Below are 72,089 nucleotides of genomic sequence, written 5' to 3' on the forward strand. Positions count from 1 at the left end.
TATTTTCAAAGACAAAGGAAACACTTGACGTTCCATCAATTCTGTCGATTTTCTCTTCAAAAGATTCAAATAACTCCACCACATTTAAATTTGTAATATGGGATGGGTCAAATATGTCATTATCCTAATATGCAAAATTTGTTTCCACATTTTTCTCTTTTTCCTTCAGGGATGCTTGATAAAGCTCAACTAAGTGTTTTGACGTACAAAAGGTACATGACCAATGCCTAATTATTTCACATCGGAAGCATTTTTCAGCAGTTTTTGAACTCTTATTTTGTGGAGCTTTTCCTTTGTGATCATCATTTTGGGTGGTTTTTTTTTAAATTTGAATGATTAGAACGACCACCACGAAAATAATAATTATTTCTTCCTCTACCACAGTCATGACCTCAACCATAACCACGACCTCGACCACAATTATTATTAAAACTCACAGCATTCACTTTAGGGAACATTTTCGTCCCGGTTGGTCAAGATTCATGATTTTTCATTAATAACTCGTTATTTGTTCAGCCACGAAAACACATGAAATTAGTTCAGAATACTATTTAAAACTTTTCTCGCGATATTGTTGTTGCCAAAGCATGTTTGAGACATGAATTACAGAAAATGTCTTCTTTAACACATCAACATCAGTAATTTTATCTCTGCATAATCACAATTTCAAATTAATTTTAGATAATACAGAGTTGTAATTCACTTACTGATTTGAAATCTTGTAACCTCAAGTACATCCACTCATAACAAGCTTTAGGAAGAATAACTTTTTTTTTATGATCATACCACTCTTTCAAATTTTTCCAGACTGGTATCTTTTATTGTAAGATACTACATTTTCAATCCCTCATGGAGGTGATAACGAAGGAAAATCATAGTTTTTGCTTTGTCCTGACTGAATTTCGTATTTCTTTCTTTAATAGTCTCTCCAAGATTCATAGCATCCAAGTGGATTTCGGCATCAAGTACCCATGACGAATAATTACTGTCATTAATATCAAGGGCAACAAATTCTAATTTTGTGAGATTTTCCATGACAGCACTATCATAAAAATATTGTATGTATATTAGAAATTTTATAGATATTAAATATGAAAAATAACGTTAAGTTTATTAATTATAACGAAGAGGAAGAAACCAATATACTTTTAGGACCTACCTTTAGCGAGAAAAACGATAGAAGCTCTTACTGATAACGTGTTGTGAATTTGAGGAGCACAACAACGCACATGAGAACACGGATATGGAGAAAACATAATATAATAATAATATATAACAAAATAAATATAATATAATATATAATTATATAAAATAAATAAAAAAAAAAGTAAATAAAATAACAAGGAAAAGATTTCTCTATTTTCTCTAATCTTTTTAAATTGATCACCAATATGTGTCTTTCAAAACCCATCAAATGCCACTATTTATAGCAATTGGACAAATAAGAGATGGATTACATGGACACTAATAGTGTAATCTTGAGACACGTGGGGTAATGGATAAGTGATACATGGCCAATTGACACTAATAATAGGCATCTACATTACACCTAATTTAACATATTTATAATAAGTAGATTTTTTTTGTTATTATTGTTTTTTAATGAAGAGATTTGTTTTTTTATTATTATTTTCGGGAATAAAAACATTTTCTTGTATTTTTTTTAAGTTATGTGGTTAGATAATTAGATTTCATTTAGGTGAGTAGATTTTGTTTTTTTAAATACACCAAAAATGTAAGAATTGGATAGGGGCATACTTGTCATTTTTTAAATTATGAGATTGACCGTTTTAGTTTCTTGGTCATTTTTATAAGTAAAATTTTATTGGCCAATTTTAAAAAAGCCTATTAAGATTTGGCCATTAGTCCAAGGAACCCAAATTTATATGAATGTCAATTTCGGACTATTTAACAGATAACTAAAATAAAATAGTCTTTTTTAGGGTCGAGCAAAAAATAGTTAAATTTAGATGGTTGCATTTGAAAATTTTCTTTGCAAAAATACGTAATCCTTCATTTTAGTAGAATTTGTTGAATTCGTTGTGACAAGAATACCTCCAACTAAAATTGTGTTTTTTTTATTGGAAATTATGCTATTTTTTAGCAACTACCTAATTGCCTACACACAAACAAAAAAAACAAAAAAAAAAAAGAAGAAGAAGAAGAAGAAAAACAAAAATTTTAAAAAAAAATCTCATTAAAAATAAAAAAAAACAACATAAACAAATTTTTTTAATTAAACCAAACAAATTAGAAAATTAACAATCTCCCCTGAATACAATTTCACATTCAAAATTACTAATTTTTCCTCATTTATCTTCAAACTCATAGATGTATGTATGTATATTGTATATATGTACGGGTAAAAGTAATACTGGTGTTACTAGGTATATACAGACACCTATAGGACCTATGACGTACATAAAACAGAGATGTGTATATACATAAATACAACTATATTCAAGTACTACTAACCAAAAAATACTAACTGTCGATAGGTAAATAAATAGTTAGAAATTGCTAATTCCCCCTAACAGAAAACTTAGACCTATCGAAGGGTAAATAAATTTTTGAAAAAAACTTATCTTATGGATGAATTCCAAAAAGTATATATGCATGAATATAACGGGTTAGATTATAAATAACAAGGAGTATAGATGTAAAAACTTATGATAATATTCAAGAAAAGTGGGATTACAATAGTATAAACGACTCTATAAGACTTATATGACTAGGTTACAATGATATATAGAGACAAGATTTTTTAGTAATGATTGCATGCAAGAATTAAAGCTATTCTACCTCAATGGTTTCGTAGAGTACATTTCTCCATTTGAAATTCAAAACCCGGACCTTCCAATCTCAAACCCTTTTCATTTGCTTCCATGACTATGATTGCAATCAGGATGTATAACTTCTACGAGAGTTTGCTAGTAATGACATTGCACATGAGAGATGATGGGAGGTTCACAACGCCATGCCTGAAAATTTGCTTAAGTTCTATTTGTTTCAGCCCAATAGAAGGCACAACTGGGTTAAGATCGAAGACAAGAAGAGAAGGAAACTTTACCTATGGACATTGTACTTTTTCTCTTATTCCTTGACCTATCTAACCCCATTTGTTTCTATTTTTGTTATCGTTATTGAAGTGATCTTATGGTATAGTAAGGACGAACAAATGGTCAACAGAAGAATTAAAATGAAAAATCTAATATTAAATATTGATGATGATGATGATGATGATGATAGTATATAAATATTTGCAACATTTCATTGGTTTTGGGTTTTAGAGAATATATATTATTCAAATATTCCTGAAAAATTCTTATTTATAAAAAAAATTGTACTTCTGTTATGATGGTATATTTGTAAATAAATAGAGGGATAACTGGAAAAAGAAATCTTCACTCTCCTCCCCTAAAAATCTTTTAGGTACTTTTACAATATTACTAGCAGGCATATCTCAAAGTTGGATATTTTAGGTAGGCATTTATTCCAATTTCCCTTTTTTAAAGAAAAAAATGGCTAAATGAATTTTTCTTTGTAAAAATGGCTAAACAAATAAATTTGATTTGATTAGTTAATAGACAAATCTACCATTCCTAACAAATCTCTAATTATGTATATTTAAAACAAAATTTAATTATGAATAACCCCATGAAACAAAATCTAATCATTTAAACTAACCAAATCAAAACAAAAAAGGGTTATTTTTAAATATAGAAAAAATAACCAAAATATTTACAAATATAGTAAATTTTCATTGTCTATTTACATACGATGGACTACTATCTATGTCACAACATAAATAGACAAAGATAGTAGTCTATCGCAGATAGACGGTGATATTTTGCTATTATTTAAAATATTTTCAACAGTTTTGTCATTTCAAATAATTTTCCAAATAAAAATAAAATCTAGTTGAACTAAGCTATAATTTCCACGTTACAAAATAAAATAATAAAGAAAATAATCACATCACAACCAACCAACCAACCGAAATCTTTCTTCTCAAAAAGTGCTAATCTAAATTAAATAATAAAATATCTATTTAAATTAAGATGTGTTAATCTAGAGTCACAAACTAAATATGTTTTTAAAAAACAACAACAACACTTCTTTAAAAAAATCATAAAGTTAAAACATATCTAACAGTAGACAAATATCTTGCTTTCAATAGTTAAATAATTTAGGCCATATAAATTGTCACACTGTGAACCCTGAATCCCAATTTTACACAAGTGTGCTTTCTTATTTAAATTGTCTTAATTTTCCCCTTAAATGTGTGTTCCTATTTAAATTTGTATAAATAAGTTGAGTAGGTTGATGAGAAAGTTAGTGTGAAATGGTGAAGAAGGAATGGGGATTTGAAAAGAAAAATATAGACATTAAGTTTGGGAAATTTGGAAAAAATTGACTAAGTATGGAAATTTTATGTGAAATGCATGTTGTGCACAAAGTACTGGAAGGCAAGTGACTAGTGGCACAATCGTGTAGAAATTGCACAGAGAAAAACATTGTTTGCAGTAGCTAAGTGCGAGATCATTGAGAGCAAGATTTTGAGCGAGGGAAAGAGTGAGATTGGAGAGGGCAAGACCAGAGAGAAAGCTGGAGAGAGCGAGAATAGAGAGAGCAAGACCAGCGAGATTGCTGGAGAGAGCGAGAGTGAAGAGAGCGAGACCAGCGAGAAAGTGGGAGAGAGCGACACTGCCGAGAGCAGAAACAGCGAGAGCGCCTATACGTTAGCCTTTCTTTTTCCGATTCGAACGTCACGCCCACGCCTCGCCTATGCATTGAATGGCCAAGCAAGCTTCTGGGCGATGTATTTGGACGCGTTAGGGTGGATTATGCATTTAAAAACCCTAATTTGAATACAAAAAAAGCATGAAGACGTAAGGCAAACGTCAATTAAAATCTAGGTGTTCGATTAAGAGAAATTCTTAAACCATAAAAATTGTGTTGGATGCGTTTGGGATGAACACATTGAACCAAGGTGAAGTCAACTTACGTTGATAAAGGGAGGATTAAACATTTGGCCATGCAGCCAAGTAGGTGCTGTCAATCCCACGAGCAATTTGAACGCCTATAAATAGGGAGTTGGGATTTCATTTTCAAATCACACAAAAATCATAAATTTCGTAGAGAAAGTAGAGGGTAGAGAGAGTTCAGAGGAATGTGTCAATTTTGGACGAGGAGATCTTCCAATCTACTCGTGATTTTGGAGTGATTTCAAAGCCATCTGAAAGCTCTGGAAGTCTAGTTTTCAGAATAGGGTTGCCAGAGAAAAAGGCTCAAAGAAACTGGGTTGGAGGTTGAGAAGAATGCAGAAGGGTCAGACTGTGAGATCAGTCTGAGCTAGTCTTGAAGATTTTTAGATTCCGGCCAAACCACGAGGAATTATGAGCTGGAAGTTTAGGGTAAGATTTCTAAGACATTTTAGAATAAGTTTTTAGAAGGAAGTAATTCCAAATAAGGTTCAAAACTATGAGTAATCTAAGTTGTAAATTGAATCTGGATTCTAGGGGTGAAAAAGGGACCCGAGGAGCTACTAGAGTGAAAAGTTCCTAAGAGTTCGAGGTGAGTGGCTAAAATGTTTTCGAACTAAAATATTTTTAAAGTGTTTTGATTAAAAACGTTTTACAGAAAGCATGTTTGTGAAAATATTCTCATACCTACTAGTTTTATAAAGTAGTTTCCAAGCAAGTTTGAATTGTGATTTGAACGCATGCATATTGTTGAAAAACTATTTACATATGTATTGACTTTATCCATCATGCATTATCATCTTTAAAGCCATGTTGTATATGTGTTATACTGTACATGCTTTAAAGAAAAAAGTTGTTTATAAATAGTTTTGGTAAAATGCGATGCCGAAGTACAAGGAAAAGGCATCCACCCAACTAAATACTGAAGTACAAAGAGAAGGTATCTATTGGTACTGAAGTACGTTTGAGAAGGTACCAAGCCAACGGGATACTGAAGTACGTTGGAGAAGGTATCCTAGTAGCTCGATACTAAAGTACAAGGAGAAGGTATCTGAGCAGTAGTACCTAATGTGACCACAGGTGAATAAAGTCAGAGATTGAGCAAAAGGTTCTCTCTGGACTAGTAGTTGGTGTTGGGATTATTTTACCAGTTATACAGTACTTTGATTTGAGAAATTATTTTACTGTTTTATGTTTAAAACAGTTTTATATACATTACGCTTGGAAATTGTTTATGCTGCATTAAATTATATTTCAGATAAAACTATCTTCTGAAATTATGCATGAGAATTTACTATGTTTTCTCGGTCACTCACTGGGCGTAAGCTCACCCCGTTTTCAAATGTTTTTGTTCCCCCCCCCCTCCCCCCTCCCACAGGTAGCGGTCAAATCCTCTGAAGACACCTCAGTATCTGCTCTACCACTAAAGGACGGTAGCGGTCAAATCTTCTGAAGACAACTCAGTATCTGCTCTAACACTAAAGGACGAAAAAACTTGTAACCGTTTGCTAGGTGGTTACTGTTAATATTGTACACATGTTACTATTGTTCATATAGGGATTAGGGTTTGTGGGTTTTGGGACTTGTAAATCTAATTTTGTAAATACTCTAAACATATTAAGTTTCTAAGTTAATAAATTGTGGGCCTACAGCCGTCCCGTTGCATATAATTTGTATTTGGTATCAGAGTTATTCCGCAAGAGTTTTTAGGCAGTAAGTGTCAACCTAAGGGTTGATAACTGCTGCAGTCACACCCTTCTCTAGGCTAAAAGGGTGATCTGGGGCGGGGTATGACACACATCCCTTCTCAGACTACCCTCTTAATCTAGAAGAGAATGTGATGGCAGCAGTTACCAACCCTCTTGTGGCACTTACCACCTAACTAACTTGTTTAACCTGTTTAGGAAACCCTGTAATAACATATTTAACATTTAAGATCTAGCGGAACTTAAAACATTTAAAACAACCTCAGGGTTCAAGTCATACAAAACTCATAACATAGATGCATAAATAAGGTTCTGTGGGTCCTACACTCATTACTAGTCCCTAATATGTAGATACGTGCATACAAATATATACAGAACAAACACCTAAACTTTCTCTTCCAACTGAGTGTGTTTAAGTGGCAGAGCAGCAGTGCAGTTATCCTTTGGGGAGATGACCACTACATGGGAGAAGGAAAACATTAAATGAGTGAGCGACTAGCCCAGTGAGTGACTAATAAATCATAAACAACATGCTTTATAACTGAAAACTGCCAAGCAAACTTATAATTATCACTTTTCATCATCACATAGCTTAAAACATAGCTTAACATAATCTAAAGTTGAGAAAGAACTCTTTTGCTCAATCCTTCAGCATTAAACCTTAGTTGGTATGGAGTATTCTCTACACAATCAATGTCAAATCTACCTACGTACACGTGGTTATAACTAAGTACTGTCATACCTTAGGTACTATTGCCCAGATACCTTCGCATTGTCCTTCAATATTTAGTTCTAGCAATCATCATAAAACTCATACTTCGAAGTAAATCATACTTTGAAAGCATAACATCATAAATCATATGCTTAAACAAAAGTATCACTTCTAACGCATGCTTCTTGAAATATAAGTATTGAAATACTTATGTCATGCTCATAACTTCTTTAAAACTAGTATGCGTTAATGGCTTCATGAAACATAGTTTGCTTGGAAATCATTTTAAACACTCAAGACAAGCATGAGTCTAAACATTTAAGTAAAGCATGTGTTACTAAAACATTTGAAAAACATCAACTTTGTCACTCACATCTTTGGGCATTTCTCCTAGGGTTGATAAGCCCTTCTTATTGGCGTTAACCCTATGAAAATGAATAACATGTTTAGCCAGTACCTTTAATCTTATGATATTAACTAACTTAAATGAACTTAACATTTAACTTTAAACATCGAATTCCTTTTCAACGCATACCTCTTATGCATCTCACACATAGAGTAGTTAAGCCTTAGTCATACAGCCAACATCGCAACCCATGTGCCGATCACAACATCATTTAGCATGCCAACACACAACCAGCCCCTTGCGCCCAGCGCTTCTCGTGTCTGCCCGCACAGCCCAGCGCCCACTCGGCGCCTACGTGTTTACGTGCACAACATAGCATCCATTCAGCACCTGTGCAACACAACTCATCCCTCACGCACAGCTTCAACACATGCCTTATGCCTAACCAGCCCCTCACACGCGCCTGCAGCCTACCTAGGTTGAGCAGCTTGCTTGCTCAACGGTTGCAGCTATCTGCTTGTTCAAGCATGACATAGTTTTCACTTTGAGCTCGAATAACTTATTTTTCAGACTTTATCTTAAAAAATCGTCTTCTACAAACTTATTTGAAAACATCTTAACTTCTTAACTTATTTGAGCTCTTAATTTCTGATAGTTTGTCCGAGAACTTCAAATCTTCATCACTAGCCCAGATTCATCGAAGAACTTAACCTTCTTTCAATCCTCTTCAGAATTCAACCTGAATTCTATGGAGATTTCTCCTAACAACCCTACTAGAGCTTAAACTACACTCATCAAGCTTTTGAATGGCTCTGAAGTCACATCATTAGCACGAGTAAAAAGTTTAAACTGAGCCTTTAAACTGAAGCTTCCCTTTTATACCTAACACTGTATGTCCTTCAAGCATTCTTAAGCTGCCAACTCACCAACTAAGTGGGATTAATTCCCTTAATTTCGACAGCTGGTCCATTATACCTAACCACCGCTTGATCAATGCATGGCTTCACCATCAATTCACCTTTGCATGGCATAATTAACGCATAGCCTCAACGTATCTAGCCCATCGCTTGGTTTAGTGCCAACACCTACTTTCCTTTGTCGTGATCTTTACTTTGAACAGCACATAACTCACCAATGCATAGCTCAAACCTCATCATACAACTCCCTAACCAGCACCATCGCATAGCTCACCTACCCACACCGCATATTAGGCCATCGTATTCATGCCCATCCTCGTCGCATACCTTAACTTTACAACGCTTTACCTTGCGCTTCCTTCTCCCATGCTCGGCAATGATCACGCATAGCCCTCAAATTCCTAAGGCCTTCATGCTCTCACGCGCACATCCTTGCCCATCTTACCTCTCATGGGCTTGTCCAACGCATGCCCTTGCTCAACGCAAGGCACCTTATGCAACCATCACTTAACCACACCTAACATGGCCTCATGCCCATCATACGTCTAAGTAACCTCCCTAAAGCTTGGCTGCTACAACCTAGGCAACACCCTTCAATGCTTAGCTATCAACGCATGGCCATTTTGACGTCCATCCTTAGCCAAAATTTTTCCTTACAAAAAGCTTCATTGTGTTGCTACCCGAGGCCACATTGCTCAACACTTAGAATATGTTTCCTTTTTTTCTTCTTCAAGCTTTTTCCCTACAAACATATTTATAACCTATTCTTAAACTAAATTAACATGTTAATTAACTTACTTAAGTAGGAAAAATGGGGTGCGGGGTTTACATAAATACCTTACACTCAAAGGGAAAAAATCTTAATCATTGCAAACTCCTGTGAACTGATTGTATTTTTTATACAAATACTAAGTATTTGTATTCCTTTTGAGGTAGTATTGGTATTTTTTTTTCTTTTATAAAAGCAGAGTTGAAATTATCATAAGATATATGGTTGTAGATGAATACCTTGTATTCAATTGTCAAATAATTTAGAAAAATATTAAACATTGAAAACTCATAGTAAACTGATTGAATTTTCAATATAAATACTAAGTAGTTGTATTATTTTTTCAATAATGTTATTGTCTTTTTTCTTTTATAAAGGCATTGTTGCATTTGTTTTAACATTAAAATATAAGGTAAGTTTTTTAAACTTTGAATGAGTATATTGGTAATTTTACCTTTTCTCTACATTGAGTTAGGGCAGGAAATAAAGATGGTTGTAGTGATAAGGGATACAACTATGTCAGAGTACAACAAAAAAAAAAAAAAAAAAAAAAAAAAAAAAACTTCTGTTGAAAAAACTACTGGGTTCAAATTCTAAGCACAGCGAAAAAAAATTCATAATATTTTTAGATTTTAATAACAGATGAAAAAGGAAATAAAATCCAGAAACCCGAGGGTTTCACCAACTTTTTGGATCTACGTTGTTGATTCCTCTATTGCAAAGAAAAAGTGAATACCACCAAAATGGTTTCACCAATATTCTCCGGAGAATGAGGTGGGATATTGGGAGAGAATTTTCTACATAGAAAAAACTCAAGACCCGAGTCAAAGAGAAACCAATCTTGTAATCATGAGAGAGCTATTTTAAGAGAGAAAAGGGAGTTAGGAAAAGATCTTTTTTCCACTCCCATATAACTTCCCACGATGGGGAGTTTGTTATAACTAATTTTTTATTTAAATTCATTATTTATTTAATTAATAAGTTAAATAAATTTTAATTTAATTGATTAAATAATAATAAATTCATTTAATTTATAAAAATAGATCAAATAATAATTAATTAATCAAATTAATTAATTAAATATCTCATATTTAATTAAATATGCATTATAATCATATTCTATACATCTGTCTCATAACTTATAGTTTTAATTCAATTAATTTAATCAAATCAAATTTAATTTAATAATTAAGTAATTCTTCAATTTACTGATCATTAAATTAAATATCACATATTTAATTTAATCTTATAATTGAATAACATTCAATTATTTTTCTCTCATATTGCGTATAGTTTTATTGTGCATCTAATGCGCATTAATTTTAACCTCTAGTTTTAATATAAATTAAATTCATAATAAATATAATATTTGAACTCCTTCAAATATTTAATTCTCCCATTAAATTAACTTTTGAATCAAATTCAAAATAAATTTATATTATAAAGTTTAATTAAAATATAAACTTTATATTATAATGTATAACTATACATTATATTCTTTCCCTTAGAAAATTTGAACATTTAAAATTACTTTTATTACCTCAATACCCTTTATGAGCTACTAGTGGGACCTAATAGATCTACAGATCAAAAGCTCCAATGATATGACATTAATTGGCTAAAATCATTGACCACATTAATCAATATTCGTTAACTGTGGGTACACTCCACTATAGACTCACAGTTGTACTCTTTTCACGCTAGATATATTTCTGTGTCCATGGATATTGACAAATAACAGCAAGTTAGTCCTTCACGAGTGTTTGTAACACTAGTTGGGTCAAATCATCGTTTTACCCCTAGGTTACCTCTACATCTTCAAGTATTAGTGCTCTTCTAACGAACATCCTATTTGTGGTCCAACCATCTGAAGGAACTCATAACAAAGAGAATCAATGAGCAGAAGCAGATCGTTCTGATTCCCATTATGAAAGAACATCAACATTTACACTCAAACAGCAAGAGTTATGTATAAACTTTAAATTATAAATGATTCATAACACTAAGAGATCGAGTGAACATACCCTTGAAGAACTTTTCTTCTCGTATCACTCGATCAAACAACCCAACATTCAACAGCACGAACGTCACGCAAACAAACAAGCAAACAACGCGAACTTGTAGAATCTCGAACACAATCAAGTAACACACAGCCCTCGACCCTCGACCCTCGAACAGTAAGTAGACACTACCACGAGGCTACCTTGGTATTCTCGGTCTGAGAATCTAGGAGTTGTGGGCACAGTATGGATTTGGTAGAGGGAAGGAGGAATTGAACGATCATGTAAAAGATCGAGTAAGTGGGAGAAGACTGAAGTTTATCGTGTAGACTTACGTACTAAATCGTGTAGCAACGAGTAGCCATCATATAGTATACTCTTTACTCAATCGTTTACTCTCTCAAGGCTATCGTATAGCTTTTTCTTTATGCGCGTTCGATTATTAAAAAATGAAAGCCATTTTCATTTTATTCATTAGCTACCATAACTGATTACAACGTCCCACTAAGCTGGTTATTAGGAGAAAAAAACCAAAACCAATTATCTCATAAATGATTTAATTATAAATAAATATTATATTTATAACCTAAGGTTTTAAAATCACATCTCATGCAATATATAAACTATAGTTCTTTTTCTCCTATTTGGCATTTAATATAAATCATATTTATATTAATTCCTCCAAATAATGTATCTAATATATCAAATCAATTATATCACATATAATTGAATCAATTTAATTATATCATATATAATCAAATTCCCTCTTGTTAATTTGAACACTTCAAACTAACAATAAAACTAATTCTCAACATGAATCCATTGAGCTACCAAGGAGACCTTAAGGACTTATAGCTCGAAGCTCCAACAGTACATGAATAACTAACTAAACTCTTTAATCACGATATCCACCATCCCTTAACTGTCCAGCACTCCACAAAAGAGCGATAGTTTCACTCTTCGCACTAAAGATATATTTCTGTGTCCATTGGATATAAACAATCAACAGTATGATGACCTTTCACAAACCTCTCGTAAATACAGTTGTGTCAATTTATCGTTTTGCCCCTGTAGTTACATCTAACTCCTTAAGTACCACTTATTCCTCTAATGAACAATACATCATAGTCCTACTATGAGTAAATCCTTCTCAGACCAAGAGAAGGTGTGGCGCCACATTGTTCAAGGCCCGGAATCAGCCTTAGGGAGCAATTTATCTACTTATCCCTACTTCAGGAAAGAAGTGAATTTCATCTTGTGTAGCTGAGTTCCCAGCTCCCCAATTAGACGAATCCCCAAAGTGGTAGGTTTGAGTCGGCTATCTGGCCACTCGCACCCATGCAAATCAAAGGAACGTTCTGATAGGCAGGAGTTCACAACTAAAGGATAAAAATGAATTTTTTTTTTCATTTTTTGGAATCGTGTAAGGAATGATAGCTTTTAAGAGAGTGAATGATCAAGCATCAAGGCATCGAGTTTGCTAGACGATAGTTCCTCGTTACCCAACAATCGAGTACTAAGTCTATGTAGGATTGTATTAGCAACAGCGGAAGCACAAGGATCATTTAAGCACTCTAATTCACTAATTTTGGCAAAATATAAACCATGCTCTTGCAAAAAACAAATGAGTTTCAAGACATACCTCTTGTAGAACTTCTTCAAAGCTTGTTCTCCAGCTGCAATCTTCTCCAAATCCTATTGCAGACCACCTCAAGATCTTCCTCACTATTCTCTTGGTGCTCTAGATTGAGTTGTGGGACTTAAAACCAACTTGAATCAAGGGATGAAGGAGAAAAGCTCATAGCAGCAATCTTGTTGAAGAACCCTTTCTTCAACCCGAATTTTCTCTAAAATTCTCTCTTGATTGCATTCCCGAATTTCACTCCAATCTCTTCATTATATTTCAGATCAACATGCAAAGGAGAGAGTTGCATGAGTTGCAACTCATACTTGGAGAAGACAAGGCAAAGATGAAAGCTTTTGTGTGAGCAACTTAGGAGATGGATAATGGAAAACCCAAATTTTCCATTTGTGTTTTGTTTTTTCTCTTTTTCAATTTTATCATAAAATCAAAAAATAATTTTTTAAAATCTATTTTGATTTTAAAACTGAAAAAATTAATTATTAAATAAAACTTAATTAATTTAATATCAAATATAAAATTAATTTTAAATCATATCCATCTTTATATAATTAAATCATATTTAAATATATAAATTCTTCTATTCCATTTAATTCTCAAATTAACATGTAATTATATTTCATATAATTACTAATTCCCCTAATTCTAATTTGAACGTTTCAAATTAACTTATCACGCTTTGCTAGAGCTAGTTCGTTACTAGCAAGTAGGGGGACCTCGCGAACCTACAAATCATGGGCCCCAACGATCTGAGATTAATTGGCTAAACTCATTAGACCAGATTAATCCCCATTCGTTAACTAATGGGTCACTCCACTAAAGCCCACAGTTGCACTCCCCTCACTGTAGATATATTATATCCACGTGATTTAACCATAATCACCAAGTCGACCCTTCACAGGTTGTTCGTAATAACGTTGGGTCAAATATCTGTTTTGCCCTCGAGATTACGTCTTATTCCCCAAGTTTCTACTTATTCTCTAATGAACAACTGGTCTGTGATCCAATCATTAAACCAAATTCTCTCAGCACAGTGAGAGAGGAGGGCCCCTTGTTCAAGACCTGGATTCAGTACTGGAGAGAACAACCTTTCTCCTATCCTTAAATTGGGTAGGCGTGAACTCCGTCTTACACCCTATGTCCCCAGCTATCTATCCGATCTTACCTCTAAAATGGGAGTCTTATTGAGCCGGCGCTGTAAAGCCAACCCTCTCCTATGCAAATCTAAGGGCAATCCCGAATAAACAAGAGTTCATAGTTACCTCAAGATTAAGATCGAGTTACCTAGATCATCTAGGTGAAATAGTCAGTCTTATACAGTAAACAGCGTTATAAAGTAAGAGTGACTTATTTCTTGGTTCTGATCTAATGTAAACTCATTGCATAGGACACCCCCACTCCTCATGTCATAACATGTACGAATTAGGATCACATCGTACGTAGCACTTTACAACTCTTTGTAACAACTACAGAGTAGACCACATCCAATGGTGTTACCAGAATAAGGTACCTAACCTTATTCATATACCATAGATCATTTTGACTATTTACTCGAACCTGATCCACTCTTATGTTCCCACATAAAATTCAAGTACTCATACAATAGTTATGGGTCTTAGTTTATTGGATTTAGACTTTCATACAATTTATTAAATAATTAATAAGTATATTGATTATAGAAAATGTTTATCATTTTACAAAATGTGAGTTTTAGGACATAAAACCCAACAATCTATATGATAGACTTTCTCATTTTCCCACTTACTCGATCTTTTACTCGATCGTATAGTTCCTCCTTCCCTCTACCAAATCTACACAGAGTTCACACCTTCTGGATTCTCACACCGAGAATACCAAGGTAGCCTCTTTGTAGTGTCGAGTTCGTTGTTTGAGGGTCAAGGACCAGGCCTTACTCGATTGTCTTCGAGGATCTGACAGTTCGTGATTTGAACTAGTTGTTCGTTGCGTTCGTGCACTTGATCGAGTTTGCTTGAACGCTTGACTGGTGTTGATCGAGGGAATACTCGAAAAAGAGTTCTTCAAAGGTATGTCACTATATTCCCTGTGTATTTAACTTAAAAGCATGTTGTAATTTACTCAATGACGCATAACTGTTGTTGTTTGTTTGTAAATGCTTTATTCTTTCACAATGGATTTCGAACAATCTTCTTTCACTCAATGGTTCTCTTGTGTAAGAGTTCCTACACTTAGTTTATTTGTTTATGGTTAATGCAACTAAAATAACTCATATTTCATAGACTGTAGTGAATAAAATATCTCATATTACTACATCACAAATGTTTGTTCATACATGTGTTTACAAACTACAGGACCCTATGAGATTTAGGGCATCAACCCCAACAATCTCCCACTTGTCCTAACGTTAGTAAGGTGTACAAGATAATTACAAGTACAAAACAATAAACTGAGGCACAAAAGCTCAGTACAACAATACTTCTACTTGCCCTAGTTCAGCCGCGGACGGTCCTATAGACCCATGCTCTGTAAGTGACCCTCAAACACTGTAGACGTTAGAGTCTTCATAAACAGATCGGCAACGTTGTGCTCTGAAGCTATCTTCGTGACAATCACGTCCCCTCTATGCATAATCTCTCTGATAAGATGGTATTTTCACTCAATATGCTTGTCGCGCTTGTGACTCTGAGGCGCTCTGAAATTCGCGACAACACCATTATTATTACAATAAAGAGTGATGGGCAAGGACATGTCGGGAACAACTTCCAGATCAGCCAGGAACTTCCTGAGACAAACGGCCTCCTTAGCAGCTTCACAAGCCGCTACATATTCGGCCACCATGGTGTAGTCAACGATAAACCCCTACTTAGTGTTTCGCCATACTATAGCTCCTTCCTTAAGAGTGAACACTGATCCTGAAGTGGATTTTCGAGAATCCTTATCAGTCTGAAAATCAAAGACCGTGTATCCTGTAAGGATTAAATCCTTAGAACCATAAACAAGCATGTAATCCCACGTTCTCCGAAGATACTTGAGGATCTTCTTGACGATAGTCCAGTGACCCTGTACTGGATTAGACTGATATTTACTGACTATCCCCATAGCGTAGCAGATGTCAAGTCTAGTACATAACATCGCATACATCAAACTGCCCACGATAAGTGCACAGGGGACCCGTCTCATTTCCTCAACCTTTTGAGGTGTCTTAGGACACTATTTCTTAGACAATGTAACTCCATGCCGAAAAGGCAAAAGGCCTCATTTGGAGTTCTGCATCGAGTACTTGATCAATATCCTCTCAATGTATGATGCTTGAGACAGTGCTAGCACTTTGTTCTTTCAATCCCAAAAGATCTGAATCCCAAGAACAAACTGAGCCTCCCCTGAATCTTTCATTTGGAATGGGGTCGCTAGCCAGTTCTTCACTGAAGTCAATAAACCTGCATCATTCCCAATAAATAGGAAATTTTCGACACATAAAACTAGGAAAACTATTGAATTGTTGATGATTTTCTTGTAGACACAAGGTTCATCAACGTTTTGGTCAAAGCCATAAGATTTGATCGCAATATCAAACCTTATGTTCAAAGATCGAGATGTGTGTTTCAGTCTATAAATGGCTCGATTCAGCTTGCAAACCTTTTGCTTCTGACCTTTGGCTATGAATTTCTTGGGCTGCACCATATAAATGGTCTCCTCAAGATTACCATTCAGGAAGGCAATCTTTACATCCATTTGTCATATCTCATAATCATAATATGAGGCAATGGATAGAAGGATGCGGATAGACTTAAGCATGGCAACAGGCGAGAATGTCTCCTCATAGTCAACTCCCTCTACCTAGGTATAACCCTTTGCCATAAGTCTAGCATTGAAGGTTTGCACCTTGCCATCAACGCCCCGTTTCCTCTTGTAGATCCATTTAAAACCTATAAGTGTAACCCCATCAGGTTGATCTACAATATCCCATACTGAGTTGAAGTACATAGACTCCATTTTGAGATCCATGACTTTGATCCATTCATTTCTGTCAACATCCTCCTTTGCCTTCTTGTAAGACAACGGATCCTCAACCTTGCCATCGACTACCGTGGCCAGGATTTTAGTTAAACCCATATAGCGAACAGGTGGGTGCGCAACCCTCCCACTACGTCGAAGTTCCCTCAACTCTTGAGGTGTATGTGCCCGACCAAATAAACTCCCATCAACAACTCTTGTTGATGTAGTAGGCTCTTCAAAATCTCTTGTTGAAGTTTCAGTAGTTTCTTTGGAAAGTTCACTCCACACAATTGTACTTTCTGAACTGTGCTCCTATATATGATCCTCCTCAAGGAAGGTAGCATTTTTCGACACAAACACCTTGTTTTCATTATGATCATCAAAGTAACCCCCTCGTGTCCCTTTGGGGTAGCCTACAAATAAGCACAGCCTCGAATGTGGTTCCAGTTTCTTAGGATTAGCCTCAAGCACATATGCTGGACAACCCCAGATGCGGAAGTGACGCAAACTAGCTTTATGTTCGTTCCACAACTCCAAAGGTGTTCTGGCAACACTCTTGGAAGGAACAAAGTTGAGGATATAAGTTGCAGTCTCTACTGCAAAACTCCAAAACGAGTCTGGTAATGAAGCGTAACTCATCATCGACCAAACCATGTCCAACATGGTTCTATTTCTCCTCTCTGATACACCATTCTGCTGAGGTGTACCAGGTACTGAAAGTTGGCAAATAATTCCATGTTCTATCAAATAATTCTAGAACTCAGAATTCAAAAACTCTCCACCTCGATCAGATCGAAGTGTCTTAATCCGTTTATCTAATGCGTTTTCAACTTCAGCCTTGAACTCCTTGAACTTTTAAAAAGATTATGACTTATGTTGCATTAAATAAATATGCTCATACCTTGAATAATCATCAGTAAAAGTGATAAAATACTCGTAGCCTCCCTTAGCTCGAACATTCATCGGACAACAAAGGCCTTAATATACTAACTCTAAAGGATCTTTGGCTCTATAACCTTTTCCAGGAAAAGGGCTTTTAGTCATCTTGCCTTCAAGGCATGACTCGCACACAGGTAAAGAATTTTCCTCTAACTCGTTTAGAAGTCCATTCTTCACCAACCTCTCAATCCTATTGAGATTGATGTGCCCCAAACGAAGGTGCCAAAGTTGGGCATTTTCTTTAAGAGAAACTTTAAGTCGTTTGTTTTGAGTTACGGTAGTTTTAAACATCTATGTTATGGAGGTAATTTATTACTAACGGCCTTAAAACATACAAATAATTTTCCAGTAAAGCTGAACATATCTCAACACCATCCTTTAGAATACACATTTTATTAACTAAAAAATTAAGAGTGTATTTACAATCAAGCAAGAACTTTACAAAAATTAAGTTCCTCTTTAACTCAGAAACAACATATACATCATTCAAAATGATAAATCTATTTTGTAAAGTCAACTGGAGGCCTCCCACTGCCACAGTTGAGACGACGTGCTCAGTACCTACTCGCATCGTCATCTCACCAGCCTCAAGCTGCCGATAGGATCTAATCCCTTAAAAAGAAGAACAAACATGGTTAGTGGCTCCAGAGTCGATAATTCAAGCAGAATCATCAATCTCCACTAAACAAGTCTCCAAAAAAAGTAAATCACATTTACCTTGTTTGGTCTTGGCCTTGGCCTTCTTCTTCTTCTTCAACCAGCGTGGACAGTTCCGCTTCCAATGCTCATCCTAGTTACAGTGGAAACATTTTCCTTTTTCAACTGATGTTGGTCGCCTAACCCGTTGAATGGTAGGTTGTGGGTTAGTAGGCGCATCCCCTTCCCCTAACTACCCTTCTTCTTTTTCCACTTGTTAGTACCAGAAGAAAAAGGTGCATACTTAGTTTTTGAGGTCAAACTTCGGAGGAAGTTTTTAGATGATGAAGCAACATTTGCTTCACCAACCATCTTTTCCTTTCTTTTTAGTAAGGATTGGAATGTCTGCAACTTGTTGACTAGAGTTGTAAAGGTGTAATCAACTCTATTCATAACAATGTTGCTTATGAAGTGTAGGAAGCTTTCTGGCAACATCTCCAGAATAATGCTAACATGGCTACCTTAATCGATGCGAGCTCCGTTCATCTCCGCCATATTAAAATGGACTATCATGTTCATAACATATTCTCGAAGAGATGTACCCACCTTCATTTTGGAGTTGAAAATGTATTTTAGAACGTCATGCTTGAGCTGCCCAGACGGTTTTTGGAACATTCCCTTCAGGGACTCCATGATCTCACGTGTAGTGACCATGGGCTCATGCTTATTGGCCATTACGTCGTTCAGGCTGGTCAAGATGTACGCTCAGGCCTTCTCGTTCATCCGTGTCCATTGCTCATACGCGTCTAGAACATTTCGAGCAATAGTAGGAGGTGGAATAGGAGCACACTCATCCGTAAGGAAGAATCGGAGATCATCGATGAAAAGTATTGTGTTTATCGAGTTTCTCCAACTAGCATAGTTGTCGCCAATTAGTTTGTCGGTGGCTAAAAGAGCTAAAGTAACGGTTGCCATAATTAAAAGTTGCTGAAAACAAGAACAAACTTAATAAGTCCTTCAACCATCGACATAACTTCCACTACACGCCTTACATAATCGTCGAGTTAATGCTCGTGGACAAACTTGTAGAACAGCTAACATCACATCTTCTAACATGGTAAAGCAGACATACCACAAGGATGAATATTGTCTTGCTTCAACGAAAGAAATTGTCATCTTCTGTGTTAACGGAGGCAACGTTAGCATCCGAATAAGATTTTTACATGTCCCGATTGTCCACATTCCCAGCAAATATTTTTCTACACGAACTCTTTCTTTTTCTTTCACATGCTAGCTACCAGTACTTAAATCTTCTTGTGAAGTGTGTCCCTCACTATCCATTTTTCTTTCCTCTGACAAAATTTTACTAGTAGCCTCAATAAAATCTAAATTTTCCTTCACGTGCATCAAGATTAGCTTCATGTGTTCATAAGAAGAAGGAAGTCACCATATGAGTCTGAGCACTCCTATCACCTCCAGCTCAGAAATGATACCATTGAGAATACCCAAATAATCTGAGATTTTTTGCATATTCCACCATTCACAATGTGTGAAACTGCTCCTTCTAGTACAACTAATTTGAGATGCACTTTTCCTGATACATTACTTCAAGCTTCTCCCAAAACTCTTTGACGGTCAAAATTCCATATACATTTGTAAGAATATTTTTAGCCAAATTTAGTCTGATTACACTTACAGCTCTCAAATCCATTTCCTTCTAATTTTCATCGATCATGTTAGACTTCTTAAAATATTTACTGGAATCGCTGTTAGATTCTTTTGGACTACCATCACAGCTTGTATTAGCACATTCTTGACTTGCACTTGTCACAAGTCAAAGTTTATTAGAGCTAAGATTGCTAAAAGGAATTTAATTCTGGGACAACAAGAAACCAAGGACATGGTCTCCTTTTATAGGCTTGGAGTCTATCCCCATTCTTCAATTTAACTAATATAGGACAAACTGCAATTCTATTATTTTTTCAAAAACTCAACATCTTTGTGGTGGGTCTCTTCATTGGCACTTTAGTCGATGTAGAAAATAAGAAGTCATCGACGGTTGGTCTCGTCAGAATGTTGAAAATTTGTAGGTCTCGATTTAAAGAGACTGCAAAGGCCATAGTATTCTTTTGTCAATGGAGGAATATTGATAAGTAAAGGTTTAAATGTTGACAAGATTATTAGATTAAATATGACAAAAAGATATTAGTCCTATTTTTTAGGACATTTGGCAAATAAATGGAACCTAGCCAAATAAACCTTAAATATAGGAGGTGATGGCATGAGGAGGAAGGGCATAAAAGGAAAATCTAGAGAAAAAAACATCCTAATGAAAAGGCCAGTTTATATATATTTCAGGCTTTCTTTTTTAGGGATTCTTTGGACAAATGGCCAAAATGAAATTACCTTTTTAAAAAATAGCCAAAGCAGTTTCCACTTTTAAAAATGCTAGAACACTCAATTTGTTCATTAAAGTATAAAAGAAAATGATAAATATACCCCTGTTAAATCCCTACATTCTTAGTGTATTTAAAAACAAAATTGGTTGAATAAAAGAAAATTGGTTGAATAAAACAAAATCTTATTATCTAACCACTCATTCTAAAAACTACTAGAAAATCTTCCTCAAATTTATTAGAAAATCTTCCTAAACCTTCCTTATTGATCACGAAAGATAATTTAAAAAATCTCACCATTTAAAAAAATATTAAGATCTTATGTCTATAAAAATCTTACATTCAAATGAAAATACCCTGATGCTAATACATACCTAGAATTGCAAATACATCTTATTCAAATTAACAAAAAAAAAAAAAAAAAAAAAAAAAAAAAAAGAACCATGTTAATGAAAAGAATAACTTCTGCGACAATTACCATCATAAAGCACATCATCCAAATCCTGAAAAATTAATAGTCGCCATTTTGTGCCATAATAAGGTGAATACTATTCCAAACTCAAAAACCTTCCGACCTCAATTTTCTAGTTACATTAGATGCACCAGTTTCTTAATGAAGTTCTAAAACCCATCATCTCAAAACAAAATTGGCGGAAATCGTAAGCTTCACCCATGAATTTTTTTTCATTGCCAATACACTCTTAGACAAAAAAAACCATTCATTTACCTAAAAAATTTTACAAGCTCCCTTGATATAATTTACTCACCTATGATTAATTTTCCTTGCAAATATACTCTCATCCAACACAACCAATACCTTATATTTAAAATCACTATTAGATGAAGTCTTACTAAGTCTCACAATTCACTATACTAAAAAAACAATACTAAACAATTTAAATCATAGTTGGATTGAACAACACAAATGCAGGGATGAAAACCCTAACGCAATAGAACACACAAAACCATTATTCGTTTGTTTATTTAGGTATTTTTAAACACCCATACACTGAAAAATTCCAGTAAATAATACAAAGACCAAAATTAAACAACCTTCTGTAAAAATATCCTAGGTTAGGCATGCAATTCAATAATTCTATAGAAAAAGATATAGAAATCTTAACTTTGTAGAAACCTCGATTGAATTCGCCAATTCTCCAATTGATTGAAACTAATACCACCACAAGGATATAATCCTATTCTCTGAGAATCTTTGAGGACATTTTCTAAAAAATGATAGATAATATAATCTCGTTTTGTTATTTTTTGTGGTAACTAATTGATAATTGGGAGAAAGGAATGAGAATTTGAGAGGAAAAAACTACAGAATTGTTCTTTATGTTGTATTCTGTGTATTATCAAAATCACACAGTGCCTTTTGTTCACAAGAAAAAGACGAACATCAGATAACTCTCTTACGTGGGAATTATTTGTTTAATCATTTTAATTAATTAATTAAGTTCAATTTAATTAGCGATTTCATTTAAATTATATTAAATAAAACATCTCTCACATAACCTATAGTTTTAGTTCAATTAATTTAGTTAAATAAAATTTAATTAAATAATTATATAATTCTTAAATTAAATAATTACCAAACTAAATATCAAATGTTTAATTTTGTCTACATTTGAATCATAATCAATTATATTTTTCTCATAACCTATAGCTTTATAATTCTTAAATTAAATAATTACCAAACTAAATATCAAATGTTTAATTTTGTCTACATTTGAATCATAATCAATTATATTTTTCTCATAACCTATAGCTTTAATATGCATCAAATACACATTATTTTTAATCTATAGTTTTATTGTGAATCTAATTTGTATTAAATTAATATCTGAACTCTTTCAAATATATTTAATTCTCCATAAATTAATTTTGAATCATATCCCTGACTTGCACTGATAGACCCCTATTGTATTGGAATTTAAATAAAATATAAAGTTTATATTATAATGTATTTGAAAATTATATTATTTCCCTAAGTGAATTTGAACATTTCAAACTCAATTCATGACATAGTTACCTCAATTCCCTTACGAGCTAGGAAGGGGACCTCATAGACCTGTTGATCAGAACCTCCAACGATATGAGATTAATTGGCTAAACTTATTAATCAAATTAATCAATATTCGTTAACTGTGGGTACACTCCACTAAAGACCCACAGCTGCACTATTCTCACTGCAGATATATTTCTATGTCCACGGGTATAGACCATTAATAGAAAGTTAGTCCTTCACAAGTGTTCGTAACACCAACTGGGTCGAATTACCGTTTCAGCCCTTGATCAACCTGTTTATGGTCCAACTATTAAATAGAAACCCCTCTTGGGCTAGTGAGAGGGTCGAACCCTTTGTTCAAGTCTCCGAGACACCACTTAAGGGAATACTCATCTACTTACCCTAAAGTCGAGAATGAGTGAAATCCATCTTGTATTCTTATGTTCCCAACTCCTCACTCGGTCTTGTCCTCAAAATGGTAGACTTATTTAGTCGGCGAATTGGCTACTCTCACCCATAAAAATCAAAAGACAATCCCTCGTGAACAAAAGTTCATAATACACTCGGGATTAAGACTAAATTGTCAAGGCCATCCTATTGAAATAGAAACCTAGTCAACGGTGTTACATTAAATGGTTACTATTTCACAATCCAGTCTTATGAAAACTCATTGCATAGGATACTCGCACCTGCATGTCACCTACACAAACGCGTTGGGTCATTGCATTTGTATCCAATACAAAATGGATCGTATCCATAGTATCATCAGGATAAGATACCCAGTCTTATCCTTATACCATGGACCCTTTAGGTTGTATCTTAAACATTGATCCCTATGTGTCTTCACATATAGTTCAATATTCATAAGACAACCTAGGATGTTAATTTAATGGATTTAGGTTTATTAAGAGAAAATGAATACAACACAATCAATAACACTAATTGAAATAATATCGGTAACTCTTTATTGATCACAGTCAATCATTTACATTTACTATCAACAAGTTTTAGGGCATAAAATCCAACAAACTACTACCTGAACTAAAACTCTAGTCAGTGGGATGTACTATGAAACCTGCATTCCTATTTCCCTGTTTAACTAATAACTAGGAGAATCTGACTAGGTATGAAACCCTGCGCTAAAAAGGAAGAACTCTCAGTGTTGAATAAATGTTCTTCGAAAGTTGGAATTTAATTAAGTGCAAAGTTAACACGGAACCAGGCGATTGTTGTTAAACGCATAAAATAAAACTAAGTCAAATCCAGTGTGAATTTGAGAGCTTGACTCTTGGGTAAAGCTCGGAAAAATTGGCTAAGTATTAGACAATGCGTTGGCCTTGTGCTAGGCGTTGGTGTTGTGCCATTAGACTTTGAGAGGTTATTTGGGCGTTGAAAAAGGCGGGAGTGTGGCCGAAAGGAAACACTATGCGATGGTGCTATGCGGCAACACTATGCGATGGTGCTATGTGGCAACACTATGCGATGGTACTATGCGACAGCGGTACTAGACGATGAGCTATGCGGCGATGAGACGAGCTATGGTGGACGCATGGTGAAACATCTTGCATTATTAAGGTTTGCGGTACATAGGGTTATTATGTGTTGATGATGTGCTATACGCGTTGGACATCCGAGGGCATGTGGGCGCATAGGATAAGGCTAATAGTATGCACTGAAAGGGTGTGGGTCATTATCCTAGTTGAGCGCATAGGGCAAAGGTAAGCCATACGATAGAGGGCATGCGGCCAAGGAGGAGCTCTGTGAGTGTCTAGCATATGTGACCAAGTTGCGTCAATCGAATGCACAAGGTAAGGTTGCGTTATTTGGAAATTGCACCATCAAGGTTAGTAGGTCACATATGGGGAAAGATGCTAGGCGGCAATTGCTTGAAGGGTGTTATCTGGAGATTTGAAAAGAAACCGCAAGGGCGCGAAGATTGGATGAACACATATGAAGTTGAATGGACGCATCTGTGGTAGATGGGCGCATATGAAATTGAATGAATGCATTTAAGATCATCATCCGAACATGTGGCCTATTGGGAAGAAATCTTAGGCCTCAAGCAAATAAGGTGGATGCACAAGAAGACATGCAAATTTAAGCATTAAGTGTTGGCTAAGGAAAAGGAAGACACCTTAGATTGCGTTGATATGAAGGTTGTATTGATAGTGTAGGGAAAAGATACATCAAATAGGAGGTGGAAGAGGCTGGGCGTTGGCAAGATGTGAGGAATACACCTGGTTGTGATTAATGGAGAAGGTGTCTGGTAAAGGAAAAGAGTGAGATGCCTATAAAAGGGGCAAAACGCTTCGCTTTAACCCACAAACCATTTAAGTCCATAAAGATCACAAAGAAAGGAGAAAATAAGAGATATTCATACGTTGAACGAGGGAAAAGAGGCATTGATCGGACGAAAGTACAAATAGAGGTGCTGAAGGAAACTGGTGTATGGACAGACGCCTCAGCTAAATTCAAACGAGAAGTTATTTCGGACTACTCATGCAAATTAGGTGATTTTTAGACCAAAAGTTTTTAAATTAAGTGTAGATTTGGTGTAAGGGCTGCCTTAATAGAATTCTAACTCTAAGGCTGTCAAGTTCAAGGAAAACCGAGACATGCTCACCAGTGGGGAAACAGTTGGGCCAAGGGGAGTAAGCCCGAGACTCGAAATTTTCGCCATGGAATTTCAAGGCGAAACTCTAAGGTAATCTGGTTAAGACATTTTCACACATTTTTTAAGAAGGAAATGTCTTGAGATAAAATCTGAAATAGGGTCCAACGGAAGAATAAATTCTAAAATAGGGTCTAACGGAAAAATAAGGGAAACCAGGTGAACTGGGAGGAAAAATCTCAGCGGGTCACTGTGAGTGGTTTCTCCTTTTACTCTTTTAAGCATATTTAGAAATAATATGTTGTAGTTTATATTATGAGATGAATATAAGAGGGGGATGGTCAGGGGGTCGATGGACCTAGAACCTGAGCCCAAAATAAATCCTTACAAGATGGTCAAGGGACCAAGGAGTCTAGTTCCTGAGCCTGTGGGAAGGAAAAACCTTGAATGGGATGGTCAGAGGGCCGATGGGCCTAGTTTCTAAGCCCATGAAAGGGAGAACTATGTGCACATAGGTTGATATTTTTAGATGTGAAATGTTAACTATCCACAGTGTGCGTAGGTAGGTTTGTGAAAAGCTTCATAGTATGATGGAGGTTTGCATTGGAATCTCGTGATATTATACTTATGATTCCACTCACTGAGCTTTGAAAAGCTCATGGTTCATTTTCTATGTTTCTCTCGCAGGTAGCAGAAGAGTCCAGGTTGCAAAGTTGGTCAAGGTCTGCCACAAGTTTAGAAACAGTACTAGATAAGATTGGTAGTCAGGGTAGTGCCATACATGTAAATGTAACTTGAATTTGTAAACTAGTTTCCTAAATAAAGCATGCAAGATTTTTTTTTTCCGCTGCTGTAGTAAATAAGGTTCTAAAAGGAAACTAGTAAGATAATGTCAATAAAAAGTAGCATTAGTTAATATCACGCCTCTCCTCGGGCTCGAGAGGGGGGGATGACATGTAAATAATATCAAAACTCAAAACAACGAGAATGGTAAATGAATACAATAAACTAGGGCATCCATATATTCATTCAACATATCTCACTTGCCCTAAATTATATAATGTACATGTATCGCAGACCTAAACTCTCTAGATAACTCTTAAACACTTTAGCCGATAGAGTTGTCGTAAATGGATCAGCAATGTTATGCTTCGAAGCGATCTTTATGATAATCACAACTTTTCATTAATAAATTTCCCGTATTAAATGATACTTCCTCTCAATATATTTTCCTCGTTTGTGGTTGCGAGGCTTTTTAGAGTTGGCTACTTCCCCACTATTGCACAGTATAAAGTGATAGGCAAGCCCATGTTTTGAACCACTTCCAAATCACTTAGGAACTTCCTGAGCCAAACTGCTTCCTTTGCTGCTTCACAAACAACTACATATTAAACCTCCATAATGGAGTCTGTAATGCATCCTTGCCTGATGCTACTTTATATTACAACTCTCGCGTTCAGGGTAAATATTGATCCTTACGTGGATTTCCTAGAATCCTTTTCAGTTTGAAAATCAGAGTCGGTGTATCCTGTAAGGATCAAATCCTTAGCTCCATATACTAGCTTGTAGTTCCTCGTTCTCCTAAGATACTTGAGGATATTATTAACTGCAGTATAGTGGTCTAAACCTAGATTGTACTGATACCTACTGACTATTCCCACTGCATAAAAATGTTTAGCCTAGTGCAGGGCATAGCATACATTAAGTTGCTTACAGCTAAGGCATAGGGAATACGTTTCATATTCTCAATTTCTTGAGATGTCTTAGGACACTGTTTCTTAAACAAGTAAACCCAATGCCTAAAAGGTAATGAATCTTTCTTAGAGTTATGTATTGAATATCGAGTCAACATTTTGTCGATGTAAGTTGATTGAGATAGAGCCAGCATTCTGTTCTTACAATCCCTAATAATCTAGATCGATCCAGCTTACAAACTTTTTGCTCCTAACCTTGGGCTACGAACTCCTCGAATTGAGACATAAAGATTGAAGGAATCAAATGCCTTTTGAAGCGGGTAAATATCCTGCATTTAGACATTCGTTTCTTGTGAAACAAAAAATGTAAAATAAAACATGCATTTGTAGGATAAACATTCAAATAAAACATAAGCATGCTAGAAAAGAAGGAAAATAGAAGAAATCAAAACTCACCTTTGTTAATTCCTCTAGCTTTCCTCTTATACCTTTATCAACGATCTTGAACTTCTCCAAGAAGAAGTACACCACCAACAAAGTTAACTTGTTATTCTCCAGGATTCCAAAGAACTAGGAAGAGTGATCTCTAAGAAATTTTGAGGAGGAAAAGGGTAGAAAAATTCTAGAAAGAAGTTAGAAAGAAAATGGAGGCTTAGAGACTAGGATTTTTGTGTAATAAACCCCATTTTTCTAAATGGGCTATAAGGATATATTTATATGGAGAAGGGTTAACACCTTCTCCAAGTACTTCTCTATATACCCTCAGTGCTAATTAATTAAATAACCCTTATTTAATTAATTGGCACATTAATTAAATGACCATATATTAAATCATATTTAATATGGAGGTAATTAACATATAAATATCACATATTTACATGTATACATCGTTTTATGAATCCAATGCATATAAATCTAATACTGAATCTTATTCAAATGTATCTTTCTTACATAATTTGGATTATAGATCATATCTATAATTAACCATTATATATTAATCTCAATATAAAATTTCCTCATTTGATTTGAAAATTTTAAATCATTTCTCATTACTATCCTTTAGTGAGCTAATGAGGGGACCTTATGAACCTACGGATTAAAAGTTCCAATGATATGAGATTAATTTATTAAACTCCTTTAATCAAATTAATCAATATTCAGTAACTATCAATCACTCCATTAAAGAGCAATAGACTCTTTGCACTGTAGATATATTTCTGTATCCATGGATATAACCAATCAACAGAGCGATGACCCTTCACAAATGTTCATAACTATAGCTGGGTCAAAATACCGTTTTACCCTACAGTTACATCTAACTCCTTAAGTACCATTGATTCCTCTAATGAACAAATAGTTTAAAGTTCAATTATAAACTAATACCTCTCGGGCCAGTAAGAGGCTGAAGCCTCATTGTTTAAGACCTAGAACCAGCTATTAAGGGAGCAATTTATCTACTTTCCCAAGGAATGGGAATGAGTGAATTCCATCTTGTGTAGCTGTGTTCCCAGTTCCCTAATTAGACAAATCCCTAAAATGGTAGCTTTATTAAGTCAGCTATCATCGCCACTCTCACCCATACGGATCAAAGGACTATCGTCATAAACAGGAGTTCACAACTCACTCGGGATTAAGGTCAAGTCTCCTCTGGTCATCCTAGTGAAATGTAAGTCTCTTCTAGTAACGGTGTTATATAGAGAGTCTATTCATTTTGTGGTTCGGTCCTATTCATTTTGTGGTCTGGTCTATGCATAAACTCCTTTATGCATGATACCCTCACTCACATGTCTTTACACGAACAATATGGTTCATATTATTTGTAACACTTACATTTCATATAACAATTACAAAGTGGGTCGTATCCGCAATGTTACCAAGATAAGGTACTCAATCTTCATTCATTTATTGCATACCTTTTAGGTTCTTACTTGAACGTGAACCACCTGTATGTCAACCACATATTGTTCAAGTGACATCATATAACCTTGGATCTTAGTTTATTGGATTGAATTAATGTTGTCTAAATTCCAAATAAATACCTCTTATTTTATTAGATAAATAATTTGTGTTAACAAAACTACAAACCATGAGATATACTAGATTTAGGACATCAATCCCAACAAAGATGCTCACTTCAAGATTGTCATTCAGAAAGGCAGTCTTGACATTCATTTGTCATATCTCATAGTCATGATATGTGGCTATGGATAAGAGAATTATTATAGACTTAAGCATAGCAATAGGGGAAAACGTTTCCTCATAGTTAACCTCGTCCCTTTGCATATAACTCTTTGCTACAAGTCTAGCTTTGGAAGTATGTACCTTTCTAGCTACATCTTTTTTTCTTTTATACATCCATTTACACTCTATGGGTTTAATCCCTTCAGGTAGATCTATAAGTTTCCATACTAAATTGAAGTATATAGACTCCATCAAGGTCCATGGCTTTGACCCATTGGTCCTTGTCTTCATCATTCATTGCCTGCTTATAGGACAATGGATCCTCAACGCCTTCATCTGGTATGACAACCTGAGTTTCAGTTAAACCCAAGTAGCAGTCAGGTTGTGATACAAGCCTCCCACTGCAATGAGGTACTCTCAACGATTGAGAAAGACGGGACTAACCTAAAGTGTTGTTTCTTTATTAACAATTGAGGAAGAACCAACTACATTAACAACCCTTGTTGATTCTTCAATTGCTTCATTTAATACTAATTCGCTCTGTGGTTTATGATATTTCATGTGATCTTCCTCCAAGAATGTAGTTTTTGTCGATACAAACACCTTGTTTTCTTGAGGATCATAGAACAAACCACCTCTCATTTCCTTGAGGTAACCAATAAATTGACATAACCTTGAACGAAGTTCCAATTTCTTAGGATTTTCACTAGCACGTGTGCAGGACAACCCCAAATTCGAAAGTAACGTAAAGTAAGTTTATGTCCCCTCAATAACTCGAAAGGTGTTTTAGAAACACTCTCCAAGGGAACATTATTCAAGATATGAATTGCAGTCTCTACTGCATAACCCCAAAACGAGCTAGGCAATCGATCATAGCTCATCAAGAATGAATCATGTCTAACAAGGTTCTATTTCTTCTTTCCGATACACTATTCTATAGAGGTGTAGCAAGTGATCAAAGTTAGGATTAGATTCCATGTTTTATCATATAGTCTTAGAATGCAAAACCCATGTACTCTACAGCCCGATCCAATCGAAATGTTTTAATCGTTTTACCTAATTAGTCTTCAACTTTAGCCTTATACTCCTTGAACTTTTCAAGGGTTTAAGACTTATGTCCCATTAGGTATAAGTAACCATACCTTGAATAATCATCTATGAAAAAGATGAGGTATCCGTACTCTTCTCAAGCTTTACATTCATTAGACCACAAAGATCTGAATGTATGAGCTTTAAAGGCTTTTTGGCTCTATAATCTTTTCTACTAAAAGGTCTTTTAGTCATTTCTTCTTCAAGATAGGATTCACATGGAGGCAATGAATTATCTTCTAACTCCCTTAGAATTCCATTCTTTACCAGTCACCCGATTCTATTGAGAATTATGTGACATAATCCCAAATGCCAAAGATATGAATTATTGCTACTTGGAGAAATTCTTTGCCTTTTTGTTCGAGTTTTTTCAGTTTTAAACATATCATGATTTAAAAGTGCTTTTGATTCAGTTGATCTTAACACATATAAGTTTTTTTTTAGTTCAGTTGAACAAATGGTCAAACCATTTTTCTTAATGAACGCTTCACTGAATGAAAAAGAAACAGAATATAATTGTTTAATTAAACAATAAATAAATACAAGGTTCCTCTTAATTTTGGGAACTGTATACAAATTTTTCGAAAAAGTAACTATTTCTAAAAACACAACTTAGCAATTCCCACTACACGAGCTAAAATGGCATCACCCGTTCCAATCTTGAGCATCATTTCACCCTCCTCGAACTATTGGAAAGAACTAATTCTTTATAACAAAGAACAAATGTGATTAATGGCTCCCAAATCAAGTATCCAGGCATTATAGTTATTATCCACTAAACAAGTTTCGAGAACCAGTAGATCATATTTACCTTCCTTCTCTTTCTTCTTTTCGGTGAGGTACTTAGAGCAATTACATTTCCAATGACCATACATATTGTAGTGAAAGCACTTGCCCTTGTCAACCACATTAGTCTTGGCCTAGCCCTTCCCAACATTGGGAGCTTTCCCCTTCCTTTATTTCTTTTTCTAGTTCTTCGTTAAATCAAAAGATAAGGGAATAAACTTAGTTCTAGAGGATGAACCGCTGTGGAACTTTTTGGAATGGGCAACATTTTCTTCTCCTTCTATTGGACTTTTACATTTCATAAAAGATTGATAAGTCTATAACTCATTCAGAAGGGTACTCATGGTACTCTATTTTATTCATAACTACATTGCTGCGGAATTGGAGGAAACTCTTTGGAAGAGATTCCACAATAAAAGATACCTGACTTTGCTTGTCAATGACCACACCATTCATCTCACGACATTGAAGTGGACCATCAGGTCGAGAACATCTCACTGACTGGCTTTCTTTCATGCGCGCATTATAAATGTATTTGAGGGTCTTGTGTTGGATTTGAGAGGACGGTTGTTCAAAGATCGGATGAAGGGATTCCATGATCTGACGTGCAGTGATCATAGCCTTATGTTTCTTGGTAACCACGTTAGACGGACTTGCCAAGACATAGACTCAGGCTTTGTCGTTGGCCTTTGTCCAGCAGTCATAAGCATCCCTTAATGCTTGGGATGCATTATGAGTGGGAATTGGAAGACATTCCTTCATTAAGAAGAATTATAGATCATCTATAACTAGAATGATATTCAAGTTAAATTTTCACGTCGCATAATTTTCATCAATTAGTTTTTCGTTCATAAGTAAGGACAATATTGTGGAAGACATGTTGAAACAACTAACAAACAATTGACCGTATTAGTTATATTTTCCTTAACCCATTAAAAAAAAAAGTATCCACTTAATTCAGCAAAAAACAAGCAACCACAGAATCCTAATTAAACTATTGATTTAGTTTTTACAACGATACTTTAGAGGTTTAGAGTAATAGCCACCGAAGGGTGATCAGCTACTTTTCCCCTTAATTGAGACAATCTCAGTTAATTACTAATACCAAAATAACTCTCATTCCTATAGTTCTTAGCTATCGTTTTTCAGTCAATGATTCATTAACTAGCTTAAGTCATCCTGGAAGTGTGACCCTACCGTTTTCAGATCCCAGAGGTACGCTTCAACAAGCTACTGTAAAGAAAAACAACTGTTGAAGATTAACCTAAGAAACTTTATCCATTATAGGAGTTTGCTTTGTTCTAAATCCTATGATCAGGCCCTCCGAAGGGATAGTCGCTCCAGGATGACATGCAGGCGAACCATAGAAATCTCACAATGTAACCTAATGGAGAAAATCGTAGGATACATTGACACGTGTCCTCCTTCCACTTACTATGAACACTTTCCCTATTCACCTTGGTATTGACCCATGAAAACACTTTCCGAATGGAGGTTGCGCCCAGAATGACTTAAAGCCAAGCATGGATCTCACGGTGTGAACTCTTAGAGATGTGAGAGCTAAAAATTGATATATCCCATATACCATTTTTCGCCCAGTAAAGTGTTCTATTAATTTAGGGTTTTTATTATACTTAGTTAAATTCCAGCTAATGAATCTATCTAAGTCAATGCTTATTATAACTCTTATAATCTGGTCTTTACTCTAATGTTCTAGGTGAATTAAACCATTTAATTAACCTAGTTACGTTGCATGCTAACAAGATTTAAGGTTAATTCAACTTAAGTTCTGAATCAGATCCCAAATAGGAGGTGTTCCCTAAACCACCATCTTAAGAACCTCCAACCTAGAAAGAAATTCACCAATAGAATTCCCTTATAACCTAAAGTCTTGTTTGTCCTATTAGTCATATTTTAAAACTATTAAAACAAAATAGAATGTAATTCTAATCTTATTAAAATTAATTTGATCTAAGGTCTAGATTAATTTAAACATTTTAAAATTAAATTCAATTCCCTAGATCCTAAGTTTGAATGCAACTCTTTATTGTAGGTTGATGGTTACTAAACATTAATTTTATAACTATTACAAAATTAATTATTAGCCCTATAAACATGTTTTCTATGGTTTACTTGATTAACAATCAAATTCTAATTCACAAGAAAACCATAGTACATGCATTTCATGACTTTAATATAACAATTATATTAAACTATGGATGTGTTATGCTCAATGCAAATTGATTTTCAACTTTATTAATATAACACTTATATTAAACAACTCATGAAAATCCATCAAGCATATACAAGACATTAATAAATATAACTATTTATATTTACCTAAGTAATGTCATGCATAATGCTTTTCCAATTTTATATATTTTCCATATCAAAATATATTAAATAACTCCTGAAATTATATCCATATTATGTATTAAAACCATACATTATAACACTTATAACATATTAAAAATGAATGAACATGCTTAACCTATGGTGGGATTTATCTAAATGACATTCATAAAGCAATTAAATAGCAAATGGCCCAGTAATTTGGTCCCTAGGATAAAATAAAGCAATAAATTACAATAATTATGCTTTTTTTCCTTAAAAAAAACTTTTGTCACTCCATTATCGGAATAGACCAACTCGAACCGACCTGAATTGCTACGAACCGGACCCCAAAATTACGAATCGAGCCAACCCAGTGCAAAAACGGACTAAACAACTTTGAACCAGCTAAACCGGACCGAACCACCTTAGACCGCAACTGAACCACGTGCAACATAGCCCTTGAAGGAACTCTAAAACTAAAGGACCTATGATCGGAAGCGGATCGTTCCAAACTCCATTGTGAAAGAACTCAAACATTTACAATCATACAGAAATAATTATGCATTAAAGATAAATTACAACATGCTTCGTATAAAAAACAAAGGATAAGAGAGACAATACCTTTGAAGAACTCTTTCTTCACGTATTTCCCTCGATCAAACTCGAACGCAATGAACAACTCGAACTTGATCTCCCTCGAACACCAGCAATGAGTAAACTTGATCCTCGAATAGATCTAGACACCACCACAAGATTACCTTGGTATTCTCAATGTGAGAATCCAAGAGTTATAGGCTCTGGCTTATTTTGGATAGAAAGGAAGAGGAATGGAGGAGGAGGAGGAGATTGAGTATTGGACAGAAGGATCGTGTAGCAAATAGAAGTCTATCGCATAGACTCAATGCTTGATCATTTAGAACAAGTACTATCGTATACTAAAACTTGATTCAATCTTTTAGTCTCTAGATAAGAAATCTGATTATTTGTTGTGCAGATTGATTAGAAAAACTCTTTTCTCTTCTTTATCCCACTTAGCCATAATACCGTCTAACCACCCACTAAAGGTGGTTATTGGAAAAAAAAAGAAATTTAATTATCTCATAATTAATAAATTATAAATAAATACAATAACTAACTTATCATATTATATTTATAACCTATAGTTTTAATATTGCATCATATGCAACATATAAACCATAGTTCTTTTTCTCTTTTTATGGCATTTAATATAAATCATATTTATATTAATTTCTCCAATCAAATAATAATGTATCAAATACATCCTATCATATTGGGAATGGTGTCCTAAATCACTTAGTAGTCTCATAGTTTGTAAACTCTGTAAACATATTGTTATTTAATAAATAAGTGTTATTTTATAAGCATTTACTCAATCCAATAAACTAAGATCTTAGGGTTATTTGATGTAACTTAAGCATGTATAAGGAGACATACAAGTGGATCATGCCTTAAGTGATAACTTAAATGGTCGGTAGTAGATGGAGAATGAGGGTTACCTTATCTTGGTGACACTACGGATACGGCTCGCTTTGTAGATGTTACAAATGTTGTAAAGTGCTACAAATGATCTGATCTTGATCATTCATGTGGAGACATGCGAGCGGAGGTATCCTATACAAAGAGTTTTTATAAGACCGGACCATGAAATGATTAATCTCTTTATATAACGTCGTTGATAATTGAGACTTACGTTTCACTAGGATGACCATAGGTGACATGACCTTAATCCTGAGTGAGTTGGAAATTCCTGCCTATGAGGGCAGTCCCTTGATTTATATGGGTGAGAGTGGCCAGATTGCTAACTCAACAAAACTACCATTTTGAGGATTCGTCTAATTGGGGAGTTGGGAACTCAACTACACAAGATGGAATTCACTCCTTCCCCGAAGCAGAGTAAGTAGATAAATTACTCCCTTAACGGCTGATTCCGGATCTTGAACATAGTGGATACACCCTTTTTTGGGAAGAGAGGACTCAGTCATAGTGGGACTATGACTTATTGTTCATTAGAGGAATCGGTGGTACTTAAAGAGTTAGATGTAACTACAGGGGAAAAACGGTAAATTAACCCAACTGTACTTACAACCGATTTATGAAGGGTCAACGTACTATTGATTGATTATATGGACACAGAAATATATCTGTAGTGCGAAGAGTGCAGCTATCGGTCTTTAATGGAGTCACTGACAGTTAACGGATGGTGGATACCATGATTAAAGAGTTTAGTCAGTTATTCACGTACCGTTGGAGCTTCAAGCTATAGGTCCATAAGGTTCCCTTGGTAGTTCAACGAGTTCAAATTGAGAATCAGATTTTGGGTTAGTTTGAAGTGTCCAAATTAATAAGAGAGATTTTGATTATATATGATATAATTAAATTAATTCAATTATATGTGATATAATTGATATGATGTATTTGATACATTATTTGATTAGAGAAATTAATATAAATATGATTTATATTAAATACCATAAAATAGAAAAAGAACTATGGTTTATATGTTGCATATGATGCAATATTAAAACTATAGATTATAATATGATAAGTTAGTTATTGTATTTATTTATAATTTATCAATTATATGGTAATTAATAATTCTTTTTCTCAATAACCGACTTAAGTGGGAGGTTATTTACGGTTTATGGCTAACTGATGGATAAAGATGAAAATAGTTTTCATTTTATCATTCCACACGCTATAAGCATCAATTAATCAGATTACTTGTAGAGAGAGTAAACAATAGGCGTCGAGTATTCTATACGATAGTTGCTCGTTGCTACACGATCGAGTAGCAAGTCTATACGATGGACTTCTCCTTCTTCTGTCGCATACTCGATCTTCTACTCGATCGTTTAACTTCCTCAATTCCTCTACAAATTCATATAGAGCCCACAACTTTTGGATTCTCACACCGAGAATACCAAGGTACCCTTGTGGTGGTGTCGAGTTTTCTTCGAGGGTCGAGGATCGATTTTTACTCGATTATGATCGAGATTTTTCCAGTTTGTGCTGTTTGTTGTGTTGATCATTGCGTTCGTGCTGTTTGGATGCATTGGTGATTGATCGAGGGTAATACGTGAAGAAAGAGTTCTTCAAAGGTATTATACTCGATCCCTTTGTATTTACTTTGAAGAAGCATGTTGTAATTTAGTTTAATACATAATCTCTTCTGTTTGACTATAAATTTATGTGTTATTTCTCAATGGAGTTTGGAACCATCCGCTTCCGCTCACTGGTTCTCTATTTTAGAGTTCCTTCATATCAATTATATCATATATAATTGAATTAATTTAATTATATCATATATAATCAAATTCCCTCTTCTTAATTTGAACATTTCAAACTAACCCAAAAAATTGATTCTCAATTTGAATCTATTGAGCTACCAAAGGGACCTAATGGACCTGTAGCTTGAAGCTCCAACAGTACGTAAATAACTGACTAAACTCTTTAATCATGATATTCACTATCTGTTAACTTCCGGACACTCCACTAAAGACCGAAAGCTACACTCTTCGTATTACAGATATAATCAATCAACAATACGATGATCCTTCACAAATTGCTCGTAAATACAGTTGGGCCAAATTACCGTTTTGCCCCTGAAGTTACATCTAACTCTTTAAGTACCACTAATTTCTCTAATGAACAATAGATCATAGTCTCACTATGACTAAACCCTTCTCAGGCCAAGAGAAAGTGTGACGCCACATTGTTCAAGCCCTGAAATCAGCCCTTAAAGGAGTAATTTATCGACTTACCCCTGCTTCGAGGAAGAAGTGAATTCTATCTTGTGTAGCCGAGTTCCCAGCTCCTCAATCAAACGAATCCCCAAAGTGGTAGGGTTGTTGAGTCAATGATCTGGCCACTCTCACCCATGCAAATCAAAGGACCTCTCTCATAGGCAGGAGTTCACAACTCACTCAGGATTAAGGTCGTGTTACCTATGATCATCATAGTGAAATGAAAGTCTCAATTATGAACGGCGTTATATAATGAGACTAAACATTTTGTGGTCTGATCTTATACAAACATCTTTGTATAGAATATCCCCGCTCACATGTCTAATATATGAATGATCAGGATCAGATCATTTGTAGCACTTTACAATATTTGTAACACCTAAAAGTGGGTCATACTTATAGTGTCACCAGGATAAGGTATCCCTCCTTATCCATATACTACAGACCATTTAGGTTATCACTTAAAACACGATCCACTTGTATGTCTCCACATACCTGTTTAAGTTACAACGATAACCATGGATCTTAGTTTATTGGTTTGTGGCTAATGTAACTAAAATATCTCATATTTCATAGACTGAAATGAATAAAATACCATATATTAAAAATCACAAAATGTTTGTTCATATAAGTGTTTACAAATTTACAGGACCCTACGAGATTTAGGGCATCAACCCCAATAGCCCTAGCATTGCATTTTCGTAACATTGCAACGACGTGGGCAGCGTTACAACGCTACGAAACCATAATGCATTTCTAGGCAATTTCTTCAACTGTTTTTCGTTTTTGCCAAAATTAATCTCAATCTTCATCAATTACAGTCCTAATTCTAGTTGTGGACTTATAGAGGACTCAAATTTCATGATTAAATGCCAAAAACACAGGGCTTTACATTTGATCAAATAAAAAAAACATGAAAATCAAAAAAATCACATTCATAATGCAATTAATCCCACCAAAAACTCTGTACAAATTTCAGAAACCTTAATCAATTCAACGAGATGGCTATGATACCATTTGAAGGGATGAAAATCCTAACGCAGCGGAAGACATAAAACCATTACTCGTTATTTGATTGAAATACCCATACACTGGAAAATTCCAGTAAATAATACAGAGACCAAAATTAAATAGCCTATTGTAAAAATATCCTAGGTTAAGCATGTAGTTCAATAATTCCACAAAAAAAAGATAGAAATCTTACCTTTGTAGAAACCTCGATTGAATTCACCAATTCTCCAATTGATTGAAACCAATACCGCCAAAAGGTTACAATCTTATTCTCTGAGAATCTTTGAGGACTTTGGTTTGTGGGAACCAACTGATAATTGGGGAAGGGGTAGGAGAATTTGAAAGGCAAAAAAGTATAGAACTGTTCTATATGTTGTGTTTTGTGTGTGATCAAAATCACACAGTGCCTTTTGATCACAAGAGAGAGAAAGAAATATGGGATCATCCACGTTTCAGATAACTCCCCTACATTGGATTTATCTGTTTAATAAATTTAATTAATGATCTCATTTAAATCATATTAAATGAAACATCTCTCACATACCCTATAAGTATAGTTCAATTAATTTAATTAAATTAATTAAAATAAATAATTATTTAATTCTCCAATTAAATATTACCAAATTAAATATCAAATATTTAATTTTTTTTCTATATTGAATCATAATCAATTGTATTTTTCTCATAACCTATAGTTTTAATGTGTATCAAATACACATTATTTTTAGTCAAAAGTTTTAATGTGAATCTAATTCATATTATATTAATATTTGAACTTTTTCAAATATATTTAATTCTCCATAAATTAATTTTGAATCATATCCAAAATTAGATTTATATTATAAAGTTTAAATAAAATATAAACTTTATATTATAATGCATCATTATACATTATATTATTTTTCTAAGTGAATTCGAACATTTCAAACTCAATTCAAGACATAGTTACCTATATTCTCTTTACGAGCTAGGAACGGACCTCGTGGACCTACAGATCAGAAGCTCCAACGATATGAGATTAATTGACTGAGCTCATTAGCCAAATTAATTAATATTCATTAACTGTGGGTACACTTCACTAAAGACCAACAGTTGCACTCTTCTCACTGTAGATATATTTCTGTATCCCTGAATATAGACCAATAATAGCAAGTTAGTCATTCACGAGTGTTTGTAACACCATTTGGGTCAAATAATCTTACTCTTGGATTACCTCTGTATCTTTAAGTACCAGTGCTATGTAATGAACAACCTCTTTATAGTCCAACCATTAAATAGAAACTCTTCTCGAGCCAGTGAGAAGGTATGGATCTTTGTTCAAGTCCTGGAGACACCACTTAAGGGACACTCATCTCCTTACCCTAAAGTCAGGAATGAGTGAAATTCATCTTGTATTATTATGTTTCCAGCTCCCCACTCAATTTTATCCGAAAATGGTAGGCTTATTAAGTCATAAAACTGGTCACTCTCACCCATACAAATGAAAGAACAATCCCTCATGAACAGAAGTTCATAATACACTCAGGATTAAGACTAAGTTGTGTAGGTCATCCTATTGAAATAGAAACCTAACTAGTCACGGTGTTACATCTAGTGGTTACTATTTCACGGTTCGATCTTATACAAACTCATTTCATAGAATAACCCCACTTACATGTCACCTACATGAACGCGTTGGATCATTGTGTGTGTAATCGATACAAAATGGGTCGTATTCATGGTGTCACCAAGATAAGGTACACAGCCTTATCTCTATACTATAAACCCTTTAGGTTGTATCTTGAATATTAATCACTGTATGTCTCCATATACAGTTCAAGACTCATAAGACATCATAAAATGTTAGTTTATTGGATTTAGTGTTATTAAGACAAAAAGTATACAACATAATCAATAACACTTATTGAAATAATATTGATAACTCTTTATTGATGACAATCAATTATTTACATATACTATCTATGAGTTTTAGGGCATAAGACCCAACAACAAATACCTTGTAATATCTAAAATCCTCATCAAATTGAGTATGCAAATACGTCTATATACTAAAAATTAAAATCTTAACTCGAGTCACAAGATATTTTGTACTAACTTGACCAGAAAACAACTTCAGGAAATAAAATTATGCACAAAAGACCTTGTATTTGAAGACAGTTGCTCTCAATCTTCAATAATCTTCAGGCGAAGACCATTATCGTTATGCTAAGATAATTGTTATGACATGTGCAAAGCCAAACGGATGCTTTCATGTTTGAGATATTGGAACCAACGTCCACAATTGAACAACAAAGTTTGCAATCACTTCAAAATGTCAATCCTTTATCCTAATGGAAATCTTGTTTTGTCAAATGTTTTTCCCAATCCCTTCAAAATCACCGCTATTTTTTCTTCACCCTCACAAATGACTTCCTTTTTCTTCCTCCAAGAAGTTCCTATTCTTCATCTCATCATTTTATATAATTTTTCAAATATGAGCTTTTTCTAGTCCCTTCAATCGGATTAAATTTGATAATTTCCGCCCTTTGTTTCTTATAGATGAACTCCTTGAAATGTGTCAATCAATATGTGTAGAGATTTATGGAAATCTAAATAAAATCTAAGAGAGATAATTGAAAAAATCATTAAAAGGTAGATATCGAATTTAAAGCATAGAAATTGAGAGATTTTTTAAGGATGGTTAGGGGAGGGATACCTTTTGAAGATCAGAGAAAAAATAAAAAATTTAAGTAGGGAGATGGGGTCTTTCCCAAAACATTGGTTATAAATCTTAAAGATTTAAAAAAGCTATTTATCCAACTAGAACTTCCCTTCCGGTCATTTTATGCAATTTCTCTTTTTTTTAAATATTTATCAAAATGGAAGTCCAATCCTCATAATTTCTCTTTCAGTTTCTTTAAAACTATAATAACATTAAGGCCATATTTACTAGGTCGTAAACAGAATGAATCGAGGATAATATAAAAAGTGAGGCTAGTAGTTATGTTCATCAATATTTACTAACATTCTATAATCGTAATGAATTTTGAGACCCACAACGAAATTTGTAATCCGATTTTAAAGGACAAGGTGATCAATCTTATTACCATTAATTATCATGTGGGACCATTACTCTTTTTTCTACGAACCTCTACGAAGTTTCCAAATTTTACTCCCGCACATCATTAATTATCGTTCATAAAATTTTGGTTGCCTTTAAATCGGTATCAATAGGTATATAAATTTCCATATACCATTATCGATAAGATGATGTTGATTATTGATACCGATATATATAACGATTACAATACACTTTCTTTTCTTTCTTTGTTTTTTTTTTTTTTTTTTGTTTTTTTGGTCCATTACGTTCTGTTGTTTTATTTACCAATCGATCTATATATTTTTCTAAATGGTCGTAGTAGTATAGTAGTCACACATTTTCTATTCCATTACAATGCCAATGTAAATATCCTCAATAGAAATCAAATTATGATTATAAACTACCTATGTAAATGGATTCAAAGCAATTCAATTTTCTTTGCGATTGAGGTCTATTATGATTGATATATGAATGGAAACTCATTCCGTGGTCTAATTTTGATTATGTATTAGTAAACATGGTCTAACTGTCTAAAACCGTCCCTTATTCAAAATAACTAAAAAGGGTTTTTAATTTGATTTAGAATACCTATAACATTTTTATTGTTTTCTCTAGAAATTCCAATTAGAAAAGTATATCTTAAAACATTATTCTTTTAGCTCTAATATATTTTTTTTTTGAAAAAAAATTACTATCTAAAAAATTATAGAATTTGGTGTAGAAAAACTTCGTTGAAATATGCTTTGTTCTATCTCCTTTAATAAATTCTCTTTTGATTTGGGCTATGTAAGCTGTGTTGTCTTCGTATAATATTGTTGGAAGATGTTTATTAGAAGACAAGCCACACGTTTCACGAATGTGTTGAGTCATTGACCTTAGCCATATACATTCTCGACTAGCATCGTGAATTGCAAGAATTTTAACATGGTTTGAGGAAGTGGCTGTTATGGTATGTTTCGCCGATTGCCATGATATAGTAGTTTCTCCATATGTGAATAGATAACCTGTTTGAGATCTAGTTTTGTGTGGATCAGATAAATATCCAAAATCTGCATAACCAACTAGATCAAAATTTGATTTATTTGAATAAAATAAACTCAAATCGATTGTTCCTCAAAGATAACGAAGTATATGCTTAATTCCGTTCCAACGTCTTTTTGTTGGAAAAGAACTATATCTTGCTAATAAATTTACTAAAAATGCAATATCTTGTATTATTAGTAAGATATATAAGTGCACCAATTACACTAAGATATGGTATTTCAGGACCAAAAAGTTTTTCATTATCTTCTCAAGGTCGAAATATATCTTTCTTTATATCCAATGAATAGACTTCCATTGGAATATTTAATGGATGTGTTTTGTCCATATAAAATCTTTTCGAAATTTTTCCTGTATAAGTTGACTGGTGAATAAATATTCCATCTGCAAATTTGTAACACCCCGTATTTTTTTTAGTATTAATGTAATTTCAGTAATTTTTATTATTGGAGAGTATTTTTGGAATTTTGGATTTCAAGTGTAAGTGCGAGAATTTAATTAATGACAGAAATTAATTTCATTTTGGGAAGCAAGGAATTTAATAGTATAAAGTAGAATAAAGAAAAGAATAAAATATAATTTATATTTATTTCCTTTTTAGTTTATTATTATTTTATAACCCTCCCCCAAATTCGCTTCTCCCTCATGCGTGACCAAACCCCCCTTCGTTTTTTTTTTACCCAACCGTCGTCCTCCTCAGCCCGACCAGATCGCCAATCGTCGCCTCCGCCCGAGCTCTGTAGCAGGCCTCCACAGTCGTTCCTCTACGCATCGCCCACGAACCGCCCGAGCTCCGCTCCAGACCACCTCCATCCGAGCTCTATGGCAGGCCTCTATAGCTGCTCCTCTGTGCGTCGCCCACGAACCGACCAGCGCCGCTCCAGACTCATCTGCACCGGAGCCGCCGCCGCCAGTGCCGCTCCTCTCCTTCAATCGACCAGTTCTGTGTCGGATTCCTCTTGTCGCTACCGTCGTTGCTTGTGTTGTCATCGGATTTATCAACTTGGGTATGATTTCTGTTGTTTGAGGTTGTTTTCAATTGATTAATAACTGCTCATTTACTTTTGGCACCAATCGATTGAGGATGTATCAACTTTGGATTCATGTTCTTGAAGGTATTAAGGTGTCGCCAGTTGGAATTGTTTAGTAGATTTGGTGTGCCTCATAACACACCTTGGGTGAGTTTACCCGGATTTTTTCCAATATTTCGAGTATGTGTGATTAGGCCTTGGTTTTAATTTTAAAACTTGGTTGCGTTCTTATGTGGTCTTACTTGGAGTTGCTGGTTTCGTTGGCTGTCTGATATTATCTGCGGATTTTCGATTTAGGTAAGGTTAAATTGAAGATCTTTAAATAATTTGGTTAATTGGATTTAGACCCCAAAGGTGAGTTTAGAACTTGGACCAGGGGTGCTAAATTAATATTTGTAATGTATGTTATAGGGTGGGTTCAAAGTCTTCCAAGAGTTGTAAGAGGGTTAATTACTTGGATTAAATTGTGACCAAATTTAAGGTAAGTAATCTTACTACTGGAACTGCCCACAGGCCAGGCACTAGATGTATTTAGTATGATAGATGAATAGTATGACAGAACGATGGCATGATGGACTGATAGTTTAGTATAACCGATGTATGTTCATGATTGAGGATCTAAAAGATTTATTTGTGCACATAGATACTTGAATGCTAACATGAGATGATATTTGATTCTATGAGGTTGTATGTGATCTGTGGATATTGAGGCATGTATGTAGATTGTAAAGCCATGATGTTGAAGCATATATATATGTCATAGAACCATATTGTGATAATTATGATGTCGAAACTATGATAGTGATTTTACTGATTAGTTAGAATGCCTACCAGATATTGTGTTTTCTTCGGGATTCACCAGATTGTGTTTCCTTCCTTCGGGATTCACCTGATTGTGTTTCCTTTGGGATTCACTAGATTGTGTCTCCTTCAGGATTCACCGGTTTATGTTTCCTTCGGGATTCACAAAAACTAGTGTGCATATTTAGCTACAGTAGGATAGAAATCAGTTTTTCATGTATGTGTCCCATGAGGACTAGGGCAGTTTATATGTTCCACCAAAAGTAAGCATCTAGAGGACATAGATGCTTAACCTGACCCCAGTAGTGGGGTTACTTACTGAGTATTTTATACTCATTATTTCTCATATTGTTGTTTCAGGTAAAGGCAGAGATGCAACGACGATGGACAAGCGGAATTCGTGATCGAGCCACTAGGACTAGTTTTAATGCTTCCACTCATGAGACTTAGAATTCCTTTCATGTTTTACTTAATTTTCAGTTTTGATATTTGAAACCTACTATTAAGGATTGTTTTCAGACTTATTTATTAACATTTATGATTTATGGGTACTCTCTTGTCGTCTTTAATATTTGCATTTAATAAAGGACTTTTGAACTTACCTTATTTATTTAGCATTTACTTCACCATAAAAGAGTGTCATTTTAAGTTTCATGCATGCATATATTTAGTAACGGCCTAACTTAAGTCCTAAAAGGGTAGGGTCGTTTACAAAAATGCTCAATTTACAAACCAAGGCAAAATTTTGTTTTTCCGAGATCTTTCATCCCAAATTCTTTCTTAAGATATTCAAAGCTCCTCAAGAGATCCAATTATATGCAAGTCATCAACATATACAATTATAATAGAAAATCCTTATTGTGATTTCTTTATAAAAACACACGGATATATTGGATTATTTTGATATCCTTCTTTTAATAAATATCCACTCAGGCAATTGTACCACATCCGTCCTGATTGTTTAAATCCATATAGTGATCTCTGTAATTTTATTGAATATCATTCCCAAAAATTTGATATATATGTTTTAGGTACCTTCAATCCTTTTGAGATTCTCATATAAATATCATTATCAAGAGATCCATATAAATATGTTGTGACTACATCTATAAGATGCATATCCATACTTTTATACACAGTTAAACTAGTTAAACATCCTGGTATAATGGCATTCACCACTGGAGAATATGTCTCATCATAATCAATACTAGGTCTTTGTGGAAAACCTTATGCAACTAGTCTTTCTTTGTATCTTGTGACCTCATTATTTTCATTTCTTTTTCTCACAAATACCCATTTGTATCCCATAAGTTTGAAACCTTCTGGTGTTCGACTACTGATCCAAAAACCTGTCGTTTGAAAGTGAGTTTAATTCTGCCTCGATTGCTTCTTTCCACTTAAGTCAATCTTTTCTATGTCGACATTTTTCAACAAATTTTAGTTCATGATCCTCATTGTCAGATATAATATCAAGAGCAACACTATACGCAAAAATTTTGTGAATAACTAATTCCATCTTTTTCCTGTCATAACATAGTTTATTGAAATCTCATTATTATCTTTAGATTTTTCACTTTCCTCACTAGTCATGTCAAGGATTTCTTCATAGGTATTTACATCCTCAACAAAGTATTTTTGACTTATTTTTCGTTTTCGAGAATTTTTATCTTTGGAACTCACTAGTCTGTCATGCTTCTGGCGTGTTCCAGATTCATTAGTGACAACTTGTTGTATTGGGATATCAATTTTTTATGGAACATTTGCAGCTGGTATATGTGACTTAGTTACTTTCTTTGCATCTATAAATGCATATGGTAATTGATTTGTTATATTTTGCAAATGAACATTGATCTGTACGGGGATCTAAATAAGACAATAATGATGCATTCCATGGAAATTTCTTTTTTCAATTTCTTAACTCCTCCTTCTAATGTTAGAAATTTTGTCTCATTAAAATGATAATCAATAAAGCGTGTAGTAAATATATCACCCTCAGGGGTTCAAGATATTTAATAATTGATGAGGAATCATATCTAACATATATTTCTAACCTCCTTTGGGGACCCATCTTACTGCATTGTGGTGGAGCAATTGGAACATCTGCACATCCAAAAATTCTACGATGGGAAATATTTGGCTCATGAACATAAGTTAATTATAATGGCGAGTACTTATGATAAGCTACTAGCCTAATGAGTACAATTGAGGCTGCATGCAAAATAGCATGTCCTCATATAGATGAATGAAGCTTAGCTCTCATAAGTAATGGTCTTGCAATTAATTACAAACATTTTATGAATGATTCTACTAAACCATTTTGTGTATGAACATGAGCCACAGGATGTTCAACACTTATCTCAATTGACATACAATAATTATCAAAAGCTTGGGATGTAACTTCACCAGCATTATCAAGATGAATGGTCTTAATTATATGATCAAGAAATTGTGCTCTTAACTTAATTATTTGAGCAAGTAATCTTGCAAATGCAAGATTTCGACTTGATAATAAGCACATGTGTGACCATCTACTGAATGCATATATTAGTACCATAAAATATATAAATGGTCCACATGGTGGGTTAATAGGCCCACATATATCAACATGAATTCGTTCTAAAAATGCAGGTGATTCAGTCTCTACTTTAGCTGGTAATGGTCTAATTATCAATTTTTCTTGAGAGTTGGCATCACATGATAATTCATTAGATTGAAGAATCTTCTGGCTCTTCAATGGATATCCATTTGAATTCTCAATAATTCTTCTCATCACTATAGATCCTGAATGACCCAATCGGTCATGCCAAATTGTAAATATGTTTGGATTCATGAACTTCAAGTTCATTGTTGCATATGTTTCAATTATTCGTATATGAGTATAATATAATCCAAAAGATAAAGCAGGCAACTCTTCCAATGTAGTTTTTCATTTGAGACAACGGATATGATATATAGATATTCCACATTATTCTTACTACCAGTCTCAATATGATAACCATTGCAACGTATATCTTTAAAACTTAAAAGATTTCTCTTTGATTAACTAGAGAACAATGCATTGTCAATTATAAATTTTGTTCCTCTAGGCAAAATAATATTTGCTTTTCTAAAACCTTCGATCAAGTTTGCAGAACCTGATATTATATTTCCTTTTTCTTTCAGCATTGTCAATTTGGAAAAGTATTTTTATTTGCAATTATTGTGTGTATAGTTGCACTGTCTGCCTTTGCTCATTTTCTAAATACCCAACATATAAAAATGATTTGTGTTTCTTCATTAAAAGAAAATAATTACAATAAGAAAAACAACACTTAAAATATACAAAAGTTACTAAAAGAACATAAAGATAGATAAAAGAAAACAACAACATTATGTCTAGATATTCCCAAAGTCAAAACAAACACTTAATGTTCTACCAACTATGTCAATCTTCTCTTCAAGAAATTCGAAGAAGTCCGCCACATCCAAATTTGTCATGTGGGATGGGTCAAATATGTCATTATCTTGGTATGCAAAATTTGCTTTCACATTTTTCTCTTTTTCCTTCAGGAAGGCTTGATAGAGGTCAACTAAGTATTTTGACGTACGACAAGTACATGACCAATGCCTAGTCATTCTGCATCAAAAGCATTTATTTTCAACACTCTTTGAATTTTTATCTTGTGGAGATTTTCCATTGTGATCATCATTATGTGGTTCTTTTGAAATTTAAATGATTAGAACGATCACCGCGAAAAATAATAATTATTTCTTTCTTTACCACGATCATGATCTCGACCACGACATTGACCACGATTATTAATATTCACAACATTCACTTCAGGGAATGGTGTTGTTCCAGTTGGTTGAGATTCATGGTACTTCATCAATAACTCGTTATTTTGTTCGGCCATAAGAAGACATGAAATTAGTTCAGAATATTGTTTAACCTTTCTCTCAATATTGCTACTGCAAGAGCATATTCGAGACATGAAATGTAGAAAATGTCTTCTCTAACATATCAGCATCAGTAATTTTCTCTTCGCATAATAATAATTTCGAACTGATTTTAAATACTGCGGAGTTGTAATTATTTACTAATTTGAAATCTTGTAGCCTCAAGTGCATCCACTCATAACGAGCTTTAGTAATAATAGTTTTTTTTTTTTAATGATCATACCTCTCTTTCAAATTTTTCCACAAGATATGGGGATCTTTTATTGTAAGATACTTCATTTTTAATCCTTCGTGGAGACGGTGACGAAGGAAAATCATAGCTTTTGTTTGTCCTGACTGGATGTCATATTTTCTTCTTTAATAGTCTCCCAAAGATCCGTAACATCTAGATGGATTTCGGCATCAAGTACCCATAACAAATAATTATTGTCTTTAATATCAAGGACGATAAATTCTAATTTTGTGAGATTTGTCATGGAAACACTATCGTAAAATATTGTACATATGTTAGAAATTTAATAGATATTGAATATGCAAAATAATATTAAATTTATTAATTATAACGAAGAGGAAAAAACTGACATACCTTTAGGACCTACCTTTAGCAGAGAAAACAACAGGAGCTTGATAACGTGTTGTGAAATTGAGGAGCACGATGGGAACACGAACATAGAGAAAATATATTATAATAATATTAAATATATAAAATATAATCTAAAATTAAAAAAAATAAAATTATAAAATCGGATATGGAAATTAATGGAATTTTGAAGTGAATTTCTCACCAATGTGTATTATATTGAGATCCACCAAATGACACTATTTATAAGCAAAGTGGCAAGTATGATGTGAACTTATATGAACATCAAGCATGAATTATCACAAGGCACATGGATAATATAAAAAATGACACATAACTTTTAGGACACTAAGCATTGAGCATTTATTTTTATGATATTTATAATAAATTATTATTTTATACTTTTTACTGCCATGGATGAAAACTATATTATTTTCAAACACTAAATAGACATTTCACATTTTGATGAGACTTTCTATATTATAAAAAATGAGATAATTGGGTTAATAAAAAAAAGTACTTTGTTTCAATGATTGATATGCAAGAAATGTTGACCATATGATAGATGACTTGTCATTTATCATGTAAATAGTCCCAAAATTTTGTTTACTTCAACTAGGCTTTTCAATGCCTTCACTCAAACACAACTTGCTATATAAAATGAACTTATAGCACCTTAGACACCCTCTTGCACTTATCTAATTAAAACTCCTCAATCCTACACTATGTTTTGCTAGTGAAAGTTAATATATGCTAATATTATTGAAGACTTAGCCTTTTTGAATTTATACTCACACATCCAAACTTTCTCTCATAAATAAATATTTAAATTTTCAATCTTCGCGTACACATTTCTTTTTTTGGCTAAGAATTGATATTTAATTGACATTTTGACATAACTATGAAATCTCTTTAGATATTGACATTTGAACTTCTTTAACATATTTATTAACTTGTTGCAAACATTTTTATCCTATGAGTATATTTTATTTTGGTTGAGTTACAAATTTTGTCTTCAAACTCAAAATTGTATTTGTTTGCTTCCTAAATTTCAAAAATTGTCTAATAATTTTATAAACTTTGAAAATGTATAATAGATTTCTCAATTTTCAATTTTATTGTTCCGTATGTTCTTTACATATTCAAAATCTAAAAAAACTAAGATCCCATTTTGTAACCGTTTTGTTTTTTGTTTTTGTTTTTTGAAAATTAAACTTATTTCTCCTCATTTCTTACAATGATTTGCATCTTTCTTAAATACGATGATTGAATTCTTAGCCAAATTCTAAAAACAAAAACAAAAACATTTTTTTATATCCATGGCCAGCTTACGCGCACCTCAACCCACCTGACCCTATAACATTTGAGTGTCAAGGAAACTCGTAGAAATTTAATTCCTAGATAGGTGACCACCATGAATTGAACAACTTTTTTTTTAGTTTTTCAAATGTTGGCTTGGTTTTTTAAAGCATTGGTCCAAAGTAGATAAGAAATGAAGAAATTTGGAGGTAGAAATAGTATGTCTAGGCTTAATTTTTAAAAATAAAAAACAAAAAATCAAATAGTTATCAAACATGGCCTAGATGTAAAATTAGATTTTATGTCTATTGAGCAATTTTGTGCTCAGTATGTGGACTTTAGAAAATGATGAATATGTCAAAAATCTATTGAATTCAAATTTGAAAGTTAAAAAACTTAATACATGAAATTGAAAATTTTATAATTTATTAGACATTTTTTAAACTTCAAGAACCAACTAAATAAAGTAGAGAGTTGTAAGGCTAAACGTATAATTTAACTTTTTACTTATTTATTTTGGAATATTGGAGATGAGATGCTCTTCAAGTACATGCAAACCAATTTAGTTGATATTGAAAAATAAAGGACTAATGTAACTTGTACGACTTTTTCAGAATACATATGTTTCATATTTATAGCATTAATGGCGTATATTAGGCCAATCCAATTATTAGAACTTAAACTAAATCATAATTAAAACATGGTTAGCATGTTGTCATTCATGTCCAATAATCAATCCAACAAGTCTTCTTTATCTAATAAATAAATATCCTACAACTCTTTTCCAAGAATGTGGCCAAGGACTAAGATCAACCCTTTTTCTTGATGACTAATAAAAACATTTTAAATTATAAGTTTATTCTCAAATATTTCAATTTCATTTATACATATTAAAAATATTTAATAGATTCTTGAACTTACGTGATACTCAATTTTAAAGAGTGAACTTTAATAAGTCCTCTTGTAAATAAAAAAACTTAAGATAAGTCTTAACATTTTTTATATTTTTAAAATCTATAAATCCACTAACAACATAATTGAAACAAGGATAGCCACAAAATTAAGTTTAAAGCATATGAAATACAAAATTAAAATTTTAGACTCGACCACGAAATAAACCACTCATCTCAAAATTTGGAAACTAAACTTATAATTTAACTAAAAATAAAATTAAAAAAATATATATTTATATCCTAAATTTTTTGGAGTTATATTAATTTATACCCCATAATATGCTTCACTCTTGAACTTAATAGACTTTTACTGCCTCGAAGAAATTTAAAATAATCTTAATAATTTAAATTGATTAAGTTTGATGAAAACAATTAGGAGGTGTTTAGCTTATTATAGGAACTATCATAACACTATAATAATCACATTTTACTACAATAAGTAGTATTTTGTAATCTCAAAATGTGTTTGGCCCAAGGAGTTGGTGGGTTTCACTAATAAAAAAATAGTAATTTTATATCTTATCAATTTCTTATAGGTCCCAAAAGTTCACAACACTTTAACACCTCACTATCGTACTACAATTTTTACTATTTTACAGTCATTAGTTTTTTATTTTATTATACATTGTTTACTATTTGCTTTTCAAACTAAAATAGTTTATCCTTAAAACACTTCATATTATAATCTAAATTAAAATAATCTATACCCTAAATACAAACTATTATAATCCCATGCCCCAGATGTTCCCTAAAAATCTCATGATATCATAATTCTAACCCTACAAGTCTCATGATATCATAATTCTAACCTTTACACGAATTATGAGTTGAAATGGACTATAGATTGAATTTTTCTTTAATTTTCAAAATATAGTAAAAAAGAATCCAACATTGTCTCATAAACAGACTAGAGAAATTGAAGAACAGAATTCTGCAACAAGAGCAGCACATGGGTAATTATCAATTTATAAAAAAAATAGAAAAACTATTTAAAAGAAAAAAATGAAAGAAAGAAATTAGATATTTCATTTTCATCAAAATATATAACTTCATCACAATTACATCTGCAAATTACCTTAAAATCTTTTTTTTCTAACACAAAAAGAAATTAAAAAAAAATAAATAAACATCAGTAAGAAATAATACCCAAAATAAAAAGGAAAAAGAAAAGGTCTTACAAAATCTACATGGATGCCACCAAGTTCGGCATAGTTGATTGGTTGAAGATCGAAGATCCTTTAAGCTGTAATAATAATCATGGCGTTTTTTGTTAATGGGCTTCTTCTTCTTCTTCTTTGTTTGATTTTGTGTTACACAATCGGAGAAGATGCTTTTGCAGTATATTCCAAAAGCTCAACAATCTCTGTCCTGCTTCTCACAACCCTATGAAATACTTCTCTGATTTGTTGCTGTAATGGCACTAATCCCTCCTCCAGTTTCTTGCAAGTCTCCGCCAGTTCCCCCACCTGCGCCGCCACTTCCTCCGCCTTCTCTGCCTCCAACGGGAACGTAAATGACTCTGTAAATTCCATCAACGATTGACTCACTTTCTCCATCCTTTGCATCTCTTCCAGCAATCCAGCACTTCCTTTCTTCTCTTTCTTCTTCCATTCCTCTGCGATTTTCTCCTGCAATCCGATCATCGATTGCGCCCAACTGATCTGTTTCGACACCGGAAAATTCGTCGGCAACCCACCTCTTTCCTGGCAAGGCAACGCCGCCACCAGAGTCCACATTACAAATACTAAAACCGTACTCATCAGATAAACCGTCTGCGGCAAACTCGACGATTCGCCACCGCGTGGTGCCGCTAGATTCGACGACATCGCTTGAATCTGCTTTGCTGCAGACCAGCCTTTAGCCATACTCCAAGACAGAGACCTAAATTGCCCTGCGATTCGGTCTTTATGTTGTGGTGTGGCGGTGCCGGTACCGACACCACCGCCGCCGCGACGTCCGAAAGACCAAGCTCTCTCAGTGGATTTACTGTTGGTGAAATCCTTATCCTCAACGGCCATAGATGTAATCAAAGAATTCAAAGCCCTACGTGCTCGTTTCACCTGTCCATCCCCAATCGGGCGTTGATCGAGAGCGGAAATCGCGATTTCAGCGAGCTTTTGAAACTGTCTGACGGATTCAATTCCGTGGAGAACGGCATTACAGATATCCAAAGCTTTAACGACGCGATCATTAAATTCAGGGACGAGACGATCGAGAGGGGGTTTGACGATTTGAGAAGGGTCGCGACCCATGATGAGGAGAGCCTTGAATTGGGCCTCGCAGCAGAGGAATTCATCGAGAAGCTTTCTGAGCCAAGCGATGGAGAGGATTGGATCGGGAGAAATGTCGTCGGAAGGGGGAGGAGGTAGTAAATCGGAAAATCGCTCGGAAACATGCTTCTGAAAGAGCTCGAGATCCTCGAGCTCCTGCTCGTGAGCGCCGTCCATGGAGATGACTTGGTTCCGGCGGATGCTGATACGGCCCAGGAAGGAGCCTGGGTATTCGGTGGCCGGCATAGTTGCAAAGGATTTTTCAGACGAAGAAGAAGAAGAAGGAACGGAAATGGGAATGAAAAGAGAAGGGCGTTCTTGCAGTTTGTTTTTATTTTTGAATTTTTATGTTAATTAGTATTAATATTAATAACAATAACAATAATAATAATATTATTATTATTATTTATTATTATTGTTATTTAATTTTTGTGTATTTGGAAGCGAGGTTTTAGGCGACGGCTTGTACGGGGGTGAGAGAAGAAGGGGGAGACCATTTATTTTTACTACTTATTTATTTATATTTGTGAGGATGGAATTTTCTAGATTTTTTTGTTTTCCCAAATTACCCTTATTTTTCTTTACCCATTATTACTTGATTATGCCCTTTTGTTCCTGTGGTGGTGATTATTTTAGGCTTTGTGGAACCCGGAATCAATGGTGCGTTTTAATTTAATTATTTTGACTCGGTTTTTTTTAGTATGTATCATCCTTTTTTTTTTCCTTTTTTACTCACAGTTTCAACTGTTGTAATTTTATTCCAAAAATCTTGTATCAAACTTGTAATTATTTTAATTTTTTTTTAAAAAAAAAATAGTTTTGTTGCTTTTGAAAAGCAACAATATAGCTCATAAACGTTATTTTGCAACGATTTTGTATATTTATAATAATTTAGTCTTATACTATAAAACTTGTAACAATTTAAGTCATCAATAGATCAATTTTAATGAGTTTAAATCGCAAACGTAATTGGATTGATTTTGATCGTATTTACTTATGAATTTTGTCAAATTTACTATTACCGTTACCTCTATCTCTATCTTTGAAAGTCAAGTGGTAACAATAACAGTAAAAATGTCAAATGGTATCAAACTTGTAACAAAATTGATAATTTACTTAAAATTGATATCTGTAACAATGAAAATAATAATAATTATAATGGTAACAGCAACGATAGAACATAATTTTCAGATGCAATCGGATTGATATGCTTTATTCATCAATCAGATTGTTTTAGTTTGAATGTGGTAAACAATACCAAAAGTAATCAAGTGGGACTCATTTTTTTTATTCTCATTGATCTATTACATTTTCAATATGGTAAACATGGTTGTAGTCTCTAATAAAAAAATTCGTCAAAATTAAGTATCAACTTTTATCATGCAACAACTTAAATTTTTATGGTTTATAAATAAATTTAATTTTCGAGTAGTTTATTAGCTAAACTTCTAAATTGTTATAAATAAATCAATTTAAACATACTATCTATGAAAATCATCAATCAATTTCTTACACTGCGTATATTTTTTTAAACGTTGGATTGACAAGATTATGTAAAGAATGTTTTTAAAAGAAATTCTAACTTAAGAGTTGAATTGATACACTGAAAAAGTTTAAGAATTTAATAATTTAATAGATAAACTTATAATTCTTATAAAGTATCTGTCCAAATATAATGTAATAAAGAATATAAATAGATACACTACTTAAAGAAAGTTTAGTTTTAATTGAATATATATATATATATATATCTTTTAAGTATCTACACATTTAATAATGTTTCTGATTTTTAAATTTTTCTAAGTACTTCTATTAATTTTCAATGTCTCTAGATTTGCTTCATTAAAAGCTCTATGCTTTTATCATTTTTTTTTTAAAAAAAAGTTGTATGCTTTTATTATTATCAAAATTTACTCTCTAGACTTTACTACATTGTTGCTTGGTAATTTAAATAATGTGTTTTGTTTACCTTAAATTTTTAATTTCATCCATGATTTTTAAAAATGTTTCAATCTTTTATCTTAGCCTTGAATAAGTATAAAACTTTTACTTTACAATAAACACAAAATTTGTCAAACTTTTTTTTAAAAAAAAAAAAAAAAAAAAAAAAAAAAAAAAAAAAAATTGTTAGCCAATATATAGATATATAGGCTAAAATTTGCAAGTTTTGAACATTTTATTCGATAATAAAAAAAAAAAATGGATAAGCATAAAAAATTTGTAGTTCAAATTCTTGTACTATTGAACTAAAAAAAGAGAAATCTTTATTGAAAAATAAGAAATGTACACATTTCATTATCAAACTTAATTTTGTGCCGGATTTTTTTAGTAAACAAAGAAAGAGAGAACTAAAGAGAAAAATGAAGGCCAATTAAAGAAAATGAAAAAAACCCTAAACTTTGTCTTTTGTTTGAAAAGTACGATTATTTATTCAACCATCGTGATACTATTTTTAAAAAAAAAAAAATTTAAAAGTTCTACTAGTGTAAAGATCCTTTAAAATTTTAGAGGAAAATTGTGACCTAAAACAATGTGACGGTAACTTTAAATGGTGGAGTGATTCAACTTTCTATTTTAGGTTATAGTCATGTCATTGCATATCTCAATTTTCAATATGAAATTTTAAAGGATTTATACTTTACGTGTAATTTTGAAATGTTTATAAAATTAATATTACATTTTTTTTAAAGAACAGGTGTACTTTTGAAACAAAGACAGAAATCAAAGATATTTTTATATATGGTTAAAAATACATGTATGGTCTCTGTATTTTGAATAGCTTGATTAGTATGTTTTTAATTGTCCAATTTTAATATATATACCTTTAATATTTTAACCAAAAGATCGTGTTACATGAAAATTATTGTTGTTTCTAATCAATACAATAAAAAAAATAAATTTGAATGACTACTAAGATTAGTTGAATAATTGAAAGTAAATAATTAATAGAATAAAGGGAACAATACATTTTTGGTCCCTAAGTTTTGGCTCTAGTTTTTATTTGTTCCCTAGATTTTAAAATATTAGGCATTTGGTCCTTAAGTTTTGAGTTTTGTTTCGATTTAGTCCCTGAATTTCAAGATTTTACATTTTTTAACCTCAATTTTTTATTAAATACTCAATTTCAATCATTAACGTCACTTTCTATTAATTAATTAAAAATAATCATGAAGTGAAATTTTAAATTTAATTTTAAAGTAATAAAAATAGTGAAACTTAATTAATTATAATTCTTTTAACAAGTTTTAATTTATTAACATAAATTAACTCTAGAGACAGAAAGTGAATATTTAGTGAAAAATTGAGAATAAATGTGTAAATTTTAAAACATGGGGCCAAATTGAAACAAACAAATGTCAAGGGTAAAATTGTAGCATTTTAAAACCTAAAGATTAAATTGAAACCAAACTCAAAACTTAAGAACTAAGGTCATGTTTACCAAACCGTAATGAAAGTTAGTGTACTCGTAATGATATTTCATTGATGAATTAATTGTAATGAGCTTGAATTGCGAAAGTACTTGGATAAATTTTGATCGCATTTACTTAAAATTATGAATTTTGTCAAATTTACTATTATAGTTACCTTTACCTCTACCTTTGAGGGTCAAGCAGTAACAACAACGGTAAGTAAATATGTCAACTTTGATAATTTTTAGTTGTAACAGTAACAATAATAGTAGTCGTAACTAGAGATATCCAATTTCAGGGCCCCGCCTTGAACAGGGTGGGGATTCTCCGATTAGGTGAGGAATGGGGAGGGAGTGAGGGAAAAAATTCCTTGTAAGCTAAATGGGGATGGGGACGTTCCCCGTCCCCGTCCTGATTAGCTTTTACATATTTATTTAGTATAGTTATCTAGTGGTATGTTATTATTATTATTATATAAATATTACATTTAAATTTCAAATTTGACTATTCATTGGGAAACATAATGAATATGTTTAAATTGAATGTTTAAATTTAGATTATATATGTGAATAATTTGATTTTTATTTATTTCCTTCTACTAAAAAAATTAATTAGCTTTTTTAGGTCAAAATTTGAGTAACTTATATTTAAATTCAAATTGTCATATAAAACTAATCATAATAAACAATTTAGTAATAAAATTAATTATTTAATTAAAATTTGTTCACATTTGGTGATTTAAATTAATTAGTTTTTTCTTTTTAAAAAAAAAATAACGGGAAAAAATTCCCCACGGGGGACCAAATCCCCTCGAATTCCCTGTAGGGAATCCCCGCCCCGATCCCCGTGGGGAATGAAATGGGGTGCGGGGACGGGGATGGGGAATGGCATCCCTGGCCCCGTGGACATCTTTAGTCGTAACAGTAACTATAATGGTAATGACAACGATAAGACGTAATTCTCATGCACAATCGGATTAAGTATTATTTATTCATCAATCAGATTGCGTTACTTCATTACAATTTGGATGTGAAACTCATGTGTCAGTACAAATGTAGAACACGAGTAAACAACACCAAAACTAATCAAATTGAGTCTATTTTTTATTTTATTTTCATTGATATATTACGTTTTCATGGAATAAACATGGCTTAAATGTGTAACATTTTGAAACCTATAAATTAAATCCAAAACCTATAAATCAAAAAGATGTATTTTTTTAAAAAATAAAAAATCAAAATAATACGACCAAAATCGTATTTCAATTGTTTTTGGAAAAAAAAATACCATATCGATAAGGGTTCTTAACATGGAAAGAGAGGACCCAAAGGAGAGAGAAGAAGAGAAGATGAGAGAGGAGAAAAAATATAAGTAGATGAACTTTTTAAATTTAAAACTAAAATGACTAATTTGAAATATTAAGATCCAATGTATCTATCGTTAAAAAATTCAGGGATAAAAAAATATTTACCGTCCATCGGGTCGAATCAATTAAGGGTGGAGGGTGGGCCAGATGGAGAATCTTAATTGGCCAGAATGGGGATGGTCATTTTATAATAAAAAATATAAAAATAAAAAGTCAAAATGGTATTTGACCAGGCTCCTTCTCCCACACCACAATCTCCTCTCTCTCTCTCTCTCTTATCCTGTCACCGTCAGTCTGTTGTAACGCCGCCCTCCTTCTCCTTCGTCCTTCCCTTATAGCCCTTAACGTCCGTTAACAATACTCCCGTTCTAACCTTCTCGTCGTCTCCATTCTTTTCCACTTTTTCCTTTTTTCTTTTTCAAATCGCAAAAATCATCCAAACATTATGGTAGTAGTAATTATATCTCAAATTTTTAAGACCCATTTCCATTGAGATATTGTTTGATAAATATAGATATTTGATCTAGGGTATGAATTTTAAATATTTAATTAATTTAATGTATATGTTTGGATATGTAAAATAATTAATATTTAGAAGTTAAATATGTGTGTTCAATTTATCAATTTGTATATAAAAACCAAACTTAAATAATTATTAAAACCATCTATGGTAGTAACTAGATAAATTTAACATTATTTAATCAATAAAATTAAAAATATATATTAAATCTTTATTAAACATAAATAATTAATTTTAAATCATTATTAAAAATAATTAAATTGTTATAAATTAGTTTAATAATCACTAATTTATATTAAATAGTTAAAATAGTGGTAAATATATTGATTGAAATTTATTAAATCTAATTAATATATTTATGTTTAATAATTAATTAAAATTAATAATAATGAGTAATTGATGTCGATTTATTAATTAATTAAGTTATGCTTTTACTATTCAATCTTTTAGACATAAAAATCTCATACTTTTGTATGGTATTAAAAAACACATGTCAGATTAGTTTTGAAGTTCCTTTAATAATAATATCCTAGATTTTTAAAAACTGAAACTCTGCACATAAAAAAAAACATTAAACGTATGTATGAAATCCCATGAGAAAACCTGTGAAACATAGAGGCTTTAATGGTAAAAGTTGAGTATTCAAATTAATATAAATATTAAATTGGACGCTCGAACTTATATAATTGTAAAAACTATAACAATTATGTAACTAATGAAAGTTCCACTTTTATCACTCAAAGTCTAATTCTATAACTATTGTAAGTATGAAGGTCCAATTTTAACACCTGTAAAAGTTTGAGAGCTAATTTTTACCATTTAAAGTTTAATGATGTAATTTTAACTACCACCACATTTCAAGGGTGTTTTTTTGCAATTTACTTTTTTTAAGAAAAATATCAATGTATGTTCCAACCATGGAGATTACGATAATTAAAATCTTGAATTAATAATTTAATCAATTTAAATTTTAAACTTTTACAAGTATATCAGTTTATATAATTAATTACGTTTCTTTGGATAACATCGCGTGATATTTTCAATTTTCTCGATTAAATCCTTAAACTTTTCTATTTATATTAATTTAAACACTTATTTAGACAAAGAAATTGTCTATGCATCAAATATATCGTCTATTTTATTAATTCACATCTGAAGAAATTTAACACGAGTAAGAATTGATGTAAGGATGATCTTCAAATATAATCGTAAAAATTAAAGAATTTAATTGGTACATCATAAATTTGGCATGATATTTCTTGAACGAAAATTATAAATAAAATAAAATAATAATAATAACTTACCGAATTCAAAGTTTAAAGTGATACATTTAGGGTAGGAGTATGTTAACATCGGGGAAATCATATATGATTATTTCGTTAAATTCAACCATGTCCCCCTCGTTGTTGTTTTGCAATCTTATACAGAATAATAACATTATTAGTAATAATTAAATGGATATTTTTGTAATTACTCCACGACCACATAAGAGACATAAAATAAAACACCGTCAATATAAATTCCGTCGATGTTATGACGGTGACTCCAAAAGGAAATTATAATAATTAATATATATATATATATATATATATATATATATAATAGTATCTTTCCATATAACTAAATAAATTATGAGAAATTTGCTAAAATACCCCTAAAACAGTAGTACTTGCATTTCTACCATCAAACTTTCAATCTTAAAAAATGAACTCTGAAATTTATATAATTGCTAAAACTATACGCTCAAACTTACTATAGTTACAGAAATTGGACACTCAAATGATAAAAATGAAACCCTCAAATAATAAGTCTTTATCATTTTAGCATCTAATTTCAACAACTACTGAAACTTTGAGGATTCAATTTAACAATTTTATAAGTTTGAGAATATAATTGTAACTATCATCATAATTAGTTACAAATTGTTTATAGATTAGATCCCATTTAGTAACTATTTACTTTTTGTTTTTTAGTTTTTGAAAGGTCAAGTATAAGCTCACTTTCCATCTTTGAATTTCTTGATTTGTATCTATTTTTTACTAATATTTTAAAAATACAACTTAAGTTCGAAAGACTTTTAGAATTTATTTAAGAATTCAATTCTTTTATTAAAAAAATTTGAGATTTGTGGAAAAAAAATTAGAAGAAAATGGGTTTAATATTAAAAAAATTAAAATAAAAATCCAAATAATTACCAAACCACCATTAATAATTAATATTCATTCATGTTCAATGTGAGCCCCAGCTCAAAACACAATAAATTCAGTATTTGGTTAAGAAATTTCAGCCATTGCTTTCTGTCCCCATCACCTCTCACTCTCTGACCTTATTTTTTTTCCTCTTTATCTTCATCAAACTTTCTTTGAAAACTTCACTCAAACCTATTTTCTTTTTCTTTTATGTCAATTGTCCCATTTTCTACTAGAAAATTTCATTAAACTAATCTCATAGTTGGGAATAGAGGACAACCAATAATAATAATAAAAAGGAATTTCTACAGACCTCATACACTTTCTAATTATCTCATACCGTGCGAGTAATTGAGTGAACCACAAAATTACATGAATGAATAAGACTAACAAAAGAAATAATACCCTCACGATACGCAAGCTCAACTGCATCTTCCACCACGTTTTTATTTCTCAAAGATTAGTTGATGAATTATTGAGTGCATAGATGATCTTGATCGAATCAGATTAAAATATAAGTATTGCTTTAGAAATCTCGCCATCTAAATAAAGCAACGCATATAAATGGAATACATTTCATTCTACCTTTAATGTGTCTCTAGCTAGACTAACATATAATTATGAGAGTTTGGACAAGCTATACTTTATTTTTTTTCTACAAGCTCTTATTTTATCTACTTAAAGCATATATTTTGTGTTATACATCATTTCTAAAGGTAGATGTAGAGAGGCAAAGTTTTACGTGCTAACTTCTTCCATATGTATTCTTCTAATTCTAAAGATGTAGGGAAGGGAAGTTAAAGAAAACTACCAAATTTTTAGGGACAATTACAAATATAGCAATTATATTCAAAGTATTAACAAATGTAGCACAATGCCAAAGAATTTGAATATATAAGAAGATTTAAATTTGTCTCTCGGAATCTATAAATAATAGACTATATCGAATGAGTCTACTAGCGATATAGTCTATCACCGATAGATTCTGTTATGAAAATGTTGCTTACACTTAATTATTAGCCCCAAAAGTGTTTATTCATTGCATACCTCATTTTTATGCATCACTCACTCTCATCACATATACAAATAATAGATTAAGATATTTTAAAAATATAAGAAAAAGTTACTATCGATTGAATTACGATCGAACAATTTGATGAAATGCACAAACAAAATTTCACACCTAATTTTTTTTTTTAAGAAGAAAGTTCATTTGAGTCAAATCTAGATCAAACAACTTATAATTTACCTAAAAGAGATATTAAGATAAAACTTACTAAAGGGGTCTTGAAAAAGAACTTTTGCTAGGTTTTTTTATATATAAAATTGAGATATTGTCAAAAGGATCATAACTTTTTATTAACACACATCTATATTGACAAAATTTTGAATGACAAACCGCGTTTCTTATGATGTTCTATATTGCACAATGACCTTTTTGGCCTAATACCATATATTGACAATGTTATATATTTTATGACTGGTTAATTTGACTATAATTTTAATTTCAAAATAATTAACCATGAATCTAGAATTAGCGAATCGTGACGGTTTAAGTACTACTTTGGTTCCTGTATTTTTTATTTGGTCCATTTTGATCCATATACAAAATATATTCATTCTGGTCATATACTTCCAACTTTAGTTCATTTTGGTCTTCAATTTTCAAAAAGTGACCATTTTGATCTTTTAAAAATGAAAATAAAGGAACAAACATAAATATCAAAGTGAACCAAAATCGAAAATATAAAAATCAAACTAATCTTTAAACTTAAATGTAATTAGTACCTAAGTAATCCATTCGAAATATAGGGAAAAAAAACTTCATTGATTGTGAGATTTTTGTAAAATAAATAAATAGATAAATAAATAAATATCCAGAAATGAAAATAAGATAGCAACCCATAGATTGTAACAATATGAATATTATTATAATTAAAATGAAGATTAAACATAGACAAACTTTAAATGGTAGGGTCACCATAAGAATAAAAATATTATCAATAAATTAATAAATTTAAAGTGGGACTCTTTGGGGAGGGCCCCTTGGTCCCAACTCCCAAGGGGTGGTCTCTGTCTTGAATGTCATATATACATATATACATATATACATATACATATATACATATATATATATATATATACATATATATATATATATATATATATATATATATATATATAATGCATCAATGAATATCTCATATGTGATTTTACTTGTGAATCATTATTTTACCTATTATAATTCTTTCTACTACTATAACTAAGGTATACAAGTTTTAATTATATTAGCAATTAATATTAGTCAATCTATGCATAATTCAATGATTAATGCTATATTTTTATATGTACATAAAAGTGGCAAAAAAGATAATTAAAGATTTGTTTGGATTGACTCGAAAACAAATATTTTTAAAAAGTTTATTTTTATTTAAACATTCTTATAAAAATTTATTGAAATATACTTGAAAAATTATTTTAAATGGTTGTCAAACACTTCAATTTCTTTTAAAATAACTTATTTTTTAAAGTCAAACACTTGAAAATGTATTCTAAACATACTCTAAATTTTAACTATTTTTATATTTTCAATTGTAACTAACAAAGAAAATATAATTAAATAGAAGACTACTGATGTTTAATTCACTTTCTCTGTTTGGGAAAATTCCAATTTACATCTCTAAATTTTGGAGATTGTATCAATTTATATCATAAACTAATAATTGTATCGTTTTACACCTTAAACTTTTGTAAATATATCGATCAACACTAATTCTTTAGATTTAGCCGAAAAATATTGTGCAATATATATATATCAAATTAAACTTTTAAATTGTTATAAATGAGTTAATTTAGACTTTTATTAAGATTATGTTTGAAAATTGCCGACACATTCAATTCCTACACATGTGTTAACTTCTTTAACGTTGGTTTAATAAAATGGATTATTAAAATTAATACATTAACAATTTTCAAATAAAAATCTTAATTGAGAGTTTAAATTGATTCACTTATAAAAGTTTTTGGGTTTAATTACTAAAATTATAAGTTTCACACAATGTATATCTAAAAATAATGTAATTGAAGGATGTATATTGATATATTTATGGAAATGTAGGTTTAAATGGATATATTTGTAAATTCATATTTTAAATTGACAAAACCTCCAAATTTAGAAGAGTGTATTGATATTTTTCGAATTAAGCGACTATTTAGAGTTGTTTTAAAAAAAATATTTGCCAGAAAGAGAGTTGGCTGTAAACTATTTGGAAATATGGAGAACATTTTTATTTTATTTTTTGATTGGATTGTGCTTTTTCAGAATACAGATTTTTTTTTTTTTTTTTTCATTTTTCGAGACCCAACTTTCTTTTAATTATTTGGCCCCGTGTGATGTTAATTACAGATTTTGAAACTCAAAATATTGTTGCATAGTGGAATAGCCACTACTTTAGAAGTAATTTCTACTTTAGAAGTAATTTTGATACGACCTAGATGATAATTGTTATTGTCGATTGCTCATAATTTTCAATTTCAAAATGCACTAATATCAAGAAGAATGAAAGTCGGAATAGATAAAAAGAAGATCGAAAATAATAAAAAAGAGCAAATGGGTCCTTCCTTTTCAGATCTGCTGCTCTGGATTTATAGTGAAGGATATTACAAATAAAGTTGGACAAAATAAAACCGCTAATTTAATATTTAAACCAAATAGATATAAGCAATAAAAATTACTTAGTTTTCACACAAACATGACTACCTGAACCCACTCGTCCAAACAAGCGGCAACAATGCGTGCATAGAGAAAAGGTTATACTTTGACCACCATCATACTTTTTAGTTACTTCTAGCACGTCTTGATATTTATACCTTTAAAGTATTGCTTAATTTTCTGGTGTGGGACAACATTCTCTCATTTCTTTTAACTTTTGCCAACATTTAGTAACCATTTAGGCCACGTTGGGTAATCATTTTGTTTTTATTTGAAATAATCGGGTATATAGGAGTAATTATCATTTTGAATCATAACAAAATGCATGAATGTCAAGTGAGTCCAATTTTCTGAAATCCTAAAATGCCCTCATCGTGAGACTATAATTAATTGCTCAACTATATATCCCACAGTCTTTAAATGTCAACTAAGATCATCATTCAAAGTGAAATATTTGTCATAAATCTCGTGATGTGATAGTTGTTTTGAATTTTTGAATCATATTTAATAGTTATTTTGAATTTTCGAATCTTGTACATCAACTAATTTTCAGATCTTGTTTTGAAATTTAAAATTCATATTATATTAATTATCCTAACTGAGATTTATTATTTTCATTATATTTTCTATTAATCTTAATCAAGATTCACATGTTTTAAATTATTTTGAACATTATATTTATTACCCTTTTATTTCAAACATAAAATATTAAAATACAACACATCCTATGTACTAACGCTTTCTTGTTATGGATGTTTAACTATTAAGAGTTTTGTTCAATGGTAAGTCGGATGAAAATAACCACTATCGTGACTTCCGATTTATTAAAGTATTTGTTGCTTCGAACACATCTTTTTCAAATTTCATTTTTTTTATTGATTTTGTTTTTTATTCTCAATCGATGACAAATCTACTTTGGAGGCTTGACTTAATCGATTAAATCCATTGCGCATAGATGAAAGACTCGACTTAATCGACCGTCAACCAAGAGTTCAAGTCGCAAAGTATTTTGTTTCCAAAGTGATTCCTATCAAGCCATTGTGCAAAGGTAGGCCAAACATATGTACGGTATTGGTATTAACCAGTTTGTCTTGGGGTCTTAAACCCACCTTGACAGATTCGATCAAGGAAGGATGTACCGTCGTCGAATATTGTTTGTTTCCTTTTTGTTTATGAAATCTTCACTATTGACATCAACACCACATCATAATTGGTTAGTAATTTAATTGACGATTTTTAATTGGGATTTTTATATTCTAATCTAAATTGGTTTCTTCTTTATGAAAGCAATTATTTAGATAAAGTTTAATCTAGTCCTTACTTTCTAAACCGATATTTTGGATCTAGCACAAGAAAAAGTATTATTACATAATTTTAGGTAAGTTCAAAAGCGATTTAAATGGTTTGGTTACTTGATTTTCAATTATAGTATATTTGTTTTTAAATTTAGTGTATTTGTTGGGCGTAGTTTAGAGATTAATTACAGTGTATTTGTAGGTTACTTAAATATCTCACCGGAAGTATCCAAAAAAAAACTTTCAAAAGACCTTTTATGACTATAAAACCGTCATCCGAATTACAGTATAACTAATTTTTTTCTTCACACGTTTCTTTTATCATACATATTTATTCTCCTAAAATATCTCTTATGTTTTAAATCATCAAATCATATTGTTATTTTTTTTTAAATATCAAAACTAAACCAATTTTTTTCAAATATTATTTTGTTTATTTGTTTAGATTTTTTAATCCTTTTTCAACTTATTTTATGTTTTTGCATTTTGTTTTTTTAATTAATTTGAAAATTTTATACAACCAAATATCATTTTTTTAAAAAAAAATTAATTTGAAAAATTTAGAGTGAAGAGTGAAGATATACCAATCACATTATTAGGAGTTGAGATTGGGTACGGAGTCTATGTCGAAGAAGTTGAGATCGAGTACGGAGCCTGTGTCGAAGGAGTTGAGATAGAAGAAGATAGAATTAGAGTGATCACTAATGGCTCCGAATGAGCAATAAATGAAGTCAGTGGAGAAGGTGTCGAAGTTGAAGCGGATGGTGAAGTATTGGTGGAAGAAGGAGTCAAGCCCAAGGGAGCAAGGGATAAAGACAGAATTCAAGTCGATGTGGTGGAGGAGACGATTTCGGAGAGAAAAATGGCTGCACTTTGTTGGAGAACAAGTCGATGTGGTGCTCAGAGCATGACCAACCGATAGTCTCTAGATGTTTGTTTTAATTACAATGTAATTACTAATATTTCTTAATAAATCCATTGCAATTTCATTTGTATGGTTGGGGGTAGTTTAGACTTTTACACATTTGTTTATTTTTTATTTTTAATTCATTTTACCATTTTTACAAATAAAATGCTGATTTGCTATATTTACAAATGAAAAGTTAAAATCTGTCATTATTCTTGTTAGCCCTTTTGATTTTTTGTTTTTGAAATTTAGGTTTATAGACACTATTTTCACCTCCATTTTTTTTTCCTTTGTTAATTGTTTTTTACCAATGGTTTAAAAAATCAAACCAAATTTTGAAAACTAAAAAAAATAGTTTTTAAAAATTTGTTTTTGTTTTTGAAATTTGGGTAAGACTTCTACTATTTTACCTAAGAAATATGCAAATTATGGTAAGAAATGAAGAGGAAACAAGCTTAAATTCTAAAAATAAAAAATAAAAAATAAAAATAAAATTGTTACAAAACGAGATCTTAGTTTTTGAAAATTAAGTCTATAGACACTATCTCCATTTCCAAAATTTTTCCTTTGTTAACTACTTTTTACCAATTGTTTGAAAAATCAAGCCAAATTTTTTAAAACTAAAAAAGTAGGTTTTAAAAACTTGTTTTCTTTTTTGGAATTTGGATAAGAATTCAACAATTGTAATTGAGAAAGATACAAATAATAAGAAGAAATGGAGAGAAAATAGACTTAATTTTCAAGAACCAAAAACAAAAAACGAAACGGTTACTAAGCGGGGCCTTATTTAAACGATTTTAATTAGTTTTTTTCAATTATATAGGTATGTTTGTATGCATTTATATATATTTATACACACATTCACTTTCTTTGTTAAAAAGTATTTTCGGTCCCTAAACTTTCGTGGAAATTACAATTTAGTCTCTAGACTACAGTTGGTAACGACCTTCAAAATTATAACAATTTAGTCCTTATCATAAAAATTTCATCAAAATGAAGTGTCGGTTTTCATGACATAAGTTTGTGACTTTTTTTTAATATATATATATATAGTAGTGAAATACAATTTCTAATGTATGATTTTCTTATTATTTCTCTTGGATAGGTACTTGACTCGAGCTTACTCTCAAATTTGAATCTTTAAATCCTTCTAGTCTGGAAAGTTTTTAGTTCGTGAAATCTTCTAATCTTCATAATGTCATTCGTCTTGAAAGAGATTTTTTTTCTGAGTGCTCAGGATTTTGAATTTTCTTAACCTTTAAGATGAAAAAAAAAAAAGAAAAAAAAAACACTTCATCTATTTAGAGAGCTTTTCATGAACATTATTGAAATTGAGTCCTTGATAACTTTTGGGTTGACCATTTAAACTTGAGCTTTATCGCCTTTCGATTCAACTATGTGGACTTGAACTTTGTTAACTTTAAACCTAACCATATGATTTGGATTTGAGTTAAATTAATCTTTGACTCAATTTTAATATAACTCAATTTGATGTGAGGATAGACTTCTTTGATCAAATAGTCATAATAAATATACATGTCACATTTTTTGAATTTATCATTTTTTGTGTCAAAATTTAATTTGAAATACTTGTTAATTTATAATTGGTCTTAATGTAGTTATATTATTAATTTATAGATAATGACATGACAATTTGTGATTAACATGATTTTTCATTCAACCATTAAAAGTTAAATCGATAAATAATTTATAATGCATTTTAGTTAGTTAAAAAAATATTATATCTTAACAATTACAAAATATTTTATTCACATTATGATTCCCAACCATCTTTAATAAACAATATCAATAGGCTTCTAATTGCAATTTCATACAACTTTTAGTAAATCATAAAAAAGAATACAAACTCATTTCTAGTAAATAAATATAAGGTTAATGAAAGTTATTGAGTCCAATTAATTACATATCACTTTTTAGTTATATGTCTTAGTAATATATATAATTATATAAGCATATGGCCCATATAGGGTTTTTTTTTTTTTTTTTTTTTATTCAGAATAATATCTATTTTAAATTTTAGATTAGAAAGGCAAATTATATACTATTAAGGAGGAAAAAATAATTGTCTAAAAGGATTCGACGGATTTTAGTGACATATATACATCACACATCCTTCGTCAGCAAACGCGTAAAGGAGAAGCCAAATAACAATCAATTTTTTTTTTTAGTGACATATATACATCACACATCCTTCGTCAGCAAACGCGTAAAGGAGAAGCCAAATAACAATCAATTTTTTTTTTTAATAATAATAATAATAATAAAAGAAAAGAAAAATTCTTATAAATACAAAAATCCTAAAAATATTTACACTTTATAGCAAAAAAATTCTAAAAATACTTTATATTTTTTTTGAATTTTTTGCTATAAAGGGTAAAATATTTTTAAATATTTGTTATATTTAAAAAGACCCTTTATTATTAATAATCCAGGTTTAGGTCATGAATTTTCGTATTTGTATCTATTTAATCTTTCAGCTTTAAAAAGAATCTAATAATTCTATAAAACCTTTAACCGTGTATCAATTTGGTCCCTAAAATTATAAAATTATTTATAAATCCTTAAACTTTCATTCTAACAACAACAATACCATAAAATTTAAATTTTATATCTATCGAATCATTCACCAACTCCATATATATAGTAAAATTGTTGAAAATATTTTCAAGTATAGTCAAATGTCATTGTCTATCAGTGATAGATAGATAATGATATTGCGATCTATAACTAATGATATTTTGTTATATTTATAAATAAGTTGGTTCATTTTTCTTTATTTGAAAACAATTTTAGATCTATTATAAATACAATTGATGCTTATAGATTTTTAAGAGATATATATATATATATATATAAATTTCTAGATAAACTTTGTAAATTTCTAAGCTAAACTTCGTATTTTTTTTTAAAAAATTAACAATAATTGGTCAATGAACTAGGGAAAGAAAACACGTTTTCTATTTTCAATCGTTTTCTTTTTCTTTTTTTCCTTTTTTCCTTTTTTCCTTTTTTCCTTCTTTCCATAGATTGACTATTTATTTATGATCAATATATGTCTTGTAAACATACTTTCATTTAAATGCAATACTAAACAAAATAATAATTAAAAAGTTCTTTATAACATTACACTACAAAGATTTAAAATTGTTATGATTAACCTAATGATCTAATTAGCACAAGCCCACTAGGTACACTAGTATATGTGTCGAACAAAAGTAATAAAGGACTTTAGGATCATCAAGTTGAGTCAATTATTTAATGGAATGATAAAACTCTGAATAGGACAATAGATGGAAGAAAAGATTTCAACACATCTTTTTCACTAACGCCATTGATCGATTGTATGTGCCTTATAGTTATGTCAGATAGGACAAGTATAAATATGAAAGTTCACTCTCTTATCAACATATACAACTCATCTATGCTCCATTCGACATTACTTCGTGCTCTAACTTAATCATCAAAGCTTGTTAAGCAAAGCACCATCAAATTATACCACATGTTACTTAAAATTGAACTTAAACCAATATATCTTGCCGACTAGATTCACGTATCAACAAAAATGATTGAAAACAATTTAAGTTTAGGGACATCACATACCAATTTTTTTTTTTTTAAAGTATCTCTAAAAAATGTGTTAAATTACTAATTTGATCCAATGATTTGAAGTTAAGTTCACTTGATTTAGGTTAGTTATTTGAAATTGTCTCTCCCATGTCTTCTCTATGTCTTTTATTCAACTCTAAATAGAGATACAATACAATTAGTCAACACAATAATTTTTTTTTTAAAAAAAATGCTCATTGCCACATAGAAAGTACACTATGTATCTCACACAATACTGTCTTGATAAGTTCAAATTGCAAGGTTCGATTAACCAAATTGGTAATTTAAACTAAATATTTATAATATCCACAACATTACCTAATATATATTTAAAATTTCAATATTTTCAATTAATACCTAAAATTATAGTTTGACAATAGTTGGTAAAAGGAAGAAAAGGTTAAAAAAATGGAAAGAAAGGAAAATGGTGAGGATTTTTAAATATTTTTTTTATTGAATACCGAAACTGCCAGTTTTTAAGAGATAGAGAGGAAAATGATAAACAATTCTTTGCAGTAGAACGTCTAAAAAAAATGGGAGATGAAACATTCCATCTCCAACAATGAAGATCATGTTAATTATCATTGAACTAAATTCACGTTGACAAGAAAAGGAAAATAATAAATAATATTGGGAATGATTTTGGACCTATGGCCCATAGCAGAAACCTAAGGATATTTGAGGGAAAATGTAGGAGTTTGTCCCACATTAGAAGATTTATTTGCCAAAGTTGTATATATACAAAGGCTTGTAAGGAAGTTTCCAAATTGTGGTGTAATGGAAGTAAAAATTTTCCTCACACGTGCATCGCCATTATTGGTCATCCGTCTGGGTTTGGGTTTAGGGTTGGGTAATTGTGCTCATGTAAAAAAAGAACTAACTTTTTACTACATTTTCATTTAAAATTTTGGCCTAGTTGTTTTATCTTCTTCTCTCATTTGTCGTTTTCCTTTTCCTCTTCTTATGTTGATTGATTTTCAAGATTTGTGTACGATTTTTCCTCTCAGATTGAGAAAAAATATTTTTCGTTATTGATGGCAAAATCCGGACAAGGAATCACATCCAACTTTCACGAGCCCTCTATAGTAAATTTATAATTTTGAGGAAGGAATACAATATGCAAGACAAAAAGAGAAAACACTGGTGTAGTGTCTGCCATAGAACATCTGATGCTCAAGTCAGTATTTAGCAAAGAGTCAGAGCAAGCTAGAAAGAGGTAGAAGAACTTACCTTTGGATGTGCCTATGACACCTTATTTATAGTGTGGTGGATTTAGGATTCCAAACCTAAAAAGGATTAGAAAAAGTTAGATTCGGATTGGCCACAATGGGCAGAGATTACGGGGCATGGGAAGTGGGCCCTCAAGAGTTGAGGAAGCTCGCCTCGGCCTTAGCCTACGAGTTGGGCCTTTCGGTCCAATTCCCTTTTGCCTCTCGGTCCTTTCCTCCCTTAGTCCGTTGGGCCGTTTCATGTACTTCTCTGATCCTCATGTGGCGATCTTTTCTTCTGAATTTGAAATTTTTAGTTTAGAACGACCTATAACATTCTTGATTCCATTCTTTTTCCCAA

At 32.1% G+C, this 72,089-nt stretch overlaps 2 protein-coding genes across 2 annotated transcripts; one reads left to right on the forward strand and one right to left on the reverse strand.

The window, feature by feature from the left end:
* The first annotated feature begins 26,235 nt into the window (after positions 1-26,235).
* On the forward strand, positions 26,236-45,062 carry LOC120091503 (uncharacterized). The gene is made up of 5 exons (XM_090313756.1): positions 26,236-26,241; positions 26,333-26,428; positions 43,464-43,631; positions 43,740-43,802; positions 44,817-45,062. The coding sequence occupies exons 1-5, from the start codon at positions 26,236-26,238 to the stop codon at positions 44,904-44,906; spliced, it is 423 nt and encodes a 140-aa protein (XP_090169882.1). The 3' UTR covers positions 44,907-45,062.
* A 7,165-nt stretch (positions 45,063-52,227) lies between these two features.
* LOC120070173 (protein ROH1A) lies at positions 52,228-54,091 on the reverse strand. Its single transcript, XM_039022029.2, has one exon. It carries the CDS (start codon positions 53,738-53,740, stop codon positions 52,535-52,537), a length of 1,206 nt encoding a protein of 401 aa, XP_038877957.1. The 5' UTR covers positions 53,741-54,091; the 3' UTR covers positions 52,228-52,534.
* Between the last annotated feature and the right edge of the window lie 17,998 nt (positions 54,092-72,089).

Source organism: Benincasa hispida, chromosome 1 (genome assembly GCF_027475165.1).
Source record: "Benincasa hispida cultivar pf3 chromosome 1, pf3_genome.v1.1, whole genome shotgun sequence".
NCBI lineage: Eukaryota > Viridiplantae > Streptophyta > Magnoliopsida > Cucurbitales > Cucurbitaceae > Benincasa > Benincasa hispida.

Bases quoted from the DNA above. Each gene is read 5' to 3' on its own strand.
- LOC120091503 (XM_090313756.1), top strand. The intron at 26,429-43,463 runs GTAAATGTAACT...AGGCCTCTATAG, and splicing joins GTCAGGGTAGTGCCATACAT to CTGCTCCTCTGTGCGTCGCC. The intron at 43,803-44,816 runs GTGAGTTTACCC...TTGTTGTTTCAG, and splicing joins TGCCTCATAACACACCTTGG to GTAAAGGCAGAGATGCAACG.
- LOC120070173 (XM_039022029.2), bottom strand. From the start codon at position 53,740: ATGCCGGCCACCGAATACCCAGGCTCCTTCCTGGGCCGTATCAGCATC.